Source organism: Benincasa hispida, chromosome 12 (assembly GCF_027475165.1).
Source record: "Benincasa hispida cultivar pf3 chromosome 12, pf3_genome.v1.1, whole genome shotgun sequence".
In the NCBI taxonomy this organism is placed as follows: domain Eukaryota; kingdom Viridiplantae; phylum Streptophyta; class Magnoliopsida; order Cucurbitales; family Cucurbitaceae; genus Benincasa; species Benincasa hispida.
Genome location: NC_143489.1, coordinates 29,367,221 through 29,428,054, shown reverse-complemented (window position 1 = coordinate 29,428,054; position 60,834 = coordinate 29,367,221). Strand labels below are relative to the sequence as shown.

General features: G+C 32.4%; 2 protein-coding genes and 1 long non-coding RNA gene across 4 annotated transcripts; 1 reads left to right on the top strand and 2 right to left on the bottom strand.

Annotated features, from left to right (window-relative positions):
• Positions 1 to 29,682: 29,682 nt before the first annotated feature.
• LOC150031922 (uncharacterized) lies at positions 29,683 to 30,695 on the bottom strand. Its single transcript, XR_016525166.1, has 2 exons — positions 30,606 to 30,695; positions 29,683 to 30,489 (listed from the first exon to the last, which is right to left on the bottom strand). It is a non-coding gene; the product is annotated as an uncharacterized LOC150031922 (long non-coding RNA).
• A 3,500-nt stretch (positions 30,696 to 34,195) lies between these two features.
• Positions 34,196 to 36,214, top strand: LOC120067769 (uncharacterized protein At4g22758). 2 transcript variants are annotated; one of them, XM_039019348.2, is made up of 3 exons: positions 34,355 to 34,904; positions 35,127 to 35,358; positions 35,663 to 36,214. In XM_039019348.2, exons 2-3 carry the CDS (start codon positions 35,127 to 35,129, stop codon positions 35,848 to 35,850), a joined length of 420 nt encoding a protein of 139 aa, XP_038875276.1. In that variant the 5' UTR covers positions 34,355 to 34,904; the 3' UTR covers positions 35,851 to 36,214. The 2 variants fall into 2 exon arrangements, with proteins under 2 accessions (XP_038875275.1, XP_038875276.1); XM_039019347.2 differs by having other exon boundaries at positions 34,196 to 35,358.
• Positions 36,215 to 52,624: 16,410 nt separating this feature from the next.
• Positions 52,625 to 54,750, bottom strand: LOC150031921 (serine/threonine-protein phosphatase 7 long form homolog). The gene is made up of 2 exons (XM_090308324.1): positions 54,650 to 54,750; positions 52,625 to 53,057 (listed from the first exon to the last, which is right to left on the bottom strand). The coding sequence occupies exons 1-2, from the start codon at positions 54,748 to 54,750 to the stop codon at positions 52,625 to 52,627; spliced, it is 534 nt and encodes a 177-aa protein (XP_090164450.1).
• Positions 54,751 to 60,834: the final 6,084 nt, after the last annotated feature.

Sequence of the window (60,834 nt, the reverse complement as noted above, 5' to 3'; positions counted from 1 at the left end):
AATGAAATGACTTTCAAGGTAGGAACAGGTGAAGTCATTTCAGCAGAAGCAGTGGGAGACGTCAAGTTATATTTCAGAGATGCTTACATTTTACTTGAAAATGTATATTATGTACCTAGAATGAAAAGGAACTTAATCTCTGTATCTTGTTTATTGGATAATATGTACAAAGTATCTTTTGATATTAATGAAGTGTTCATTGTTCAAGAGTTGTTCATATTTGTTTTGCTAGACTTGAAAATAACTTGTATGTGTTAAAACCAATGGAAGCAAAATACATTTTAAATATAGAGATGTTTAAAACGACAAAAACTCAAAATAAAAGATGAAAGATTTCTCTCAATGCCTATCTTTGGCACGTAAGACTTAGTCATATAAATCTCAACAGGATAGAGAGACTGGTAAAAAAAGATCATCTAAATCAATTAAAGGCCAATTCATTGCCTCCGTTGAATCATGTTTTGAGGGTAAAATGACCAAAAAAACTTTTACAAGAAAAGATCTTAGAGCCAAAGAACCCCTAAGAACTTATACATTCAGACCTTTGTGGTCTGATGAATGTTAAAGCTCGAGGAGCATATGAATATTTCGTCAATTTTGTTGATGATTATTCAAGGTATGGCTATATTTACCTAATGAGTCACAAATCTGAAACTCTTGAAGAGTTCAAAGAATTTAAGACAGAATTTGAAGACTTATTAGGTAAAAGAATTAAAATACTTTGATCAGATCGAGGTGGTGAGTATATGGATTTACAATTCCAAAACTATCTAATAGATCATGGCATTGAATCCCAACTCATAGCACCTAGAACACCACAATAAAATGGTGTTGTAGAAAGGAGGAACCAAACCTTGTTGGACATGGTTCGTTCTTTGATGAGTTATGCTCAGTTACATCAATCCTTTTGGGGGTATGCAGTACAGACTGCAGTATATATTTTGAACATGATTCCCTTAAAAAGTGTTTCAAAAACACCATATGAGTTGTGATAGGATGTAAAGGTAGTTTCATCACTTCATAATCTGGGGATGCCCAGCACATGTGCTAGTGCAAAATCCTAAGAAATTAGAATGACGTCCAAAATTATGCCTATTTATAGGGTACCCTAAAGAAACAAAAGGTGGATTTTTTATGATCCTCAAGAAGATAAAGTATTTGTATCGACAAATGCTACATTCTTAGAAGAAGATCATATTAAGAATCATCAAACTCGCAATAAACTAGTATTAAATGAAATTGTCCAGAGAAACTACAAATTTAGTCAGAGTTGTTGATCAAGCTAGTCCATCAACAATAGTTGTTACTTCATCATATCCTTCTCAAGAGTTGAGAATGCCTCGACATAGAAGGATTGTATGACAGCCTAATCGCTATATGAGTTTTGCAGAAACTCATGTCATCATACCTAATGATGGCTTAGAGGATCCATTAACCTTTAAATAGACAATGGAAGATATAGATAGAGATCGATGGACTGAAGCCATGAACCTAGAAATAAAGTTAATGTACTTCAATTCTGTCTGAAGACTTGTAGATTAACCAGATGGGGTCAAACCTATTGGTTGCAAATGGATCTACAAGAGAAAGCCAGACCAAACTGGTAAGGTGCAGACCTAGAAAACAAGACTCGTGGAAAAAGGTTTTACCCAAAGAGAGATGGTAGACTATGAAGAAACCTTCTCTTCTGTCGTCATGATAAAATCTATAAGAATACTTTTATCCATTTCTGCATTTAATGACTATGGAATATGGAAAATGGATGTCAAGACAGCTTTTTTGAATGGTCATCTTGATGAAAGTATTTACATGTCTCAACCAGAAGGTTCATTGAACAGGGTCAAGAGCAAAAGATTTTCAATCTTAAAAGATCCATTTATGGGTTAAAACAAGTATCTAGATCTTGAAATATAAGATTTGATACTGTGATTAAATCTTATGGCTTTTAGCAAACTATTTATGAACCTTGTGTTTAATAGAAGATAGTCGACCAAACTGTAGCTTTCCTGGTCCTTTATGTTGATGATATCTTACTCATTAGGAATGAGACAAGTTTTCTTGTTGATGTAAAAAAATGGCTAACATTGCAATTCCAAATGAAAGATTTAGGAAATGCACAGTACGTTCTTAGAATCCAAATTGTTCGGAATCACAAGAACAGGATGCTAGTGTTATCTCAAGCATCTTATATTGACAAGATGTTGTCAAGGTATAATATGCAAAGTTCCAAAACGGGTATGTTACCTTTTAAACATGGAATTCATTTTTCAAAGGAACAGTGTCCTAAGATGGCTCAAGAAGTTGAGGAAATGAAAAGAATTTCATATGCATCCACAGTTGGTTGTCTGATGTATGCTATGTTTGTACACGTCTTGATATATGCTTTGCAATTGGAATTGTCAACAAGTTCCGGTCTAACCCTAGATACAGTCATTGGACTACTGTTAAAAACGTCCTCAAGTATCTCTGGAGAACAAGAGACTATATGCTTGTGTATTGGCCTAAGGATTTGATCCTTATGGGATATATTGATGCAGATTCTAGGAAATCTACTTCAGGATCAGTTTTAGCTCTTAATGACTGTATTAATTTAATTAATTAATTTTGTTTTAGGGTGTCAAAATCGGGCCAATTTTTGTTGTTTAATTTAATTATGCATTGGATGTATGTTTTAAATTATTTATTATTTGAATTTATATTACATATTATATGTCATATAGATTCAAAAATATCCACTTTAGGATAAACTTGTACGTGCATCATAATTAAATATAAAAGGCTATATTTTTTATATGCATGATCGAATTAGCATGCCCAAGCATCATAATATAAGGGTTATGTTAGTGATGTTTGATCTATCTAAGCATGTCCATGCATCATACTATATATTAAAATTGTTCTAATAAATAGTGGAATGATGTATGTGAATGCTTGATATGTTTATAGATTTAAATAATTCATTAATTTATAAAGAGTTATAGTATTAATAAGATTGATTAAAATCTATAATCTTGATTGGATGCAAACATAGGTCCAAATTATTTTAAATGGTTTAAAATTGACTTATGTTATTTTTAATGGGATTAAGAATAGGTTAATCTTTTTTATTTGTTTTAACAAAATTAAAATGAATTTCAATAAAAGATTAAATTTATAAAAAAAAATTGCCCATAAGGGACCTTTGTCTAAGGAAGGTTCTGTCTAGGAGGGGGTATTTAAGTTAATGAAAACGGAACATCTCCACCTGGAATTGACTTAGAAGGTGAATTGGGCAAATATTTTATAAGCATGTAATAAATGATTGATTTTATTGAAAGAGTTTAATAAATGAAATCAAGTATTGTTAAACCATTAAATATAAATGTTATATTGAGCAAATGTAAAGGACTTAGATAAATTCATTAGTTGGGTTTTACTAAGTATAATAAAATATTAGAATAATTTAGTGGGAGAAAGTTGGTATATAAGATCCATGCTCGGCTTCGTGTCATCCTGGGAGTGGCCTCATTTCAGAGAGTGTTTACATGGGTCAATAACAAGGTGAATGGGGAAAGTATTCATAGTAAGTGGGAGAGGGATGCGTGTCAACGTATCCCACGGTCTCATCCATTAGGTTGCACTGTTAGATTCTTATGGTCCTCTTACATGTTTTCCTAGAGTGACCATCCTTTCGAAGGGCTTTATCATAGGGGGTCAGGACAACGCAAACTCCAGCAATGGATAGAACTTTCATTCCCTTCAGTAGCCTGTTGAAGCGTACCTATGGGATCCAAAAATGAGAGGGTCACACTTACGGGATGAATTAAGTTAGTTAATGAATCCTTGACTAAACAATGGTAGCTAAAAACTATAGGAATATGAGTTATTATGGTATTAGTAATTGGTTGAAATTGTCTCAATTTAGAGGAGGAGTGGCTGATCACTCTTCGGTCACTGTTGCTCTAAACCTCTAAAGTATTGTTGCAAAAATTGAAATCAATACTTTAATTAGGGTTCTTTAATTAAATATGTGTTTGCTAAATTGATTGGATAATTAAGTAATGGATTATGACAAAGATAACTAATAAGGTCATTTTATTGTTATATTTTTTAGCATGTCTTCCAAAATCATATCTTTGCTTAAAAATGAAAAATTAATCAGTGAAAACTATGCGACGTGAACATCTAACCTGAATATGATTCTGATTGTTGATGATCTGTGATTTGTCTTAACAGAGGAATATTCTCCAGTCTCCGCTCGAAATTCATCTCACGCGTTGAACGAAGGTCAATGACAAGGCCCGAGTCTATATCTTGGCAAGTTTGTCTGAAGTTCTTACTAAGAAGCATGAGACCATGATGACTACATGTCAGAGCATGGAGTCCCTCCAGGAGATGTTTGGACAACCATATGCTTAAATCCAGCACAAGGCCCTCAAATACATTTATAATGTATGCATGAAAGAAAGCCAATCAGTGAGAGAACATGTTCTTGACCTGATGGTCTATTTCAATGTCGCTGAAATGAACGGTGTGGTCATAGACAAACAAAATCAGGTGTCCTTTATTTTAGAATCTCTTCCGAAGAGTTTTCTTCAATTCTTTAGCAATGTGGTAATGAAAAAAATACAGTACAATTTGACTACCCTTCTAAACGAGTTACAAAATTTTTAAGTCTCTTATGAAAGATAAAGTATTGGTAGTATGAGAGGCAAATGTTGCCCATTGTAAAAAGTTCCATAAGGATTCATCCTCTGGAACTAAGTTTATTCCTTCAACTTCTGGTACTAAAAAGATCCAAAAAAAAGAAGTGAGGGAAGGGGAAGGCTCTTGCTGCTGGCGAAGGCAAGGGCAAAACTGCTGACAAGCGTAAATGCTTCCACTGTAATGTGGATGGTAACTAGAAACACAATTTCCCCTTGCTCAGAAGAAGAAATAAAAAGAAGGTAAATATGATTTAGTAAAAAATGACCATGATGTCTGGATACTTGATTCAGGAGCCACTAATAATGTTTATTCTTCTTTACAGGGAATTAGTTCCTTCCAACAGCTAGAAGACGGTGAAATGATGTTCAAGGTTGGAACGAAAGATGCCATTTCAACTCGTGCAGTGAGAGTTGCTAAGTTGTCTTTTGGAAATAGATTTTTGTTTTTAGAAAATTTATACATTATTCCTAAGATGAAGAGGAACCTTGTTTCTATTTCTTGTTTAATTGAACTCAGTTTCTTTTAATTCAAATGAAGCGTTCATTATAAAAAAATGGTGTAATTATTTGTTCAGCTAAACTAGAAAACAACTTTATATCGACAAAATTTTGACTTGATATTCAATGTAGAACTCTATGAAGGGTTCGTTAACTTTTAGGCACAAAGTTCACTTGTCTAAGGAATAGTGACCCAAGACACCTAAAAAAGTAGAGGATATGAGACGTATTCTTTATGCCTCAGTTATGGGCAGCTTAATGTATGTTATGCTTTGCACTAGGCCACTGTTCAATCTAGGGTTAAACCACTGGACAGTGGTTAAGAAAATCCTCAAGTAACTTAGGAGAATAAGGGACTACAAGCTGGTGTATAAAGCTAAGAATTTGATCTTTATAGGATACACCGATTCTGATTTCCAAACTGACAGGATTATAGAAAATCCATGTCAGGATTAGTTTTACCCTAAACGGGGGAGCTGTAGTATGGCGTAGTATCAAGCAAGGATACATTGTAGATTCCACAACTGAGTATGTAGCTATTTATGAAGCATCAAAGAAAACAATTTGGCTAAGGAAGTTTTTGAGTGATTTGGAAGTGGTTTCAAATATGAACTTATCCATCACCTTATACCGTGATGACAACGGGGTAGTAGCAAACTCTAAAGAACCTCGCAGTCACAAACAAGAAAAGCATGTTGAGAGGAAGTATCACCTAATATGGGAGATTATGCAAAAGGAGATGTAATCGTCACAAAGATTTCCTCAGAGCATAACATTACTGATCCATTTACGAAGGCTCTCTCGGCTAAAGTGTTCGAGGGTCATCTAGAGAATCTAGGCTTATGAGACATGTACAGTGTATAATCTAAGGCAAGTGGGAGATGTGTAATAGGTATGGATACCCTAGTTTATTGTATTTAGCATTATCCTGCCTTTTGGATTGTGTACAACCCACTGACTAAAGTTTTAGTTCAAGTGAGAGTTTGTTAGATTTTATACCCTAAAACTCATAGATAGTAAATGTTATTAATTGATCATTATTAATAAAGAGTTATAGATGTTAAATCAATAAATGTTATTGTTTATATTGTTGTCTATTTTGTCTAGATAACCCTAAATCCAATAAACTAACATCCAAGACTGCCTTATGAGTCTTGAACTGTATGTGAAGACATACAAGGATCAATGTTCAAGATACAACCTAAAGGATCTATAGTATAGGGATAAGGTTAGGTACCTTATCTTGGTAACACTATGGATACAATCCACTTTGTATTTGATACAAATATAATGATCCAACACGTTCGTATAGGTGACACGCGAATCGGGGTACCCTATGCAATAAGCTTTCATAAGACTAGACCGTGAAATAATAACCACTAGATGTAACACTGTTAACTAGTCAGGTTTCTATTTCAATAGAATGACCTAGGCGACTTGGTCTTAATCATTATGAACTCTTGTTTACGAGGGATTGTTCTTTGATTTACATGGGTGATGGTGGCCAATTCGCCGACTCAGTATGCCTACCATTTTGAGGACAAAACCGAGTGGGAAGCTAGAAATATAATAATACAAGATAGAATTCACTCATTTCCTCCTTAAGGGTAAGTAAATGAATGTTCCCTTAAATGGTATCTACGAGACTTGAACAAAGAGCCCTACCCATTCATTAGCTCGAGAAAGGTTTTTATTTATTGGTTGGACCATAAACAAGTTGTTCATTAGAAGAGCACTGGTACTTAAGGATTCAGAGGTAACCCAAGGGTAATACGATAATTTGACCCAGTTAAAGTTGCAAACACTCATGAAGGAATAACTTGCTAGTATTGGTCTATATCCGTAGATACAAAAATGTATCTATAGTAAAAAGAGTGCAATTGTGGGTCTTTAGTGGAGTGTAACCACGGTTAATGAATATTGATTAACGTGGTTAATGAGTTTAACCAATTAATCTCATATCGTTGGAGCTTCTGATCTATAGGTCCACCAGGTCCCTTTGTTAGCTCACTAGAGGATAGTTAAGAGGAATAATTTGAATTGTTCAAATTAATTTTAGAAAATTATATACTAATGAGATCAATATATAGTTAATTATGGATATGATCAATAATTAAATTGGAGAGCAATATTTGAATAAGATTTAAACTAATTTAAGTGAATTAATGGAGAGGTTTTGCACAAATACATGGGATGTATATGATAATTAAATGTATACATTAAATTGGTTTTAATGTATAAGTAGTTATTTAATTATTGTATAAATCAAAAATTAAATAAATGTTATTTAATTGTGCAAATTTAATAAGTGTTATTTAATTAGACTAATTAATTAAGTAAGTGTTATTTAATTAAATGGACTAATTAATTAGATAAATGTTATTTAATTAATTATAGAAAGGGAAAATATATTGGGAAAGATGTTTGGCTCTTCTTTATATAAAGACTTTCCTATGGTCTTTTGGCAACACACACTTTGATTGCAGAAAAACTCTAACAATACACAACTCCTTAGTGTTATTGTGCCAAATTTTCTCTAAACCATAAATCCTCTTAAATCTCCAAAACATTTTTCTCCTCTCCCTCTCTCAATAGTTGGATACCACCTATCCCTCTATTAGAATCCTAGAGAATAACGAGGTAACTCTTGTGATAGTGTTCGAGACCGCTCAAGAAGTTGTTCATGATCAAGATCGTTTAAAGATTCGTTCGTTGGTACCTTGGAGAGGATTGTTCGTGGCACTTGGGGAATCTACAAAGGTAAGAATCGTTCTAACCCTTTCCCCAATAGCATGCTAGTTTATATTCTTTCAATTTAATATAACAATTTTGTTTATTGTAAAACTCGAATTGTGAGATGCAAGGTGTTCTTACACGAGACGCTTCCGTTGCGGGATTCGATCCCATCAGATCTTGGCACAATCAAAGGTCAATGAATTCCATGATATTTGATGTGAATCTCCTCCACGATTAGATCCCTGCCTTGATCACTAGAGTACTTCATTCTCAACAAGGGATTTAAACTTCTTAAAGTTCTTGTACATCTCTAATTTATGCTTCAAGAAATATATCCATGTTTTTCTCCAAAAACCATCAATGAAGAAAAGGAAATAGTTACTCTTACCAAGTGAGCTTGGGTTGATCGATCCGCACACATCTGTATGTATGAGTTCCAAAGGCCTTTGAGTTATCGAGTTTGACACCTTTGGGAAGCTTTTCTTGAACTGTTTACCAAGTAGACATCCTTCACACACTTGATCAGGGTGGCTTATGGAAGGTAGCCTTCTCACCATCCTCTTTTTGGAGAGTGACTCTAATCCCCTAAAATTGAGATGCCCATATTAGAGATGCCAAAGCCAAGATGCATATTTGTAATACATCTTGAGGCATTTTGTGACGTCTTTTTGAATGTTGAGTATAAACATTCTATTTTTGTTCATTGGCATCTTAGTAATCAAATTACTTGTATTATCTCTTATAAAAAGGTTATTGTCTTTTAAACGAATGTCATAACCTTTCTCCTGAGAGTTAGCCCTGGCTCAAGAAATTACTCTTCATATTTTGAACATAATAAACATTTGAAATAAATTGGTGCTCATCATTCTTTAATTGGATGAGAATGTACCTTTTCCTTTTACTTCTACTTTTGATTCATCTTCAAAAGCCACATTGCCGCTTACCGATTCATCGAGTTATGTGAACATGCTTCTTTCTCCACGCATATGGTTGGTTGCCCCGATATCCAAGTACCATCTATTATCTTTACTCCATTCATTATCCATGCAAGCCATGAATAAGGTGCCACATTCTTAACTTCTTTCTTCAATATAGTTTAAAGGAGAATCGGTGGTGGTGTTGATAGACTGTGGAGCTACACATAACTTCATATCAGAGGGTCTAGCGAATTGTCTGCAGTTGAACATCACAGACATGACCCATTACAGAATAATTTTGGGATCAGGAACTGCTTTACGAGGAAAGAGAGTATGCAAAAATGAGAAAATGAGGCTGGGAGATTGGAGAAGGAAGTGTTGACGTGATTTTGGGGATACAATGGCTACACTCTTTGGGGAAAATAGAGGTAGATTGGTAGAACCTAATAATGTCATTTATTCATGAGGGTCAGAAGATTACTCTACAAGAGAATCCAAGTTTGACAAAGGCAAGGGTTAGTCTAAAATGTACGATGAAAACATGGGATCCTGCCCTGCGAGTGTAAAACCTGAACCCTAATTACCTTAAGTAAGCAAGTGTAAATTATGTGATGTCTTCCAATGAGTTGTAATGAGATTATGTTTTGGTTAGGAGCGATGGAGGAAGAAACCAAACTAAGGAGCAAGAGAACTCTCGGATGGCTATGTAGGAAAGAATGGTCAAATTTTGGCTAAGTATGGGAAACTAAGAGGAGACCATGCTATCCTATGAGATTTAATGCTGAATTGTGTTGTGATGGAGTGGGAAGAAAATGGCTTAATCAAATCTCAGCCATTAATCTTCATTAGTGGGCTAAGTGGCCCAAGGAGATTTCATGCAAGAAGTTTGGCGGTCGCATAGGAAGAAAGGCAAAATTCATTTAAACGGTTTGGACAGATTACTCTGGCTATTTGTGTCATTTCAGTGGCATTCGAAAGCTCTGAGAGTCTATTTTCTGTTGTTATGCTACTGAAGGAAAAACTCGTCGAAATAAAACATGAGGAGCAAAATAAATGTGAAAGGTTCGTTTCTTGGGTGAATCTAGGTCATCAGTGAAGAATTGAAGCTCCAGGACGAATCACGAAGATTTTTGAGCTAAAACTTTGAGGTAATATTGTTAGCTCAGTTATAAACAACTTTGTAGAATGAAACTTTTTAAGATGAGGCCTGGAAATTGAGTTATATATTTGTGAAATTTGAACTAGAAATTATTGAACAAGCAGGCAGCTGCTTGAATTTGGGCCAATGATAAAGTTTTGAATCTCCAGATAAAACGACGAGGAATTTCGAGCTGAAATTGTAATGTTGCTAACTTGATTCTAAGCAAGTTTGTAGAAGGAAGTTCCTCGAGATGAGTTCTGGAAATTTAGTTATGAATTGTTGAAATTGAATCTGCAGTTTGATGCTCCAAAATTTTTTTAAGTGTGGGGAGTGTGGGCAATCAAAGGGTGCATTATTTTGACACTCAATCCCTCCAAATTGGCTAAGTGTCCGACCCTCAAAGTGAATGGTAGGAGGCACAATGTGATGGTTTGGCATGTGAGCTTGATTTATTGAGTAGGCCTAAAAGAAAGGCTAACGTAAACACTAAGTAGTATGCTTATACGTGTATGTTCAACGCCCATTGGAAAAGCCTATCAAGCCTTAAGGAAGCAAACTTGAAGGACCTGTGAATTACTTTAAATGATTTATAAATGGTTTATAAATATTTTAATAATCCATGCTTTATTGACCGTTACTTTTATGTTGGTTATTTTACAAGAAGTTCCAAGCAACGCATTTCTCTAAAGTTTATAAACGCATGCTAGTTACAAAGTTTATGAAATATGCTTTGGTACAATGGTTGAACAATGGTAGTTCTCAAAAGAAGACTCTATGACATGTTTAAGTTACAAGTATTTGTATTATGTTTTAAAGCATATGTGCTCTTAATGTTGTGAGCATGCGTTAGCAAATGATATTCTTATGAAATCTATGTTTTATGAGGTCAAGCTTTCAGTAAGCTTGTTTTATGAAAATGTTTTTCTATCAGGTATTTTCAGCTCAATATTGAAGTACAAAGAGAAGGTATCTGAGTTGTACTACCCAATTTCAGTTATGTTATGATTCTAGTATTGAAGTACTTAGAGAAGGTATCAGAATAATTCACTCAGTTTAGTGATAAGCAGTGGTACCCTGCCTCAGTTATGATCCTTAACATCAAGATCCAGTTTTCTCTACGTGCTCGTATGACAGTTAATCAGTTCAGTAGGATTGAACTAGGAGGGTTCTTTCCTAGCATTGGCTGAAAGGTGCTAAACAAAAGGGTTCTCACCCTAGCCCAGGCTTATGTTTGAGAGATTGAACAAAAAGGTTCTCTCTTAAACATGATATCCGATGATGAGATTGAACCATGAAGGTTCTTTCCTAGCATTGGCTAAAAGGTGTTGAACAAAAGGGTTCTCACCCCAGCCTTGGCTTATATTTGAGATATTGAACAAAAGGGTTCTCTCTTGAACATGATATCCGACGTTGAGATTGAACCACGAGGGTTCTCTTTCAGCCGGGAATTAGTTTAGCTATGTTTTTAGATACAATGGTTTTAAAAGTTTTATGTACACGTTTGTTTGGTATGTTTTAGTTCTAGTATTCTATTTCCTAGCTTTCAGTTTAAGCACGAGATTTATGTTTTTATTAAGTCACTCACTGGGCGAGTAGCTCATTCTTTCAAATGTTTTTCTTTTCTCAGGTAGTGATCATCTCCCCAAAGGTTAGTTGTCATCCTGCTCTACCACTCAAGGACTCCAGTTAAAAGTTCAAAGTCTAAAGAGCAGTTTTAGGTGTTTATTTTGTAAATGTCTGTACGTATGTGTTGCTTATATTAGGGACTAGTAAAGTATGTTGGGACCCACTGAACTCTGTACCTGTTAATATAATGTAGTTATGTTGTTGTTGATCCCTGGTGTTCTGAGGTTATTTTTTAAAGTTTCCTTAGTTTGGTGAATGTTATATATGTATTCCAAGGATCTAAGTAGGTTAAGGATGTTAGTTAGACAGTAAGTGCCACAAAAGGGTTGGTAACTACTGTCGTCACATTCATTTCTGGATTAAGAAGGGTAATCTGGGAAGGGGTGTGACAGCGAGTACTTCAGGAGGATTTGAGGGTGGCTCAAGAGAATGAAGAAGACTGACAAAAAGGTAGTTGGACAGACAGAACTTTACCATGAGGACAAGGTAAAAATGAAGGCGGGAGGTAATGATAGGCTTCCAATTATGTTGCAATATCTAAAAAGTAAGATTAAAAGAGATAAGGGGAAGTCAGCGATTGAATCGGTTAAGGATTACTTTCAATTTTCTTGGGAGAAGTTGAGGTTTAAAAAGAGGAAAGAAATCAAAAGGGAGGGCAGTGAAGTCTGAATATCATGAGCGAGGAAGGAGAGCTCTTGAAAGTGGGAGTTCGAAAGTCTCTGTCATGTAGAATTCATCGTAGTGTACCGCTCATCGTCTACTTCTGCTAAGCGATCGTGTAACATTTGGTAGGCGATCGTATAGCATTTGGTAGGCGATCGTATAAATTTGGTAATCGATCGTGTAATATTTTGTAAGCGATCGTGTAGTACCTTGTAAGTGTCGTGGGGTGTTTTGTGGGCGATCGTCTAGTGTTACTCGGCGATCATGTAAAGACTATAAGCGATTGTATAGAGTTTTGTAAACGATCGTTGGGAGTTTGATAAGCGATCGTCTAGTCTTTGTTTGACTCATATCATTTAATAAAGAATTCGTTCATCGTCTAGTCTTTATTCCGGAAGATTGAACCAACTCGTTACGTTAATAAAGTCTTTCAAGAATCAGTATCCTAACATATACTTTACTTGATACTACAAAAATGTCAAGAATATAGGTGTTCTTGACAATAATAGAGTGTCAAGTGCAAAACTTCTTGACAGTTTCTCCTTTTCAAATATATCTATATCTTGAAACGTTTAACCTGTTAACTATGTTCGTGATTTTTTAAAAAAATTTTAATATGGATGTTTACATATAGATTGTTCCTATATTCTGTTCCAGCAATCTCATATGATACTGATAGATATTCATCAAATTCATTTTGAATCTTATGAACCAAAATTTCCTCCAATATCTTTGACTAAATATCACATTCTTTAACATTGTCATTATAAAATTTTACGAGATATTATAAGTTAATTAGAAGTGAAGGAACTCTATGAGAAGAGAACCTTGAGCAGAAGTGGATCGACCAAATTCCATTTTCATTGAATGTAAATTTTATAGTAAATAAGAAACAAGATATACATTTAATTATAAATTACAGCATGTTAAAGAAAGGGTTTCAGGAATCTCACTTTTAAAGACCTTTCTTCACGAATCTCCCTCAAACAGCACCAAGAATCTCTTGAAGACTTTCTCCAAGAAAAAACCTCGAACAATTTAGAACACTACCACAAATGTTTCCTCTGTATTCTCGGGTGAGAACCCAAGAGTGGTGGGATTTGGCTATTTTAGATTTTGAGGAAAAACTTAATGGTGAGGAGGAAGAAATGATGGTGATCTCAAAAAACTTAAAAACACACAGAACTCTTCTGTTGTATTTTCTATATCTCAAAGTCATTCAACTTGCCAAGAAGAAGAAGAAATTTTTCTTTTCTACTTACAAAAAATAACCACCTACCACTTACGTGGGTGGAGAGAAAAGAAGGAGAAGGGAGTTGTAACTCCCTCCCTTATTATTAAAATAATAATTAATATAAATATAAATATGATAACTATCTTATTATATATATATATCCCTCTTGGCAAGTTGTAGTTTCTTTTCTCTTTTATATGACATTTAATATAAATCACGTTTATATAAATCCCTCTGTAACTCCCTTAGTAACTCCCTCCCTTAGTATCACATATATATCCCTCTGTAACTCCCTCCCTTAGTATCACATACAATATAAGTTATAGTTTCTTTTCTCTTTTATATGACATTTAATATAAATCACGTTTATATTAAATTTAACAACTATGAATCCAATTCATAGAAACTATATTTGAATCTCATTCAAATATTTATTTCCTCTCATTTAACTATAATGTATCATTATAACAATTATATCACATATAATTGAACAACTTAATTATATCATATATAATTAAATCCCTCTACTAATTTGAACAATTCAAATTAATCCAAAAATTGTTTCTCAATTAATCCTATTGAGCTACCAAGGGGACCTCATGGACCTGTAGCTTGAAACTTCAATAGTACATGAATAATTAATTAAACTATTCACCATCCGTTAACTATCGGACAATCTACTAAAGATCGACAACTGCACTTTTCGCACTACAGATATATTTGTGTCTATTGGATATAATCAATCAACAGTATGATGATAGGGATGACAAAATTCCTTGCGGACTCAGGTCCCCGACCCGATCGGGTGGGGAATCCCCGGTTTGACCGGGGACGGGGGTCAAACCGGGGATTTAAATCGGGTCCCCGATCAGGGACGGGGAGGGGATCCCTACCTCCCCACCCCAATTTTTTTAATTGTTGATATATATATATATATATAATAATAATAATAATAATATATTATTGAAAGATACTGTTTAGTTTTTTTTTTCCTTTTTTAATTTTAAAAATCTAATATAACAAATTTAATTTTTATTAATTTATAATAAAAAAAGACATGTAATGTTTAATTTAAACAACTATATGTAACAATAGTACTAATTTCCTATATAAAATTTACAATTTCAATAGAAATATTAAATTTAGTTAATTTTAAATAATAAAAATAATAAAATAATAAAATAAAAAGTGTGGATTTTTCCCTGCAGGGACCTGAATCCCCCAACGGGGATTCTTCGACCTCGACCCCGACTCCCCAAAACAGGGAATGGGGTGGGGACGATGATAAAAATCCCCATGGGGACGGGGATGGGGAGTGCATCCCCGCCCCGTCCCGACCTCGTTGCCATCCCTATACGATGACCTTTCACAAATTGCTCGTAAGTAAAACTAGGCCAAATTACCGTTTTTCTCCTGTAGTTACATCTAGCTCATTGAGTACCACTAATCCCTTTAATGAACAATTGATCATAGTCCAACTATGACTGAACCCCTCTCGAGCCAGGAGAGGGTATGGCGTTACATTATTCAAGACCCAGAATCAGCCCTTAAGGGAGCAATTTATCTACATACCCCTATCTTAGGGAAGGAGTGAATTTCATCTTATGAAGCTATGTTCCCAGTCCCCAATTAGACGAATCCCCAAAATGGTGGGCTTGTTAAATCGACGATCTGGCCACTCTCACCCATACAAATCAAAGGATCGCCCTCATAGGTAGGAGTTCACAACTCACTCAGGATTCAAGTCATGTTACCTGTGGTCATTCTGATAAAATGTAATTCTCTATTATGAACAGCATTATATAATGAGACTAAACATTTCGTGGTCTGGTCTTATACAAACTCTTTTGTATAAAATATCCTCACTCGCATGTCTATACATGAATGATCAGGATCATCAGAATCATATCATTTGTAGTACTTTACAATAATTGTAACACCTACAAAGCAAGCCATACTTGTAGTGTCACCAGGATAAGGTGCCCAGCCTTATCCATTTACTATAAACCATTTAGGTTATCACTTAAATATGATCCACATGTATGTCTCTACATACATGTTTAAGTTACAAAGATAACTTAGATATTAGTTTATTGGTTTTTGATTAATGCAACTAAACTATCATATATTTTATAGACAATGAATAAAATATCATATATTTTATTAAATACACAATGAGTTTGTTCAATAATGTTTACAAACTAATAGGATCCTACGAGATTTAAGGCATCAACCCTAACAAGAAGAATATAGATAAGCCCATGTAGACATTTTCAAAAAGAATATAAGGAACATAATTCCAACAATCAGCCTAATACGAACAATTTCAAAAATTGCATTTCTAAAACTTCTATCAAAACTACCCATCCACCCCATATTAACAAGGGAGAAAAATGTGTCAACCTCTTCCAAGTCAATGTAAAAATATATAAGAAGCAAACTAGATGTTCATTTACCCCTACTTTAAATTTGAGGCATGATATTAAACAAGCACAAGGAGCTGGAGTTGATGCTCACATCACACATGCACACTCTAGCTCCAACCACGTACTACCACATCGACACCACCAACTACTGCCACATTGCAATACCACAAACATTTATTAACATAAATAAATCTGAAATAGATCGGAAGGAGTTTGAAAATAAGTTAAGAATAGGAGCAAGTGAAAGTGCTGCATTTTCATATAAGAGTTTTAACAGTAATTATACTCATCGAAATAGATTTGAACAAATATTTACCACATAAATCTTACCCAAAAAAGTGCAGGTCTTCATTGGAAGGAGTTGGAAACTCTAGTTCGAACTTTCAATCAAGAGTTCCCAAATGTTAAGAGACAATTTTAAAGGACTTTAATCATAGTGAACATGTATGCGAATCACGTGCCATACCTGAAATTTTGTCCATTTCAGTAACAATCACATTTCAAATGCAGAAAGCAACACGATAACGTTTCAAATGCATGAAATCTAGCTCTTTTGATCTTTGTTTTGATCCCTCGCTAGCTGAATCTAGGTATTCCTTGAAGGAATCCATTTGGTAGCTAGCTTGAACCTCTGTAGCATCTGATTGTTTGGAGATGATAAACTAGATCTTGCAGATGTCATCTTCCCTCGGTGAAGTTTGTGTTTGGCTCGAAGAAATTTGATTGATCTCAAGTCTTTTGAAGAAAATTTCTCTTTGTAATTTAAGCACTAATTGTAGCTAAAAAAAAAAGCTGGAGGGCGTTTCCTATTTGAAGTTTGATTTCCCCTTTCTCTTAATGGATTAGGCGTTTAATGATCTTCCTCATATTTCTACCCGTGTGGCATTATAGAATTCTTTTTCTGGCTAAAAAAAAAGTAGTATTTTTATCTTTTTTTTACAAGTTATTATTAAGAAATTAGAATAATATTTCTGTTATATTTTCTGTTAAGTCTTCTGTTAGTTTGTTAATAAGGAAGTTGAGCTCATTCCTTTTCTACTTTACTCTTCTCTGTTCTGTATATAAAGAGCTCACATTGTATTTATGAGATTTATCAAAAAGATCAATCAATGGAGAAACACTCAATTTTATTCACATTCCCGCATTGAATTTTTTTTCTCTCTTCGATTGATCCTCTTTCAGATAAATTTCGATTGTGAGATAGCCCTCGCCATGACTATAGGAGATGACTTAACACCTATAAGTTCGAGGAATCCATCTCTCACAAACGTTGATCTGGAAGTGAAATTGAATCCATATCTTTTGCACCATTCGATTATTCCAACTGCTAATCTTGTATCTCAACTACTTGTTGGATCAAGCAATTACTCATCATAGAGTAAACCAATGCGTCCGACACTCTCTGGTAAGAACAAGTTAGGGTGTATTACTAGAATGATTCAGAAACCAATAACGAAAGGAAGTCTGATGTCTGCCTGGCAATGTAACGACGATGTCATTATGTCATGGATTATTAATTCAATTTCGAAAGAAATTGTTGCAAACCTCATGTATACTTGAAATTTCAAAGCAAATTGGGATGAATTGAAGGAGAGGTATCATCATTCCAATGGCCCTCACATATATCAGTTGAGGAAAGACCTTGTTACAACAATACAAAGTAATTGATCTGTTGAAACTTATTGTGCTAAAATTACTACAATCTAGCAAAATCTTGTTGAATATTGCCCTGTTGATGAATGTAAATGTAGAGGTTCGAAGAAAATGTTCGAATTCCTTAATGCTGAATTTGTCATGATATTTCTTATGGGACTAAATGTTCCATATAATCAAATTCGAGCTCAAATCCTCTTGATTGATCCTTTAACGACTATCAATAAAGTTTTTTCACTGATAATTCAAGAAGAAAGACAGAGATCTATTAGTCAGAATTCTTCATCAATTGAATCTGCTACTTAATTGGCCAATACTAATGGAAAAAAAAAGAAATGAATCTGATAAATTCAAGAATAAAGATGGACAACGCGCAATATGTTCTAACTGTGGTATAAAAGGCCATATTGTGGACAAATGCTATAAACTTCATGGATATCCACTAGACCACAAATTATATAATTCATCTATTCATCAAAAGAGTACTACCTCAAGTTCATCCTCATCTGCTTCGACTGCATCATAGAAAAATACTGTTTGAGGCAAATCTAACCAATCGGCATTATTTGCAAGTCTCACTGGTGATCAATACTCACAGCTTATGAATATTTGCAATCTCATCTCTCAATTTCTCAGAATGAAGGTATTATCAAAACCGAAACCACTCATATAGCAGGTACATGTTATTCTTCCTTCACAACTACACACAGTGATAATATTTTTTGGGCTTTAGACTCAAGTGCATCAAGTTATACATCCCATAATCGATCACTGTTTGTTAATATGATACATGCTTATAACATATTAGTTGTTTTGTCTAAAAAAACTAGATTCATAGTCGAATTCATTGGTGATGTCATTTTATAGAAGGATATTTGGCTTCATGATGTTCTCTTTATTCCAGAATTTGCATATAATCTGTTATCTGTCAGTGCATTACTTAAGAATCAACGTTATTCCATTCAATTTTCTAAGGATCATTGTTCAATTCAAGACAAGTTAAACTTGAAATGATTGGGAAAGTTGATCTTATTGATGGCCTTTACTTGCTATCAACACTTACTGACAGAGATAAAGGTAATATGCAACATATCCTATCTTGTAAAGCATCTACTTCTATATGGCATCAATGTTTGGGGCATCCTTCAACTGCTCGAATGAAGAATCTGTCAAATATCTTGTCATTTCTAATTCTGTCTCAAATCATGATCATGTCATATTTTTCTATTAGCAGAACAACGTAGACTTTCATTTCCTGGATTGAATAATGTTGCTGATGAAGTTTTTGATCTAGTTCGTTGTGATATCAGGGGGCCATTTCAAAACCCCATCCATGCTGGATTTTCTTACTTTGTCACTTTAGTTGATGATAAATCTCGCTATATGTGTGAGCTAGTTAAGTGATGAATAATGAAAAAAAACCTTTTTTCTATTTTGTGTTTTTGTTTTCTTTTCCTTTTTCAATTTTATCCAAAAATCAAATTTTGATTTAAAAAATCTATTTGATTTTAAAAATGAAAAATTAATTAATTTCATAAATTAATTAATTAATAAATAAAACTTAATTAATTTAATATCAAATATTAAATTAATTTTAACACATATCCATCTTTATATATTTAAATTATATTTAAATATATAAATTCTCTTATACCGTTCAATTCTAAAATTAGACATAATTATATCTTATATAATTACTAATTCCCTTAATTCTAATTTAAACGATTCAAATTAACTTATCACGTTATTCTAGAGCTAGTCCGTTATGAGCTAGTAGGGGGATCTCGCGGACCTACAAATCATGGACTCCAACGATCCAAGATTAATTGGCTAAACTCATTAGACCAGATTAATCTCCATTCGTTAACTAATGGATCATTCCACCAAAGCCCATAGTTGCACTCCCCTCACTGTAGATATATTATGTCCACATGATTTAACCATAATCAGTAAGTCGACCCTTCACAGGTATTCGTAATAACGATTAGGTCAAATATATGTTTTACCCTCGAGATTACGTCTTATTCCTCAAGTCCCTACTGATCCTCTAATGAACAACTGGTTTGTGATCCAATCACCAAACCAAACTCTCTCAGCCCAGTGATAGGGTGGGGCCCTTTGTTCAAGACCTAGATTCAGTACTTGAGAGAACAACCTTTCTCCTATCCCTAAATCGGGTAGGTGTGACTCCATCTTGCACCCTATATCCCTAGCTATCTATCCGATCTTATCCCCTGAAATGGGAGTCTTATTGAGTCGGCGCTATTGAGCCAACCCTCAACTATGCAAATCTAAGGGCAATCCCGAATAAATAGGAGTTTATAGTTAGCTCAGGATTAAGATTGAGTTACCTAGGTCATCTAGGTGAAATAGTCAGTCTTAAACAGTAAACGACATTATAAAGTAAGAGTGACTTATTTCTTGGTCTGGATCTTATGCAAACTCATTGCATAGGACGCCCCCACTCCTCATGTCATAACATATACGAATTAAGATCACATCGTATATAGCACTTTACAACTCTTTGTAACAACTACAGAGTAGGCCGCATCCAATGGTGTTACCGGAATAAGGTACCCAATGTCATTCATGTATCATAGATCATTTTGACTATTTACTTGAACCCAATCCACTCTTATGTCTCCACATAAAGTTCAAGTACTCATACAATAGTCATGGGTCTTAGTTTATTGGATTTAGACTTTCATACAATTTACAAGATCAATAACAAGTATATTGATAATAGAAAATGTTTATCATTTTATAAACTGCGAGTTTTTAGGACATAAAATCCAACAATACTCCTACTTGGACTAAAACTCCAGTGGATCAATATATACAAATATATATAAAGTTGAGTTTACATGGAGAGAATAAAATGTACAAATAAATAAACTAGGGCATTACAGTACCCATAAATTCTCTCACTTGCCCTAGTGATACAAAACTCGTAGACCTAGTCCTACTAGGTGACCTTCGAACACTTTAGTCGAGAAGGCCTTCGTAAATGGATCAGCTAAGTTGTCTTGGGAAGCAATCTGAGTGACAATGACGTCTCCTCTATGTACAATCTACCTGATGAGATGGTACTGTTTGATATACTTTCCCCTTTTATGGCTTCGTGGTTCCTTTGAATTTGCAACTGCTCCACTGTTGTCACATTAAAGAGTGACAGACAGGTGCATGTTAGGAACTACTTTTAGATTTGTCAGGAAATTTCTGAGCCATACTGCTTCTTTTGCTGCTTCGCTTGCAACTACATACTCAGCTTTCATTGTGGAGTCTGCAATACAACTCTGTTTGATGCTCCTCCACACAACTGCTCCTTTCGTTCAGAGTGAATACTGACCCCGAAGTTGATTTCCTCGAATCAATATCGATCTGAAAGTCAGAATCAGTGTATTTAGTAAGGATCAGATCCTTAGGACCATACACGAGCATATAATCTCTCGTTCTCCGAAGATACTTGAGAATGTTTTTAACAGCAGTCCAATGGTCATAACCAGGATTGGACTGAAATCTGCTGACAATTCCTACCGCATAGCATATGTCGAGACGAGTACACAACATTGCATACATCAAACTCCCAACTGCAGATGCATATGGAATTCGATTCATTTTCTCATCCTCTTGAGGTGTCTTAGGACTCTGCTCCTTAGACAAGTGAATTCCATGCCTGAAAGGTAAAGATCCTTTCTTGGAATTTTGCATTTTATACCTAAACAATATTTTGTCTATATAAGATGCTTGAGATAATGCCAATGTTTTGTTTTTGCGATTTCGAACTATTTGGATTCCAAGAACATACTGTGTTTCTCCCAAATCTTTTATTTGGAATTGTGAAACCAGCCATCTCTTAACGTCAGCTAGATATTCTACCTCATTTCCAATGAGTAGAATAACATCAACATACAACACCAGAAAAGCGACAGTTTTGTTGACGATTTTATTGTAGACACAGGGTTCATCAATATTTTGTTCAAAACCATAAGATTTGATCGCAGCATCAAATCTCATATTCCAGGATCTAAAATCTTGTTTTAATCCACAAATGGATCGATTAAACTTGCAAACTTTTTGCTCTTGACCCTGCTATATAAACCCTTCTGGTTGAGACATATAGGTACTCTCTTCAAGATAGTCATTCAGAAAAGCTATCTTTGACATCCATTTTCCATGTCTCATAATCATAAAATGTGGCTATGGACAAAAATATTCTAATAGACTTTATCATGGCAACTGGAGAGAAGGTTTCTTCAAAATCTAACCCCTTTCTTTGGGTAAACCCTTTTTCCACAAGTCTAGTTTTGTAAGTCTGCACCTTCTCAGCTTGGTCTCGTTTTCTCTTGTAGATCCACTTGCAACCGATGGGTTTTATCCCTTTCGGTTGATCTACAAGATCCCAGACAGAATTGAAATACATAGATTCCATTTCAAGGTCCATGGCTTTAATTCATTGGTCTTTGTCCATATTGTTCATTACTTGATTAAAAGACAATGGATCTTCTAAACCATCATCTGGTATGATGACTTAAGTTTCAGTTAAACCCATGGACCGGTAAAGCTGTTGCACAACCCTCTCACTACGACGAGACATTCTCAACTCTTGAGAAGAATGTGAAGTATCAATTTCATCAACAACTCTTGTTGACAGACCTATTCTATCAACAACTCTTGTTGAAGGACCTACTCAATCAACAACTCTTGTTGATACATTTGTCGTTTCTCTAGACATTTCTTCTATTACTAGCTTACTGCGAGGTTGATGGTTCTTTATATAATTTTCCTCCAGAAAGGTTGCATTTGTTGATATGAATATTTTATCTTCCTGAGGATCATAAAAGAGACCACCTTTAATTTCTTTTGGGTAGCCTACAAATAGGCATACTTTTGAACGGTGTTCCAAATTTTTAGGATTTTCAACACGCATGTGCTGGACAACCCCAAATTTTGAAGTGATATAAATTTTCTTTACGTCCTCTCCAGAGCTCGTAAGGTATTTCAGAAACACTTTTTGAGGGAACCATGTTCAAAATATACACTGCAATCCCAATTACGTGTCCCCAAAAAGAATTTGGTAACTGAGCGTAACTCATCATGGAACGAATCATGTCCAACAAGGTTCTATTTCTCCTCTCTACCACACCGTTCTGATGAGGTGTGCCAGGGGCTGTGAGTTGAGACTGAATTCCATGTTCTATCAAATAGTTCTATAATTCTATATCCATATACTCACCACCTCGATCCGATCGAAACGTTTTAATCTTTTTACCTAATTGGTTTTCAACTCAACCTTATACTCTTTGAACTTTTCAAAACTTTCAGACTTTTGGTGTATTAAGTAAGCATGCCCATACCTGGAATAATCATCTATAAAAGTGATGAAATATTCAAACCCTCCTCTTGCTCTAACATTTAGAGGCCCACAAAGGTCTGAGTGAATCAGCTTTAGGGGTTCTTTGGCTCTAAGACCTTTTCTAGAAAAAAAATCTTTTTATCATTCTACCCTCAAGACAAGACTCACATGGTGGTAATGAACTATCTTCCAACTTATTTAGATGATCGTTCTTAACCAATCTCTCAATCCTGTTGAGATTTATGTGACCCAGTTTCAAGTGCCAAAGATAGGCATTTGGAGAAATCTTCCTTTTCTTATGAGTCCCAGCAGTTTTAAACATCTCTATGTTCAAAACAGCTTTGACCTTGTTGGTTTTAACATGTACAAGTTATTTTCTAATTTTGCAGAGCAAATTTGTTTATTTCCCATTTTGATGAACACTTCACCATTTTCGAAATAAACTTTATAATTTTATTCTAGCAAACAAGAGGCAGAAATTAGATTCCTTTTCATAGAAGGAATATAATATACATTTTTTAAATAAATGTACTTATGTTTCTTTTTAAGTACAACAAGGCATTTTTACGCCTTTTTTTTATGAAAAATTGAAAACATAACAAAAAAAATCAAATTAATTTGATAATAATATATATAAAATAATTAAAAAAAAATATTTAGGTACAATCGAATTTGTAACAAATATTTAAACAAATAAATATAAATTCAATTATAATTCGGGGAGAAAAATTAAGAAGTGAGCTCGTTTATTAACAATTACATTGTATTCATAATTGTCTTTTCATTTAAACTTCAACAATTACATTGTATTTTTAACTCCATCAATCACAAAACCTACAAAACAAGTCTAACTCGTTGTAGATGCATACGAAAAACAATAAGTTTACAAAAGTGAGTACTTATTTGTTTGTCAAAAAGATAAAATAATTGTATAATAATATAATAATATGATCATGAATAAAAGGTAATTAAAAAAATACAAAAAATGATAAAATTAAATGAAATATACAATTTATTAGATGATAATATGTATAAAATATTAAGTAAAATCCTAATCAGGATAAACAAATTTAATCTGAATTTAAAATAATAAAAAAATAATGTAAAATTTAAAGATATATTATAAATTAAAATCAAAAGGTTGATAAACAAATTAAAGATCAACTAATTCTTAATCTTTTCAAAAGGTGGTTAAATCAAATTAAAACAAATATGAAACCGCCAATTCAAAATTTAAAATATGAGAATAATTCGGCACCTTTATCTATTGAATCCATTAGGTTGAAGTCTCATAACCATCGATTCTATTTATACTGTATTTTTATTAAGAATTGATACACTGTCTTATATTTTATTTACATTGTACTTCTATTGAGAACTTATATACGGTATATCAATTACACAATACTTGAAAAAATTGTTAATCAACCATATGAAGAACAATTTGGGGACTAAAAAAATATATCTCATTTGGCGTTTGCCAAAAATCTTATTATTTTCTCTCTTTTTTTTTTGACAAAAATAAGACGCACCCCGATTTGGACCGATTTTAGATTGTTAGTTGGACCCTTTTTTTTTTTGGTTTGGGCTAATGTTGGATAGGCCTGTTATTTGGTTTTTTTTCTGATCTTGGGCTGGACTAACTGTGTCCACAAGTATTGTACAGTTGGCTGCCTTAGTGGTAGATGAGGCGAACCAATGAATATCGTGTACCCACGATTTCCTTCTGCAACTCAACTACCCCAATTTTGTTCATAGTTTTCCTTTCAATCATAAATGAAAATTTTGTTTTTTCAACTACATTATTTTCATTAAAATAAAAAATAAAAAATCCTACTACCTTATTTTTGTCATTTAAGAAAATACATTATTCAGAATTACTCTAATTTTATGAAAAAGGTAAATTATATGTAAAAAAAATCACATCTGAATTTCGAAAATACATTAAAAAAGACGAATCTACTACAAAATTTAGGAAGATTCAAAGATGCAGAATAGGTTTGTTACTCGAAAATCAAAATAGTTATACAATAGTCAACTTCATTATTTTTTTATTAAAAAAATAAATTATATGAAAAGCTAAATTATATAAGAAAATTTACCTCTAAACTTTTCCCCATATTTCAAAAATACCCCTATTGATTTTATTTGAATTTGTACATATTTTGAATACAACTGCAATTTGGTCTCTAATCGGCCTCCATTTTCCAATTTGGCCCTTATTTCTAGTAAAATACTTACCTGCTCTCTACAACTTACCTCCTTTCAACACTTTCTTATTTAGTAGTGTTCATTAAAGTCGCAACTTAAATATGTTTAATCTTTTATAGAGTCATATGGACTAAACCCAGCGCCATAGTTTAATTGCTATTTTTTTTTTTTTCCTTTTTCTTTGTTTATATTAAAAATAAAACTAAGTGGTTTGGAGCACTACGTTGTCTGGTATAGTTAATGGTTATTATGATCTATGAATTATAATAAGTTATATTTCGAGTATAGATTATTTTAGTTTGAGTTATAATAATTTTTGTTTAGGGTACAAACTCTTTTAGTTATCTCTGAATTGTGTTCAACAATAACCAAATAGTACTTAGTTCATGTCTTGCTAATTTCTTATTAATTAACCATAAAGTTTGTATTGAAAATAAATTTATTAACCGGTGACAGAGTTTTTCTAACAAGATATAACCAAAGTACAACTGTTTTTTTTTTTTTTAATGATAATAACAATAATAAACGTACAAAAATTAAAATGAAAAATGAACTGAGAGTATAGATGTTACAGAAAACGAGAAATAATAATTCAAAGAAAAATAATTGAGCAACTACCAACAAGGCCATTTATTTTTATCCACTATATTCCATGCACGATGCACATTATATATCCTAAATTACTTTAGCTTAAAAAAAAAATCTTAAATTACTTATAATAAGAGAATTTCTCAAAAGATATTGGCGGTGAAATTAGTTCGACCGTCAAAAGCCTCTAGAAGGTATTCTCAGAGCAGTGGGTTCTGGGTTGCAGTTGAACTTTAAAAAAATAATAATAAATTATTTATGTATTGCCAGGAAGAATATATAATTTATATGATTTTATTTGAAGTTTTTTAATCCGTTTTACTTTATTTAGAAAGTCGCTTTATTTTTAAACTAATTATAATATAAAATTAAATAAATTATATAGTATTATACAAAATTTATAACATATTATGTGTTCACAAATTAATTGATAATAGTTGACATTCAACCTAATATTTAGTTATTTACTATAGCTAATTTTATGGTTCATAAATATACTATAAAAAACATTTAGAAAAAAACTAATTAAAACTAGAATAGAGTTTTCAAATCTAAACTCATATTTGAAAATACTACATAAAATAAAATCCCTTATTCAGTCCCTTATGTAGTGATTTTTCAATTTCATCACTTAATAAATTTCAATTTAATCCTACTATCAGTGAATTTTAAAATGTATTGATAATATGAGTATGAGAGATCAGAATATATTGTTTTAATTGAGTTGAAAAAAATACCTTAATTAGAGTAATAAGCATATCCACCCATAAAATTGAAAAACCTACCACCTCATGTCACTTGACTTATAGTAATCAAGTGGTTTCAATTATTTTTATTTTAGAATATAACGTGCAAATGTGAGGATGAGAATACCGCTTCAAGAAAAATGTGAGGTTGAAATATGAACCAATTACCTAAAAGAGAGAGAACCATATAAACCAATGCCTTGGCCAATTAAACAATGCTATGTTCACACCTAGCAATAAGTAATTATAGTAGTTGAAATTAAACTCAAATAAAATATAATTATACTGACAACTATCAACTTCATGAAAACAACACCACATTTGATAAGCTAGCTCCATGTTCGGTTTTGAAATAGACTGAAACTTTTTGTTGAACAATTAATGAAGAATTAAGGGAGCTTTTGCCCTCCGATTTGCCATGGGTAAAGTTGACTATTAAAGATGACCACGAAATGGAACTCGATGAAAAAAGCCTCTTTATCCTCGTTAATTGAGTTGGGTTAAAAGACTTTTTAGATTCAATTCAATTGTTGGATTTGTAAATTTCTTTAACCCAAAAAACTCTTAGTAAAAAAATAAACTCAACCCAACCTAACTATGAAATATTTGGATTAGATTAGTTCAGATTAATCAAGTCATTTATTTAAAATTTTGTTCTAAAAAAAACAAAACGTAAATATGTAAAAATCTAATTTAATTATTTTCATATATTGAATTAAGATTAAGAACTCAATTTCAATTTATATAATGAAAACTATGTTTCTACAATGCAAAGAAACTACTTTTAAGAGTTGTTGAAGAATAAATTATTTAAAAAATATTAGAATTAAATAAAATTAAAATCAATATATGTATAAATAATTGTGTTATAAGTAACAAAAAAATATGTATATTTTTTAAAGTTAATAATAAATTCGGATTTGTTTGAATTGATTTTGGTTATATTAGATGAATCCATGAACCAACCCAACCCATAAAATTTTCATCTATTTGAACCCAACCCAAATGAGTTGATAACCCTAATTTGTGTTGGATTGATCGATTTTTTCAGATCATCGAGTTTTTTGAACACCCCTAGTCCTCGCCCCCTATTTCAATCTCATCCCTATGAAATTTCATGTTTATATATTGCATCCTTTTTTAGCAAATGGGGCGGATTCCCATAGCGTAAATGAACATCTCTTTAGGTTATTATAGCCGACTCGATCATTGAGTCTCCCATTATAATAGTTGAAATTTCCAATTATTATAATTCACATTTAGCTACATTAAAACTATTTGAAAATCCTCATTAACTACTGTGTTTACTATTTCGTAACCATATTCTCTTGTAATCGATTAAAATAGTCTGTGAATAGTCTGCACTCAATCACAATCAATCACAGACTATAATAACCAAACCAATTCAGCGTCTCAAACAATTTCTAAAGGATTAAATATAAAGGATCAAAACAGAAAATTTCATAACTGAAAGACTGGAACACAATATTCAAAAAGTAAGAATCAAATCCAAATAAAATATCAAAGCGAGTAAACTGGAAGGGAATATAAACCATGTTCTCTGTTTTGTTTCGTGTGTACGTGGGTCAAGAGGAGATCACAACAAATCACCTTATATTAGATGCGAGAAGACGAAAAGTGAGCAGAGGCCTCAGGATATTGCCGAATTCATGTGCCATAAAATGAAGAGAGAATCACGCTAATGCCAAACAAATATAAAAGCAAAAAAGAAAAAAGGGCCAAATATTCAGGCTTTTGGGTCCTTCATTTTCTACCTGTTGTTGGCCATTAGTGCCTCCCCTGAATAAACCACCCAAAGCAGAATGTACTCTAAAAATAATGATTCCACGAAGGCCAGGATTGGTTGGTGGACAAAGCGCCACCAACATTATCTGATACTCAAATCCTCCCTTCTTTCTTCCCCCTTGATTTGGTTCACTTTTCCCACACAAAACAGTTTAGAATGGTGATGAGTTTCTATTACACCAAAGCTTTTACCATAAAAGCTGGGTAAATTACCCTTTTTTCTAGTGGGGATGTTCATGAGACAGAGTCCTATGGAACAAAGAAACTCAAAAAACCAAATTAAACTATTTCTTAAAGCTAGGATGAACCATACTTTCTAAAAACTAAATAAATACAATGGAAAAAAACTCGAGGACTGAAAGAATATTTTGTCTAAGAGCTTTGTATGGGCTGCTGAAATTTTTATGATGATCGGTTTGTCTTACATCATACAGTTCTTTAGGACGGAATTATCACCATGCTTAAAAGGAAATTTTTAAGTTGTTCACGTAATGCTGTTAAGAATCATGTTGTTCTTGCTGCTTCTATAAAATATATACACCTTAATAGTCTTTCAATATGAAACGTTATAAACACCATTCTCAAAAAAAAAAAAAAAAAAAAAAACATTTCTTTCTTTCTTCTAGATGAATCATCCTAGAACCGATTAACCAAAAGAAAAGTAAATGAATATATAGTTTAAAATATCAACGGGTGCGAACTGATTTTTAAAAAAAGGTTGCTTAAAAACTGAAAAATTCCCCGTGAATCTGGAACCTACTTTCTAAACATGGGGCTGAAACTGATTCATTGCTAGGCAGGGGAATGGCCAAGGCGCAAGCCTGGCAATGGAATGAGATGCTGATGGCAACGGCCACGATGCGGCCTCACTCTAAGTGAAAGGCTCTAATTTCAATGGTGGGTATCCATCACAGCACATCATATATTCTCCCTCAAACTTTTCCATTCATTATGTGCATAAAAGGGCTAAATTAACCTTTACAGTATCAAGTTCCAGTTACGCGTACGTAGTTTCAATCTGGTTTGTAAAGTTCCTATTTAGTTTACAATTTAGTTTGGTTACATCTCTTAAAACATCCCCACTATAGCTAGATAGTAACATTCTGTTATACAATAAATTTTCTCTATTTGTGGTAGAGAGAAGATGAATTGAAAGGTTTAATTAGTTGACTATAATATCAGTCCAAATGTATCTCTCTCTATTTTTTACACAATTAAAACTCTAATTTGGCTAAGTTGATCTAATACCAATAAAGCACTTTAGCCTTTACCATTTTACACCGTTCAAAACGCTCGTCTAGTTAAGCTGATTTCACACACAATAAACCATTTTAGCTTTCAGACAGCATTTGTAGCTCATTTCTCTATATACCACATCCATAAAGCTTGTCACATAAGAAAATTATTTCCATTCGACCAAACTATCAACACTAAGACTACATTTACCAATTCGTAATGACAGTTGGTATAATCGTAATGGAATTTCATTGATAAATCAATTGTAAATATAATCTGTCATATTTACTATTATCGTTACTCTTGAAGGTCAAATGGTAACGGTAATGGTAATAGTAAATGTGATAAATTCATGATTCTCATATGGTAACAATGGCAATAACGGTGATCATAACAATAACGATATCGACTAATGGATCTCACATAATTTCCAAATGGATTTTCGAATTACTATTGATTTATTACGTTTTCTTGGATAAACCTGACATAAATCTAATTGAAATCAAGACAAAACCACAAACATGGCATCTTTAACCGCACAGAAACAACTTCTTAAAGCTTATCTAAATGGACCCACACCCACAACACCAACTGGCTAAGGCTTGAAAAAGTGAGGCGTATACCTTAAAGGCATTTAAACAAACAGATGGTGCGCATGCAACTGAAAGAAGCAATAAAAGAAAATATCTCAAGGGCAAAGCGGAAAAGTGAAAGTGAAATTTGAATCGAACACAGACAAACGAAATCGATATCATCATCAGGGGGAGGGAAGGGGGGCCACCAGATTGAAAAAGGATTACCAAAAGCAGACGAGATTTGAATTTGGATTAAAAATGTGAAATTAGGGTTTGGGGGAAAATGGAAATGGAAGACTCACAGCGCTGACAATGGAATCGGCTAGGAAACTCCACTATTGAAAGCAAATTTTGTTGACCCGCCGAGTAGGCGGCTCCTCCACGTGCTCGCTCTGCCATTGAAAGAAGAAGATGAAGTGAAGAACAGAGGTTTTTGCTTTTCGTACATGGAATGGAACTGAAAATAATAATTAAAAATTTTCCCTTTTATCACTTCATAATAACTCACATGTCTTCGTCGCTTTCCCTTTTCTTTTTCTTCAATTTGATTTCTTTTATAAATTCTGTATTTTTCCTTCTAGGAAAAATATCATTTTCGTTATTAATGAGTTTGAATTTAGTACACGATGACAAATATCGTTTTAAAATTTTAGTAAAATATCTCTCTTTTAGCATACCAAATTAACTGAACTAAAAAAAGATAAAAAAAACAAAAACAAGTTTGAAAAATAATTCTTCTAAAAAAAGTTTGAAAGTTAATTTTTAATTTTTTTTAGAAAAAATACTTTTTTATCACTAGGTTTTGGGTCTAATTTCTGTTTAGCCCACAGATTTCAAAATGTTACACATATATTAATTTAAGTTTTGAGTTTGATTTCAATTTCAAAATGTTACAGTTATATTTTTTACATTTGAGTTTTGTTTCAATTTGATTCTTATGTTTCAAGATTTACATTTTTAATATCGATTATTCACTAAATATTAATTTTCCATCTCTAGTATTAATTTATGTTAATAAATTATTAAAAGAATTATAATTATTAAGTTTCATTATTTTTTATCACTTTTAAAATTGAATGAAAATTTTCACTTCATAATTATTTTTAATTAATTCATATACATTGACGTCAATGATTGACATTGAAAAATTGAGGTTAAAAATGTAAAATCTTGAAATCTAGGTATGAAATTGAGACAAAACTCAAATCTCATGGACAAAAATTTAACATTTTGAAACTTAGAGACTAAATAATTGAAACAAAACTCAAAACTTAAGGACCAAATGTGTAATATTTGAAAACCTATAGATTAAATGAAAACTACATCAAAGTCTAGGGACCAAAAATGTTTTTTTATTTTTTTTTATTTTTAATATTTTGTTTAGATTGAGAAATATTTGAAACCAATGTATTTAAAATTGTGTTTTTATAGTAATTGAATAAAAAAAGCTATAAATTTTACTAATCTATGCTATAAATTATGATTTGTAAATTGAAAATCGAAATATGACTAGTTAAATGAATAGTTATTCCAACACTAAACAAAAAATAGTTCTCTAAATGCAATGAAATTTTGTTAAATTTGATTATTTTAGTAAAAAGAAGCTGGAACCATCAATAAAACCAAATATAGTGGAAAAGGAAATTTTCAAACAAATCAATACTTTTGTTAAATAAGAACCTAAATAGTTTAATCGCAAAACAAATTTACTAGTTTTACTATAAATAGAGGTAACTTAGGGTGTATTTGATTTAATTTTTTAAGTCTTTAATTTTGAAAATAAGTCATTTTAAATAAAATTGAAGTATTTGACAATCATTCAAAATAGTTTTTGAAACACTTTCAATGTGTAATTTAAACCAATTGTATCAAAATAGTTTAAATAATAATGACTTTTTAAAAACACTTTTTCTCTAGTAAATCAAAACTGATCTTTGGAGTTGTTACAATACATAATATCATTATTTCTGTCAATTTGGCTTTTTCTAGGGGTATGAATCAAATTAAACAAATTTAAAGTCATGGGAAAAATATTTTTTTAAAAAAAGTTATGGACAAAATATTGAATATAGTAGCTTAGGTGACACAAAATTTAATTTGGTACATGAGATATAAATTTTATTTTTAAATTTGATGGTTGGATCACTACTTCACCATTGTTGAACTAAATAAAATAAAATCTTATTGATTGAGGTATACTTTTTAGGAAGGAATATTCCATTGTTATTTTCTTAATAAAAATATTGTTATAATATAACTTTAAAACGTTTTTTATATTAAAATTAAAATAATTTTTGAGGTCCACCCACCCATCCTTATCAGAGTCCAAGGGCTTGACTTGAAAGTGAGATCTTGATTTTGAGATTTTTATTTTGTTTGATAATTGAGATACCATTTAATTAGCAATATGTCCATTTTTTCAAAAAAAGAAAAAACAGGAAATATCCATTTGATTGGATAATATAATTAATAAACAGTAACCCATCTTTTAAAGATGTGCCATTAGCTTTGAAACTAGTAAATTTTTTGTTGAAATGTTTTAATTATTTAAATCATTGAAAACTATTTGTATTATTTAATTATTTAAATTATTATTATTACTATTAGCATTTTTAGTATTTTGTAAGTCAAGATGAATGATGAGAAAAATTAGAAGATGATTAGTATATTTTAGTAATGTTTAGTTTATTCGATAATTTAGATTAATTATGGTTTAGTTATTCATTTTAATATTTCCTTATAAGAATATATATAGTCTAAGAGTATGTAATAGAAAGCTTTTGATTATCCATTTTGAATATATAATTTTGGTTCTTTTGAGAATGTTCTCTCATTTAGGGATAGACTTTCATTGATTGGCCATGAATTTAGCTTGATACCTCCATTTCGTTGCACTAGTTATTAAATTTTGGATTAATATATTAGAGTTAGTAAATTTGTGTTTAGGATGTAAAGTTGTAAAATTGAGTTCTTGGATAATTGTGAAAAGTAGATTAAGAGGGAAAAATGAAGTTACTCAATGAATACGAAAAGTAGAAGAAATAAAGGAGCAGATAAAGTTACAAAATAAATGTGCAACTTCAATAACATTTACTATTGAAGTTGAGTTACTTACATCAACTACTCAAATTTAACTTTAATTTATTTTTTACAATATGTGGTAGAAAAATCGAACGGTTGAACTCGAAAATGGTAGTACAAGTTAACATTGTCCTTCAAACTTAGTTCAAAAAATACCGTACAAAACATATAATTGATCATTTGATTAAACCTTAAGAACATGTTTGGGAGTGATTTTGAAATTGTTAAAATCACTTCTTCATGTTTAAAATCACCTTAAATGTGCATTTAATCATGGAAAATCAATTTAATATTTAATTTTACACTTTTAAATTTAATTTTCATATCGACAAAATTGATTCTAGATGATAGAAAAACATATTTAAGAGTGATTTTGAAAATGACAAAAACCGTTTTAACCATTTTAAAATCATTCCTTAACATGCCTACGTTGTTATAAGTTAATCCATCTAAACCATCAATTAAGATGTATTTAAAAACCATCCATGCATTCAATTCTTACACATGCGTGGACATCTTTAAATGTCAGGTTAATAAAATATAGTATTAGGATTGATGCATGGACAATTTTAAAAGGAAATCAAATTTGAGAATCTAAATTGATTTGCTTATTTTTAAGGGTCTAAGAAGGAATGAGTTCAATCTATGTGGCTACTTACCTAGGATTTAATATCCACCCAAATGTTATATGGTCGAGTTGTACCATAGAGAATAGTGCACGTAAGCTGGTTAAACACCCACGAAGATTTTTTGAGTTAGTCACTTTAGTTTATGTATTTACGACATTTTTCCCCTTTTGTACCTTTTTCCCTCTTTTTAAATGATGTTGTTTATTTCTAAATGTATAAGGTCAAAGAGATTTCACCTAAAATTCACTCAGGCTCAATTTTGACAATTTAGCCATATTTGGAATAATTAGAGAAAAAGTGTTTTTCAAAAAACTCATTTTTTTTTAAAATTCTTAATCTTTCCTACGTCTATGTATTTATATCATTAGTTGTTTTTTCTTAGAAAAATGAAAATAAATTATGATTCATGAGGCAAAATTAAACCTAAAAATGTAGAGGTGAAAAAAACATATAACTGGAATTTGTTTGTTTTAGAGAAAGAAAAACAAAGAAAGTAGGAAAATAGAATTAAAAACAATTTAAATTAACGTGTGGGGATTTCCAGAATGACAAGTCGGCGAGAAGTATAGGATTTCGAATCCTTCAACGACACGGAAATTAAGAGCAAAGAAAAATTAAAAACATTTTTTTGTTGTTCGTTTCACAGCCCCAAACCAAACCCTAACCCTAATTTTCCTTCTTCATCAATTTCATTTAAATACCCCCCACCACCCTTCTCTTCTTCCTCATTCGCCACACCATTCTCAATTTTCAATTTTCCCCCATTATTTTCTTCTCTGGGTTCTTCTCGAACATTTGATTCCATCCCCCCTTTTCTGTCTCTTTGATTTTTAGAGCCCGTGCAATTTGAGAAACGATCCCTGTTTCAGTTTTTCTTTTACTCTGTGATATTTTTCTTCTCATCCGCCGAAATAGATCGGAGAATTTTTGAAAGAGTTGTGAATGGTGGAAGAAAATTCTAGTAGTAGTAATTACATGCGCTCCCTTTTGGATTCAAGGGCGAGCGCTCGTCTTCCTCTCTCTGCTGCTTCTTCTTTCGCTTTTGGTTCTTGCAAGGAAGGCTGGTACTACCGCTGCCTTGGAGTTGACCCTTGAGAGTTCTCTTTCTTTTCTCTCAACCCCATTACAAGGATTTTGTTTTTTTTTTAACTTTTTTGTTTTTTGCTATTTCTCTCTTTTGATTTTTTGATCGCGGCGTTAGCTTCGGTAAATCTGTCGGGGCTATCGTCGATTGCCGATTCTCTGTTTCGGATAGAATTTGAAAGAAATAAAAAAAAGAAGGGGTTTGGATTTTGAATTTGATATTTTATTTTATGAAGATGTTGCTGTACAAGCAGAAGAAGAATCAGAATGTTAAGGGCAACAGGCTCTTGATCAGCATCAATGTCCTCGGTAGTGCGGGTCCGATTCGATTTATTGTCAACGAGGAGCAACTTGTTGCTGCTGTTATTGATACCGCGTTGAAATCTTACGCGCGTGAGGGCAGGCTACCGATTCTTGGGTCCGATCTTAGAGATTTTCAGCTTTACTGCCCAAATTCTGGACCAGATGGTAAATCAATCGAACTTTCTCTTTTTTGATAATTCAGTTCAGTAACATGCTTTGTAATTATTTTCCTTTACAATCATTTTGCATGTTTCCAATCTGAAATCGCTGGAGAAAATTGTGATGTTGTTCATAGATTTGTTATCTCTATCTCAATTTCCTTTATTAGTTTTGTGATGGGTATTTCTGATCTGGGATTTGTTTTGTGTTGGGATCTCTGTTTCCTATCTTGAGAATCCTCTGATCACAATAGGAAAAAAAACAAATCTGGGGTTCGTTTGTCTCATGTTGTTTGTAAAATTTTCTGCAGCCTTGTGTCCATGGGACACAATTGGATCGCACGGAGCTCGAAATTTCATGCTGTGCAAGAAACCACAGCCAGAGAAAGTGCCAGAAGATGGAAAATCCCCACGATCGCCGACCATCTCTCGCAAAGGCACAGGAAGCTGGAAGTCATGGATCAACAAGTCTCTGAATTTGAAAATCTATTCTCATTGAATGAGATGACGACAACAGCTGGTGATTGCTATCAATTAGGTTGGTTTTAGTTATTTGGGTGAGTTGTGGACCTTGGCAATTTGGTTTTTCTCGTTCTTGTCGTAGTTGTTGGACCCATGATTCAACTTTCAAAAAGTTGGGTGGGTTGGGTGGTGGGTTCCCCTCTCTTCTTGAAATAAACAGTGTATTCCTTAGAATTTATCGCTTTCAAATAAATTACATCTTAGTTTTTCAATTGCCATGTATTGTTCATGGTGGATTCAACTTTCAAAAAGTTGGGTGGTGGCTTTCCCTCTCTTCTTGAAATAAACAGTGTATTCCTTAGAATTTATCGCTTTCAAATAAATTACATCTTAGTTTTTCATTTGCCATGTAGTGTTCATATGGGTAAGTTTCTGGAGAGGATAAAAAGGCTTTATGCTTTATGCATTTTATACTTTCTGCTTCGAACTCTTGATATTCTCTTTATGTGATTGATAACGCATTTGGCTGAATTCATCTTCTTATTATCAATCTGATTGTTGTGGCTTAGAATATAGTTTAGTGAATATGATTGAAGGATCTGTTTAATCAAAATGGGAGTTGCCGCACGTTAAGGTATTGTATAATTGAAAAGGTGTTGGTGGTGGAGCTCCGTACCACGTTTTTATGGAATCTGATTATGTCATTGGATTGAGCGTCATTTTCAAATCCCTCCCTTTGAATAGTGTGTACGAAGGGGGTCAGGGTCACGAACCCATTTCTCATCTGCTTCCCCTTTTCTTTTTTCCTTTTTGTTGTTCCACTTTGGTCGATTTTTCTTGCACAAGTTTAGTTTTTGTTGCCAATCAAATTGCTGTTATTGGACATTTCATGATATTTGTTTTTCGTGCATCTCTTTTTAATGAGAAACCAGATTTGTGAGAAGAATTGAAGGATAAGAACCAAAAGAATGGAAGGAAGTTCCTAAGAAAAGTCTACTAAAATCTGTTTAGAGAATCGCAATTGAACAATGGGCAGAGATATGAAATTACTGCATCTAGATCATTGCACAAATGTAGTGTCGAGATTACAACATTGGGACGATAACATTGGGATTGTTTAGGGTGCTCGAGATGGTCGGACTCCCCCACTTTTTCACACATCTATCTATTATAATTAGACTCCTCCATCCATTTGATGAAGAAGAAAAAGGAGAAGAGACACATTGAGAGAGATATGAGAGAGGTTGGAGAAATTATAATTCGAAAAAGAAATCTTCGGCCAAATACTCTGACAAACATCCATAGAAGCCGTAGCTTTCCAACACCCACAGAAGCCGTAGGGGCAACCACTGGAGTTGTAGAACCCAATCTGCCAACCACGATTGCATAGATCACTATCAAAGCACGTCCGAATGATATGACTTTCAACGAGCCATGCTTCCATCTCTTTTTACCATACTTTTTTATCCTTGGCCCAACGGGTGAACATGGCGGGCTTCGGTTTTGCACACCTGACACCTTTCGAAGCACTTTCGAGTGTGCGCTTTAGTTTTTGAATGTGTCGTTCAGCCTCACGAGTCTACAAGCCTTTCTCATTCCAGTGCTGCCTTTTAGTAGGGGCGTTTAGTCTTTTGATTAGAGTAGGGGTCCCGAGAGTGGAGCGTACCTTTGCTATTTAGTTTATTTTTTGTGTACTTTGTAGAGTATATGATCACTTTTGTCCATTTTCATATGCAATGGTGACATATGTCTTTTTATTCAAAATGCATTTAAGTGATGACTATTCATCATATCCTCTTACCCGGTGTGGTACATTATAAAGTCGTTGCTTATTGCTTTCTAGCCTACTACAATTTTTTTTGTTCAAGTCTTGCTTTCAAATGTTTGCAAAAACCTTTTTCTCTAAAACATGTTCTCTAAAATATTTTCTCAAGAATGGGGGGAGGTTCTGAGAAACGTTCATTGTGTCATTGGCTATTCGAATTTGGATTGGTTGATTTGTTTGAGGGCGAGAACAAGTGTCACACATTTGCCTTGAGACCCTTAGAGGGTACGATCGTAGGTATCAGAGTCGGCTCGTGAAGTTGAGAAGCTGTGATGTTCGTTACAAAATAGTTGGGCAAGTCTTAGACCAGTTGGTTAAGATAGAAGAGCAAATGCTCTATCTAATATAAGTTCTCGATTAGGTTCGGTTCTTGGGAACTTGGTTACAAGAAGTCTCTGACAAGGTCGATGAAATTGACGTGGTGATTGGCCACTTGGATGGAATGCCCATCAAGGAATTGTTAACAAGGGTTGAGACCCTAGAAACAAAGGCTACAAGAATTAGTAATTTCGAGCGTACGTGTCGAAGAACTAGACAGCTCGCAAAAGAGATAATTCAAATGGTGAATGAGTTATTCAAAGACTTTCGAGCCACTCTCAGTGTCGTTCGGGTTGAGATCTCGGACATCAGTGCAAGTGTTAACCTCATTATAAGTGTGGTGGGAAACTAGACCCCACCTAAGGTGTAGTCCAATTCAACGGGGTAAAAGTACCCGAACCTAAGCCTTTCTATGGGGCTCGTGACACGAAAGCACTAGAGAATTTTATCTTTGATATGGAGCCACTGAAGAGTCAAAGATCACTTTGATGACAATGCATCTAGCAAAGGATGATAAGTTATGTGGAGGTCTCGTTTCCTGGACATCTAAGAGGGTCGGTGCACCATCGACACGTAGGAGAGACTAAAACAGAAGTTAAATTCTCAGTTTTTCCTTGAAAATGTTGAAATATCAGTGAGGCATAAATTATGAGAATTGAAACATACTAGAACTATTATGGGCTATGTGAAACAATTTTCTGAAACATACTAGAACTGTTATGGGCTATGTGAAACAATTTTCTGTACTGATGTTGGACATACAAGATATGTTCGAAAAAGACAGTTTTCTGTTTTGTCGAATGTCTGAAACTGTGGGCAAAAACAAAATTATACAAACAAAGAGTATAGGATCTCCCAGCTACATACGCAACAGTCGAACGATTGTTTGACTTAACTAATGAATCTTAAGAGATGAGGCAATATTCGAGATCCCCAAATAGCGGGAGTAAGAGTAATTATTCAAACCCATCGAGAAATAGTGGAAGAGACAGAGACACTAGTGGGGATGACAAACTATTCCAACTGAAGATTGGAAATACGTGGCGAGGGTCAAATCAACGGATTTTTTAGGCCCCATTCTTTTATATATGCAAGGGGCAACACAAGGCAAACGAGTGCTGAAATGAGCAGCCTTTGACACCTTACAAGCCTTATTAGCCTTGGACTCGAAAGACAAGGTTGTTCTTATAGAGGATGAGAACATACAAGTAAAGGAAGATGAAACCCCACGAGTTGAGGCCCTAAGATCTTTAGCTGTCCTCTAGAGGAATATGTTAGAAACAAATGAATCCTAAAATGGCAGATTGATGTATGTAGATGCGTGGGTCAACCATAGGTCGGGCAAAAGTACCATGGTTGACCCTGGAGCCACCATACTTTTATGTTCAGAACAGAAGCCATATGGTTGAATCTCTGTTGGGAAGGAGGCGCAGGGAAAATAAAAATAGTGAATTATGTGATCTTGCCTATTACAGGAATGGTAAAGATAATCGTCGTAAAGTTGGGGATTGGAGTGGCCCTGCCGATTTCGTAATCATTAAAATGGATGACTTTGACGTGGTATTGGAGATGGAGTTCTTACTCGAGCACAAGGTAATATCTATACCCCTCGCCAAATGCTTATTGATTACAGGGTCTATGCCCACCGTTGTACATGTTGGGATCACTGCCCCTCAAGACATTATGTGTGTTTTGGAAAAGTATTGCGTTGCCGAGTTGGGACAGTTTACAAAGATCCCTACCTCCAAAGAGAAAGTCACCTCATGAGTAGCTATAGAAGATTGTTAAATGTCATCGAAAAGGTTGGGAAAGCCTCTTACCGGGTGCAATTACCATCGTGGATGAAGATTCATCATGTCATCCACGTAAGTAGATTGAAACCCTATCACCTCGACCATGCTGATGAGCGATGTAATGTGGTGAAATGTCCGTCTGCCACGACGAAGAGAACGATAGAGGAAGAAGTCAATGAGAGAATGATAGAGGAAGAAGTCAATGAGAGACTTATTGGAAGAAGCAATAGAGTTAGAAGACTAGGACAAGGTTTGAAGAGTTCATGAGAGGTGGAAAAGCCTCAAAGACAGAGAAGTTCGTTGGGAGGACCTTAAGGAAACTGCTTAACAATTTGTTGAGTTTGAGTAGAGTCGGTTGACGAGGACGTCAACCAATTAAGTGAAAGAGAATGTCACGGTCATGCTTGTCCAAGACGTATCACCTATGGCTGCATGTCCGCCTCCATCTCTTTTTATAATGCTTTCATCTTATGTATTTCATTTTGATAGTTAGTTTACTTTCTATGTACTTTTTTTAGTGTATGATCGCTTGTTCATTTTCATATGCAAGAGTCGCGGATGTCTTTTTGTTCAGAATGTACTAAATGGGGGTAAGACTAATCATCATATCCTCATACCCGGTGTGGTATGCTATAAACCCGTTGTTGTTGCTTATTACTTTCTAGCCTACTATGATATTTCTTTGCTCAAACCATGCTTTCAAATGTTTGCGAAAACCTTTTTCTCTAAAATTCGTTCTCTAAAACATTTTCTCAAGAACGAGGGTGGAGGCTGTGAGAAACGCTATTGTGCCATAGGCTATTCGAATTTGGATTGGCTGACTTATTCGAGGGCGAGAAGAAGCCGCACAATCGCCTTGAGACCTTTACGAGGGTGTGATTGTGACACGACCCATTCCAATGAACCTTCTCTGACAAGCGTTAAACCGGACAGACTATCCATGACAGGCAACATTCACCTTCGAGTTTAAGGATGAAGAAATAAGAGGTGAAAGTAGAAAAAAAATGAAAAAGGAAAGGATGAAGAAAATTACAGAGAAGATGAAGGTTTGAGGGGGGAAATCGTGGAGGTTTCTTGGGGATTGAATTTCTCTCTTGGTTCCATTTTTAGTGCATAAAATCTCTTACTCATAGCTATTAAGATTAAAAATTTGTATGTAGTTTGATTCAATACCATATTTATGATCTACAATCCATAAACTTTAGTAAAAAAAAACTATCTAATATTGCCTCTAATACATGGCAATCAGATGGAATCAAAATAAAATATATTTTTTGAAAAATTATACATTCATACTTCATTTTATCTCTTCAGTTACTTTCAAACTTCATGCTCACTAAATGAAAACTTTGTTGGGTTTTATGTTTTAAAACTCACAGTTTGTAAAATGATAAAACATTTTCTATAGTCAATAAACTTATTATTGATTTTATAAATTGTGTACATAAAAGTTTAAATACAATAAATTAAGATCCATGACTATTACATGAGTACTTGAACTTTATGTGGAGACATAAAAGTAGATCAGGTTCGAGTAAACAGTCAAAATAATTTATAGTATATGAATAAGGTTGGGTGCCTTATTCTGGTAACACTATGGGATGCGACCTACTGGTTATAAATTGTTGTAAAGTGCTACAAACGAAGTGGTCTTAATTCGTACATGTTATGACATGAGGAGTGAGGACGTCTTATGCAATGAGTTTGCATAAGATCGGACTAAGAAATAAGTTAGTCTTACTTTATAATGTTGTTTACTGTATAAGACTGACTATTTCACTTAAATGACCTAGGTAACTCGATCTTAATCCTAAGCTAACTATGAACTCCTGTTTATTTAGAATTATCCTTAGATCTGCATAGGTGAGGGTTGGCTCAACAGCATCGGCTCAATAAGCCTCCAATTTCAGGGGTAAAATTGAATAGAAAGCTGGAAACATAGGGTGCAAGATGGAATTTATGCTTAACCCGATTTAGGGATAGGAGAAAGGTTGTTCTTCAAGGATTGAATCCAGGTCTTGAACAAGGGGCCCCACCCTTTCACTAGACTGAGAGAGTTTTAGTTTAGTGATTGACTCACAAACCAATTGTTCATTAGAGGATCAGTAGGAACATGAGGAACAAGACGTAATCTTGGGGGTAAAACAGATATTTGACCCAGCCGCTATTACGAATAACTTGTGAAGGGTCAACTTACTAATTATGGTTAAATCACGTGGACATAATATATCTACATGATGGGAGTGCAACTATGGACTTTAATGGAGTGACCCATTAGTTAACGAATGGGGTTGCCAATTAATCTCGGATCCTTGGAACCCATGATCTGTAGGTCCGCGAGGTCCCTACTAGCTCGTAAATGGATTAGTTTTAGAATAGCAACGTTCAAATTAGAATTAAGGGAATTAGTAATTATATGATTTAAATATATGAAGGTGGATTAGTATAAAAATTAATTTAATATTTGATATTAAATTAATTAGAATTGTTTAAATTGTTTAAATAATTATTTATTAATTTTATTAGAAAATTTTATTTATGAAATTAATAATTTTTTCAATTTCATAAATGTATTTGAAATCAATTTGGAAAAGTTGAAAAAGATGGAAAAACACAAATGGAATTTTGGTTTATTCCATTATCACCTTTGAAGTTGCTCACACAAAATCCATCTCTTTAGGCTTCAATTACTCCAAGCATGAGCTGCATCTCATGCAGTCATCTTCATTGCATGATAGTCTCCAATATATTGAGAAGATTGGAGTGAATTTGGAGCATGTTATCGATAGAATTTTTGCTGAAAAATTTGTGGTGAAGAAGGTGTTCTTCAACTGAATTGCTGTTGTGAGCACTTATCAAAATTTCCTTCATTCAAGTTTGTTTTGAATCACACAACTCAATCTAGAGTACCAAGAGAATGGTGGGGGAAGATCTTGAGGTGGTCTACAACAAAATTTGGAGAAGGTTGCAGCTAGAAATCGAGCTTTGAAGAAGTTTTACAAAGGTATATCTTAAAATCCACTTGTTTCTGCGAGAGCATGCTTTATATTCTGACAAAATTAATGAATTAGAGTGTTTAATGATCCTTGTTGCTTTCCCTGTTGCTGATACATTCCTACAAACTTTACTTTCAAACTTCATGCCCATTGATTAAAAACTAAGTTTATTTCATATTTTTAGACCTGTGTTTGGCAGGAGGTTTAAAAATTTGATTTTAATTTAAATAATTGTTTAATATTTTTTTAATACTATATATTTATAGATCATAAAATTAGATGTAGTTAGCCACTAATATTTAGTTAACAATAAACTATTATTAATTTATTTATGTTAAAAATTTACATAATTATTATTTTGTAATATATAATTCATGAAATATTACATAATACATATTATATATATGTTTTAAATGAATTTTTTATAACATGGTATATTATATTTTTAAATGTTTATATCTTTATTTATATAATTCTGCATTTTAAAATCTAAAATTTAAAATTTAGATACAATGAAAATATAAAAAATGTTATTTTCAGAATTTGCATTATTTGGATCATAGAATCCAAAAACAGTTTTCAGAAATAGAATCCAAATTATCTACCAAATAGCTGAACTCATGGAATCTGAAAACATAAAACATAATCTAAATTCTCTATCAAATCGACTTTATATTTTACCCTAGAAAATGTTGTGTTCATCACATTTCATATTCAATATAACCTAATACAACATATACATTATTTTAGCTACTATCTCTTTCATTATTTTTAAATTTTGTGTCAGACATTACTATTCAAATTAAATTAACAATATTCATTTTATAGTTTAATGTCTTAGAATTTTTTGTTCACATATTGAAATGACTCATAATTGTCTAGATAGGTTGTTGGAGTATTTTGACCGCCCATCTATTGAGGCTTTGGCTTTGCTTATGTTGAAAAAAATATTAGGAACTAAAATGGTATTTAGAACATCATCTTCCATTTGGTTCAATGTGAGTTCACCCTAGACCATCCTTTTCATGCAAATCAAGTCTATCCTACTAAATACCTGTCTCACCTTGGTCACAATACATGTCTGCAATATGTTACTACACATTCAAAGTTGCATCATTGGTTGTTAAACAAACAAAATAAGTCTTCAAAAAATGAAAAATAAACAAACAAAAGAAAAAAAAAAATATAAATATGGTTTTTTTTTTTTTGGTGTTGCACTCGCATCGATGTTTAGATCAAAATGGTGTAGAGCTAAGTATGGAATATTTTGTCTCGTGACAATGGAATGTTGAGTTATTCTAGAGTTCATCATCATCTCATTGCAAATCTGTACTTATCAGGATAGTAATAAGGTTGATTTTTAATAGCAGCTTTGTTGGCAAGGTGCTGTAATCAGAGACTTATCATGGTATTTATCATGATTTTTAATAGTTATTATGATAGTACTTATTATGCTACTAAAAAATCTCCTTCTCGATTGGTACTGTAATCCGAGACTCTTCAAGGTTTTTAATAGTAACTTCAAGTCAAATATTCGATCCTCCACGCAGCTATTCATCATGGAGTTGATTTGGCTCTAAGCCTTAATATTCATGATCATCTTGAAATTGAGTCTGATTCTCTCTTTGCAGTTAAAACCCTCAATGGATCATCTTCATACATAAATGAAATTGGTGTTTGTGATAAAATTCAGAAAACTCTTTATCTTCTTTCTTCCTTTTCAATCAACCACATCTCTTGAAATTGTAACATTTTAGCACACTCTTTGGCTTCTATGCTATTGTCAGTGAATCCTCTATTTTCTGGATTAGCTCCTTCCCTTTATGGTTTTTGTCTTTAGCTCAAAATGAGTGTAGTTCTTCTGTATTTTCTTCTGAGTAATAACCTCTTCAAAAGAAAAAGAGAGAGAGAGAGAGAGAGAGAGGTTGATTTAGTTGTTAATCCATAGTTATTCCTAAACATTTAAGACTATACCTAATTAGACTCCTTAAGAAGTGGTCTATAGATTCTTAAGCTTCAAATATTGTATTTGGTATACGTTTCAATTTTAAGCTTTATGTCACTCTCATTTATTTTACACTAACAAAGTTTAACTAAATATTCTCACACAAGCACGATGAAGTTTAAGCTTTTTTTTTTTTCATTAAAAAATACATTTACAAAATTGATTAAATATGTGGAATTGGAATTGTTGTTGGAATCCAAAGCCCTGTATTGAATGTATTGATTTATATATATTGTAAAAAAAAAAAAAACGTGTTTATTATTTAGTCTAGATTTAAAAGGTAGAGATCTCAATTTTATAAAAATGTAGATAGAATATCAATATCGATAGATATTTTTAAAAAAATTATAAAAACAAAAAATTGAAAAGAATATTTAAATTTATAAATAAACATTTTATACTTTAACAAATTTGCTTGTTTATTATTTTTATTATAATTATATTAGTAATTTTTTGTTGTTTATTTTTGAAAGGTCTCAGTGAATTTTTTAACGATATAACAAAAATGTTAATTTACCTATTATATCATTATTGAATAAATGATAGATGTATAAATATCGATAAAAATATCAATACATAGGATAAGTGTAATTAATCAAAGTGTGGTTTGAGTAAAGGGTAGGTGGTGGTGGTGTGATGTGAGTGTGAGTGTGACTATGGAATTATATAAAATTTGAAGCTCCGTACACCAGATTCTCTTGTTTATGATGATGTCTTTGGGTTGGATTGCAAGTCATTTTCCAAAAATGTCACTTTCAAGTTATGAAATAGTGGTGGGTCACTATAAGATGACCATACCAACCACATTCTAATCTATCATCTTTTCATTTTGTTTTCTTTTCCACCAAGTAATGACAAATAATGTGATTAAGTTTCATATTTCTCTTCTTTTCATGTTTATTCTATTTCAAATTGTAAATATATGGTCATTTTGTTTAAAAAATTATTTATTTAATTCTTAAATTTTGGAAAGTTTCAACTATGTGTATGAATTCTTCAACTTAACAATATTTATTGTTAATTCATTTAACTTAATGTTTATGTTGCATGTTGACTATGTTGATTAACAACTATATCATATGATGTAACTACTAAAACATGTCAAAAGAATTAAATTTGACAGCTAACACAAAACGAAATAGATGAGAAAAAGATACTATACACCCGTAATTGAATTTAAGTGTTCTATTAAATGACTAATATATACTATATTGACTCTCAAATCTTGCACGCGTTTGTTATCATCATGTGTCTTTTGTGGGTCTGATCTCCAACCTACTTCTCCTGGTTTGGTCTCACTTTCGAGCTGATCTACGTGAACTATGTTCGCATTGATATGATATCGAGTCTATCACACTCTGATGCTATTACAGAGAGTGTATAGTTTAGCTAAGCACACAAGAAGTGAGGTCAGAGTTTTCATTTGGAGATCACTTACTTTCCTCTTTGAGGTTGTCAAATGGGATTATTCATAATACCCTACCTTTAACAGTCACCTATGGTTGCATGTAATGTTGGCGATGTGCATGTCAGGATTATTTCCAATGCTCGAGGTTTGAAAGTGCTAGATCGAAAGCAATTCGATTAGTTTTTCAATTGATCTATATTTACCAACTTGGCTAATCGATCTAAAACTTGAGGCTCTAAATTTTTCATTTTAGGAAGCACATTCTCCTATGTCTTCTCCCAGTAAAGACGTGCATTATTCTTATTTGAAATATACAAATTATAGAAGAATACAATGTTTGAAGTCATATATAATCAAGTTAAAGTAGTTTCTAGAAATGACCAAAGATGTGGAACTAAAATAAAATTTAAATCATATAATGCCAAACAAATTTAAGGCATTAACTTCTTAAATCAATATCTTTTTGAATTAAAAAGTTCCACTAGCTATGGAAAAATAGGAAAAGTACATGTTACTTTTACCATGCTTGTTATCTAGAGAAAACAAATATAGTACAATTATTGAATATCAGACCAAACATTATTTCACAGCAAAACAACTTCCCATTCAGAATCCACTTAACAATTTATTTATAAATATAGAAAATTATTTTAATAATTTTAGTGTTGTTGTTGTTGTTTTTTTTTTTTTAAATTTTTTTTTTAATAACATCACAGCCGCCGATTACTATTCGATCTTTGGTTTTTAACTTTTTAGAAAAAAAAACGTGTTCTGTTCGGTGTTTAGTTGAATTTTCTGTTTTTTTCCATTTTTAAAAGGTTTCTGATAATGGAAAGAACTTTTTTTTTTTTATAGTTTTTTAAAAATAGGTTTTTGTTTTTAAAACTTGCTCAAGGTGCCTTATGGTCGAGCCGTTTGGAAAAAAACTATCTTCTTACATGGAACTTTTTATTTTATTTTTATTTTTTTTAGAATGTAATTTAAATCAATAATAACAAAAATAGAATGAACATCTAACTACTCTAAAAAATAGGGTAGGTAAATCATAGATCTCGCACACAATTTTCCTTGCACGAGTTAATAAATGAATCACTGGACCCCGTACATGATTTCGGCCTAAATCGTGGACCCCGTACATGATTTACACAATCATGTTGTCAATTGGGTGTCAATTGTGCCACAAAACTCGTAGATATGATACATGATTTTTCATAATTTTTAGATATTAAAAATATTTTAAATGATATTTTCTAATTTGGATCATTTTGTACATGTAATTAAAAAATCACTTCAAATAAGGTTGAAAATTGTCACATTAAATTTGCAAAATCTTCCCATACCTATTTGCAAAAATATTTCCAAATTTTAGCAATTGAATTTACCTAAATTATTCACATGTTTCAATTTTGAAATTTTCTTTTATACATATATATTCTTCAATTGTCTACATTCATTCAAAAATTGAAGTAAGATTCACCATTTTCAACAACAACATTCAGAGTTTCGTGAAGTAGTATACATTTGTAAAAGATTGAATAAGAAATACACATCTAATATATATGTTTGATTGTATGAATAAAATAGGAAATTTGGGTGACAAATCCAAAATGTATAATTAGGAGTATGCCTTCAATATATGAAAAATTGTAGATATGGCAAAATTCTCAGATTTAAATTTTCATTTATTTCATATTCCAATTTTTCCGTTTTAACAAATCCTTATTTTTTGGTATATCGATCAACTAATATAACACATTTAAAGTATATCAGTGTATATTTTCTTCTAGTGATGTGTATACTTTTTGTATCTTTGTTTGTAGCAATATGAGTTATTACCTATTTTAATTTTGGTATTTGCTACATTTTTTATCCTTCTATAGTTTTTTTTTTTTCCTTTTTAAATGATGTTGTTTATTTCATTTTTGCGTAAAAATGTACAATTGGGAGATTCAACCTAACGCTCACTAACACTTAATTTAGTATATATACTCATTTTGACAATTTGGTCGTGTTTGGAATAACCAGAGAAAAAGTAATTTTCAATAAAATCATTTTTATGATTTTTTTTAAACACTTAAATAACTAGTCATTTTCAACCGTATATCAATAGTATATCAAGTGTATCAAGTGTATCAAGTGTATATAAGCAATGTATCAAGTATATCAGACATATACTAATAGTGTATCAAGTGTATATCAATAGTGTATTAAGTGTATCAAGTATATCAAGAATATCAAGTGTATCATATGAGTTGAGTTTGTTTTTTACTAATTTGTAAAAGTACTAAGTCTGGACTATGGGTTTAATTTTTTAAATTTATTTGATCAAATCTACGAGAAGCTCTAATAAAAATAAATAAGAAATACATGTCTAGTCTATATGTTAGATTGTATGAAAGAATAATATTACTTCTATATAATGGTATATATTTCAAATTAAGTATATGAAAAACAAAAATGGGTATATGTGACAACAATGAAGAAAAAATTCAAGGTGGATGAACGTAAATGGTAAAAGAGAACCAGATGAAAAGTGAAAACATATTAGGAAGAATTACTTAAAAAAAGTTAAATTAACACAATAAATGTGGAGAGAGAATACCAGCTATGTAGAGAATTAGAAAAAAAAAATAGTACAATAATTGGTTGGGGTCAAATTAATAACATAATTAATACAGAATAATAGAAGGATTTTGTTCCTCTTAGGCAACATTAATATTTAAAAAAAAAAAGGAAAAAAAAGGAACAAACTCATGTACGAGATGTACGAGTTTTGCATAATAAAAATAAGGTAGAATACAAAAATCGCGTATTCGATAAATGATTTTCTTGCAACCAAACTATCCCAAATTTACCAATAGTTTTGGTTGAGTCCTAAATCATGAATTTGTCATTTTTTTAAAGAAAAAACCACATTATTCTTGGAAATTAAGCCTCTTACATGACTTGGATTCAAATCTCAAAACTAGCCATGTTTTTCTACTTTTATTTATTTTCTATTTTATAATAAGGATTTCCACTTTTTATATATGAAATTGAATAAAATAATATTCTAAATATTTTCTTATTTACCCTACATTTTTCAACAGTTCTGATTTCTCCTTCTGATAAAAATATATTTTAAAAAATTTAAACCATTTTAAAATTCAAAGTAAAAAATGGTTGGAAATAAGAATAAAATTATTATTACTTATTAATTAATAATTTTTAAATTTAGAAAACAACAACTCTGGCCGAACTTATTTGAATTTCTTCGAGAAAGACCTTTAGTATTATTTTTGGACAAATATCAATTTTTTTATTATTTTTATTTCCAATTTTTTATATATTTCTCTAGAATCTGTATTTATGATAGAGAGAAGAGAGAAGATGTATATAATATGATTTTTTTTCATATTTTCAAATGGAGAGAAAAAATGTATTTATTTGTTGAGATTTTCTATTTATTTAATTTAATTGGAGAGAGAAAATGCATTTAATGATATTTATTTTATTATTATTTTTTATTTATGTTGGTTTCAAATTTATTTATTTTTTTTTTTTTTTGGGATTCATGGCTATTTAAAATGTATAATCTAATATATGAAATATACTACGATATATAAATAATATTGGCTTAATGTTCGACATAAATCGAAGTATATATTATAACTTTCATTTACAGTATATATATCCATTTAAGTAATCAGAATCCCAACACATCAAAATTTGTATATATCACAATATTAATAAAATTTAAATAAAAAAACTATTAATTAATTTTTATATTCTAACAAATACCTTAAAACATTGTCAATATACCTTGAAACATATACAAAATTAAGATCTATAGATATTACAAAGTACAAAACTAAGAGTATATATTGTTTAATCGAATTTCTTTATCATTTATTGCATTGTATATAAATCATGTATTGATTTAATATTCAACATAAAATCACAGTATATATCAAATAAACAATGATATACACAATAATATATAATTCACATATATCAAGTAAAGATTCCCTTGGGGTTTTATAACATATATATATTTAGGGTTTAAAAAAGAAAAAAAGAAAAGTTCTCGGTCTTTGTGCGACAGATTTGTATAGGCGGCACAAACAAAGTGTATCTTCATCTATCCATCTTCCTATGAGAGTTTATAACACATAACCCTCTATCTTCATCTCTTATCCTTCATCAGCCATGACCACCACAGATCTATATAGGCGATTGGATCTTGGTGCACGATACAAACGAAGGGAGCAAACTATGAATGAGAGCGAGAATCAATGAGAAGACGACGACTTACCTCGACGACTCGCGGTCGACGATCAAAGTCAATGATGATGGAAAATGGTTGATGAACGAGGACGAACGACCGATTTCGATGGACAAATGACTGATGAATGAGGACGAATGACGCGTTGTGGATTGGCGAATGGTGGTTGAATCCGACGGGTGAACGGTGGACTGGTGATGGTGACGACGACGATCGACCAAATCCGACGAGCGAAACGACAGCAGAGGGGTGTGAGATTGCCAAAAGGAGAAAGAGAGGGAGGAGAAAAAAATGGGAAGTGGAGGAGTCAATGATTTTTTTTTTTTTTTTAAACATTAATAGGTATGAAACCCTAAGCCTGTGCATGGAGGAGAGAGAATCACAATTATATATATATTTGTGTGTGGGACCGAGGATTAAAATTGTAAATAGCCACTAACATTAATGGAAAACAAAATCCAATAGGCATTTTTTTTTTTTTTTGTAAAAAATGAAATGTTCAAGACCTTTATGTAATATAGCCCATATTTTAAGGTCTTTTATGTCGAAACTCCTATATCTTTCCTCTAAAGATGTAACGATTTGAATTGCTACAAATGGATTTATAAATATATGGTTTTAAATCTCGAAGAATATCTTAAAATTAAGATTGTAACATAGGAAAAAATGTAAATTAATCAAAATTAAAACAATTTTTTATCAAGAATATAATCTTAGAGTGTTACAACTATCTTGTTGGAGTGCGACCAGAGTTCCATATTAGTTAGAAAAGAAAAAAAATCATGAATATGTAAGTAATAGACAATATCTCCATTGATACGAGATCTTTTGAATTAAATAAAAAATAAAACCATGAAAATTTATCCTAAAAAGTGGATAATATCATATCATTGTGAAAATATGTAGAGGATTATTGTCGCTAACCAGAATGATATTGAAGGTGTGCCCCTAATTTAGTTGTGTAATGTTAGAGTACACCTCTTTTTATGCTTTTATTGAATTGTTGTTGTGATCTTTTCTTACAAAATGAAAAAATAATCCTCTCTTGGTTTCATAAATGGTCTCTTTCTTTATCTTCCTCTCTTCCTCCATCTCTTTCACCTTTCACCTTAGGCTTAATACATTTCCATTTAATAATTTTATATGTTAAATTATTTAGCATTAATTTGTTTAGTAATGCTTGCAAGGTTAATTATTTGATTGTTTGTTATAAGAACTATTTTAAGAAAACTTTGTGAAAAGATTTATTAATATTGGGTTAAATTTTAATATCAATTGTAATTTATGGTCTTATTCTTTTATAAGTTTTTATTATCTTCCCTATCTTTTAATTAAACCTTTCCCTAAGTAATGGCACTCAGTTTCTACAAGTTATTTTCTATTTGGGAAGTCACATTTCAAAACTTTCTTTTAATGAGTATAGAACCAAAATTTGGAGTTTGTGATTTTAAATTTGATTCTCCAAAGTTAAATTGAACGTTGATTGATTAAAAAAAAGTGATATGACATCGACAAGTTAGCCATTTATAATTATATGATGGTGTTTGTTGAATTTCTTTATTATTTTGGCATTAATGGAATTTAAGAAGAGTGATTCGCCATCTTGATAAATGTTTCTTTATTATTATTTGGGAGAAAATACTTTTTTGATATTTAGGTTATGCGTCTAGTTTAACTAGATCTATAGGTTCAAAAGATAACACATTTAATTATTAAAATTTGATTTTGGTTCCAATTTAGTTTCTAAATTTCAAAATATTATAATTTTACCAAGAGAGTTGAGTTTTATCTCAATTTGATCCCAAAGTTTCAAAATTCACACTTTTAACCTCGATTATTTTTATTACTAAATACTCATTTTTCATCTTTATTTTAATTCAATTAATTTATTTAAAACAATTATAATTAATTAAGTTTCATCACTCTTAAAATTAAATTTAAACTATCACTACCTAATTATATGGAATTAATTAATAGACATTGATGACAATGATTGAACGTGGATATTTAATGAAAAATCGAAGTTAAAAATGTAAAATCTTGAAAGCTAAAGACTAAATTGAATCAAAATTCAAACTTTTATAAGAATAAAATTGTAACATTTTGGAACTCAAGGACTAAATTGGAACCAAACTAAAAACTTAAAGACTACGTATGTAACAATTCAGAATCTAGGAATCAAATAAAAATTAGACTCAAAATTTAGGAATCGAAGAGGTATTTTTCTTTAGTATTTCCAATCAAGTCCTTTCGTAAACTAAATATTAAAAATCCTCCAATAAGCTGCAGGATGTATGCTCGTGTGTACCTACGTATGCTGATGTCGTCGGCATCGGGAGGTAATTCTGGAAACTGCAACACCAACCAAGGGATACTCAATTTTGATCCCTTCAGATCTTTTGGTAGAACACCTAAGAGCTCTTCACAAACGTTCTTCCAGTCATACTGTAGTGAACCTGTCAATGGTTGCCCGTCCACTCGTAACCCAAATTGTATGACAACATCCTGCAGTGTAATTGTACATTCCCCACAAGGCATGTGAAATGTGTGGGTTTCTGGTTTCCAGCGCTCAATTAGAACAGTAATAAGGTGCCAATCAAGCTCGATGAAACCAATTTGTGCAACCCAAGAAAACCTGCTTGTTGAACATATAGAATAATGAGGTGATCAAATGGGATAGCATGTTGTGCAGTCGCCTCCCTTCTCTGACAACTCAACACTATAGTGGAAGAACTATCCTATATTGTCTGTGAACGATGCGTGTTTTGTTGATACAATTGTATAGGATTAGAAGGACCAGACTCCATTACCTAAAAATTTCAAATTACATTATATAATAAAATCCATGACATAAAAGATACATAAAAAGTACATAAAAAAATACAATTACATAAAATAAATTTATTACATAAATTCATAAAGAATACAAGTACATAAAATATACAATTACATGAAAATTATAAGTACATAAAGAATATAAGTACATAAAATATACAATTATATGAAAAATATAAATACATAAAAAATACAAATACATGAAAAATATAAATACATAAAGAATACAAGTAAAAAAAAAAACACCTAATGACCCGAAGACAACGAAGCACCCAGTGTACGGTGTGGACAAGTGCGTCTGTTATGTCCTTCTCTTTTACAAATTGTACATCACACTTTTTGGCTTGCTTCTCTCCAATCCATTTCATTATGAATGCATGTACTTTTTGGCCGACCTTGTTCTCTTAGTAAGTTCGCATTTGGACGAACTTCTGTAAATGATAATTCTGGCCAATAATCTAGGTGTTGAATTGGATGGAAGCGGCCTTCATAACAACGCTTAAAATTGTACAATTTGTAGCATTCATCAATAAGTGGTAGGTATGTCATACGCATGTAATTACAAACTGCAATTACATGAGAGCATGGAGTCTTGAATGATTGCCACTTATTGCAAGAACATGTCCCTTCTTTCAAGCTTAAAACTTGGGCTTATTGTCCTTTATAGGGAGAAATCATACTTATGCCAGTTTGTATTTCGAAAGTTTGACTTTCCCTGTTAATAGATGTCACCGTATGTGCCGATACTCGTTTTCCCCACATCTTCAGTTTTTTTAGGGCATATTCTGTATATATGTCCCCACAATCGAGTGTTTCACTGATTTCTTGTCTCCGACATTCAAAATACAGTATTGTGTGATAGAATGTTAGCCTAACCAAAGAAGTAGTTGGTAACATTCTAGCATCTTTGAAAACACCATTCATGCATTCAGCTGCATTGCTTGTCATCCACCCATAGCGGTATCCACCGTCATGTGACTATGTCCATTTTTCTAAGTCAATGTTTGAAAAAAAATTCAAAATATTCAGGGTGCAATTGTTTCAATTCTTTCATTCACCGAATGAACTTACGCCTTTGGTGTTGATTTTCGGCCTTAAACACCAATTTTTTTAGTTACTTTGATTTGTATTTGTATTGAAATTATTGGTAACATGAGGAAGACAATATCGGTGGTATGCTCTGGTTTACTCCAACCAATTTCTTCATTATTAATTGCACCCTTATGTCTGTCAGAAATCAAGCAAATACCCCTCTTTGGGTAACATATTCACGCAATGCCCATAAAAATCATGACCAATTGGACGGATTTTCACCTTCGATAGCAAAAGAAAGGAGGAAATATATATCTGTTTGCATCAATAGATAAGAATGTCAATAATTTCCCCTTATACTTTCCGTAGAGATGAGTACTCAGCCAATACGGAAGCTCCGAATATGATTTCTCCCAGTCGCCAAACACACCAATCAAAGCTTTTCTCTTGGCTTGCCACATCCGTCTATAGTTGACATTATAGCCATATTGTTTTTTAATGGCTTCTTGGAGTAGGGCCACAGATACTCCAGACTCTAACCAAATTTTGAATTTCGATACTTATGAAATTTGAATCAAGCTGATCCTGTGTCAATTTTGAAAACAAACATGAGTGTTCTCCTTATGTTTTGTGATTTCGAACCTCCCATGAGTTTTGCGCCGACATGTCAATAGCCTCCAAGTACAACCATCATTCCATGATTTACATTTAACATATCAAAGATCCTGATTTGATTCCACTACGACAATTTCGTAAGGCTCTGTCACACAATATTTTTTTACGGCAAGTTGTAAATCTTCTTTGGTATTAAACAACATCCTTTTTTGTATTAAATTACAGTTATCTACTCCTACATTCTTTTCTTACAAAGTAGACCCTAGTTCACACATTGAATTTGTCATTTTCCAATCTATTTGGGTGAACATTTCCGACGGTACCAACTCAAGATCATGTTCACCACTACCGTCGTTTCCAAATAATTCATCAACTTCAACGTCAATGTCACTATCTCCATCATTTCCAGGTTCAAGAATTACTAAATCTTCAGGACGCATCGACATATTTATTATGTTTTTTTCAACTGTTATAGTTGACAAAAAAAAAATGTTAATATGTCAACCCAATAAAATCCAATTTCTAAGTTTAACATATAAGATCTAAATATTATACATCTAAATCAGACCAAATCTAAGATTTATAAACTATATATTTAAATTAGCCTAAACAAATAAAAAAATATAAGATCTAAGATTTAAGATCTACAAACATATACATATAAGATCAGCCTAACAAATACATATAAGATTTCTAAGTTTAACATACATATCTTTCTAAGTTTAATATACATAGATTTCTAAGTTTAAATCAGCCCAAACAAATAAAAAAAAATATAAGATCAGCCCAAAAACATACAAATAAAAAAAAAATATAAGAATTTTATTGATCAGCCCAAAAACATAGATAAAAAACATACATAAACTAGATCAGCCCAAAAACATACATATATAGATCAACCCAAAAACATACAAAAACATACATATACAGATCAGCCCAAAAAACATACATGAACTAGATAAGAATTCCAAGATTTACCACATAAATATAAGATCAGCCCAAACATACATATATTTCTAACTTTAAAATATATTGAAAAACATACATATAGATCAACCCAAAAACATACATAAACTAGAGAAAGAATTCTAAGATTTACCACATAAATATAAGATCAGCCCAAACATACATATATTTCTAAATTTAAAATATATTGAAAAATAACTAGAGAAAGAATTTTACCACAGAAGCGAGCAAAAATCGACCGCTAAAGAGGTAGATTTCAGTGAGGAACAAATGGAGGACTCAGTGAGGAAAATTGAGCAAAATCGGAATTTTGGAAGATTTCGGTGAGGAAAATTGAGGATTCGGTGAAATGGAAGCCTCAGTGAGGAAAATCAACAAGATTTTGGAAGGTAGAAAGAAAAATGGAGGAAAACGATCGAAGTTATGGCGAGCAACTACGACTTAGGGGTGGTGAGGAAAATCGGCAGAAATCGATGGAAGCCAACACGTCTCGGTGAGGAAGAAGAAGGGGCAGACAATGATTTTAACGGCGAGGAAGTCGTGTACCGGGTACACGACTTCGGGTAATCGTGTACTGAGTACACGATTTCCTCAGTCAAACCTGCATGACTGCCACGACAGACTGTGTGTGCCAGGTGGCCAGGTACTCGTGTATCCGGTACACGATTTAGAGCTTATCGTGTACCCAGTACATAATTAAGGTGTAATCATATACCCAGTACACGATTTAAAAACCTGTTTTTGGGAATACTTTCCCTCCAACCCTATTTTTGTCATGATTTATTAAAAAAAGTATCATTTAAAAAAAAAATCAGAGAACTAAAAAAAATACCACCAAATATATTTTCTATTTTGATATCACACTCTCATATATTATTGATTGTTTTTTTTTTTAATACAATAAATATGAAGATGAGAGATCGAACTTCGATCTTAAAAAAATATCATACTAAATATCATACCAAGTAAGTCTACATCAATAATCAAATAAAGTAAATTATATTTAGGAACCAAATCAAAACCAACCCATTATTATCGATCAATACTCAAAGAAAACCAAAGCAAACACACATAAAAGAAAGTGGAAATAAAATTAAAGGATTTATTATTCATTGAGAAAATGAGCTTCAATGGCTGTGGTTGCTTCCATATAGGCGTCTGGAGGTAAAACGTCGTGGTTCCATTTCTCATGGTCAAAAGTCCATTTGACAATTCAACCCTTTTTTTGTTCTTCTTGTTCATTGTTTGGGTTAACTTGAATGGTGACTTTGAGGTTTTTGTATTGCTTTCTCATAACTTCTCCTTCCACCACTCTCAATACAACCAATCTATGTTTTTTAGAGCTAAGGATTCTCCATCTGTTCCTATTTCAACACATTAAAATAATATTATCATTGTGTGCATCTTAATCGAGTAATTTAATAAGATGATTCACCTGATTCTACAATATTTCGGTAAAAAAAAAAACTTATAGGATATTAAATCTTAGATAAATGGTCATCATATATTGAACCGATTCCCTCTTAGTTGTGATCCTTATTAACACTAGGTTAATCCACGATGGTTGTGTGGGAGTGACATTTATAAATTAATTTTTTTTTTTTAAAAAAAACCAAAAACTGAAAACCAGGTTGCTATAAAAGGAACCTATATATATATTTTTTAATTTTCAAAATTTTGCTTTATTTTTGAAAATATTACTAGAAGTAGATAACAAAACATAGAAACATGTAGAAAGGGTGCTTATAAGATTAATTTTCAAAAGCACCAACAATAAAAATTATAATAAAAAAACATAGAAACTTGTAAAAATAGTCTATAATTATTTTGTCCTTAACTTTGGTAATTGACATGGTATTATTTTCTAGAGGTTGACGGTTCGATAATCCATAACTGACATAATACTTGTACTATCAATTTTGAAGTCAGAGATTCGATTTCTCTATGTTTAAAAAAAAAACTATGAAAATACACGTATAAATACTTTAGATAATGATTGGTGGCACTGTACAACAAAATTTGAGCAAAGGCCTGTTAAGCGTCGGCCCATTAGGATACGGATATTACTGGTGTCCGTCTCACATTCTCTCTAAATGGGCTTTTAATATAAAGCCCATTCATATAATTCAATGGTCTAAATTTCTTATGATTCTGCTTGGAAAAAGAAGGAAGGAAAGAAAGGAAAAAAAAAAAAGGAAACAAAAGAGTGGCAAGAGAAATAACAAATTTTAAAGTTTAATTTGAAAAAATGGCAAAAAGGTTTCAACAAACAAATTTGTATAATAGAAAATACTAATTAGTAAGTACAAACGAGAATGTAAAGACACATTGCTTCAAAACCAACTCGAATACCACAAATACACTCTACCTAAACATTCTAGAATTGCAAATAGATATCTAAACATTCCACAACAAAAAATACAGTATCTAAATATTTAAGAATCAAAAATTAAAAATCACCCAATATAGTCTAACGCTTCCAACTGCCTATAGAATGTGTGTATGCGAGAGAAGATGATGACCCAGCGGTAAGGGTCATTAGAAACTTATGGATGCCTACAATGATGAGTTTCCTTCAAGTTGAGAAAGAGCAAAGTTGATTATACCAGTGAAGTTGTTGGCAAGTGAGTATTTAAAAAAATTGCAACTTCAGGATGACCTGACTATTTAAAATATGATTACATTTGACACCAGACCAGTTGTAGGGAGTTTCATCGTCTTCATTCCATGTGATCATTTTGCTCATAGGATCTTGAAAGGCAACTTGAAATATTATCAAACCCAGAACGTCATTGTTGAAAACGATGTTCAAAATAAAAATAAAAGCAGAAAACATGTGTGCAAGTGAAAAAGGTCGACAAAATGAGTACTCATTTTGATTCAGTTTGTAGTTTTGATCTAACAATCTAAAAAACATCTCCAACTCACTGATCATTCCGTTCATTAGTCCATGCCTTCCAGATTACCATGCCAGACAGGAACACCACCAGGCATTGGAAATTCCTTCATTACAAAGGGATTTTGATTTTGGTTTGATCGACTAGTAGCGGCAGAAAAAAACTATAGAACCCGAGGCATACCCTGAAACTTTAGGTCAAATCCATTTTTGGATCACTTTTTTCGGGGTTAATCGTGACAACTCTTGTTCCCCCAACTTTTTAGCGTTCGGGGGGGGGGGGGGGGTGGCAACTAATCGAGCTTTCACTTTCCTTTTCATGAGTTAGAAGTTTCACCAACCCAACCTATGAGCAAGCCTTCTAATTCGTTGATACGAGAAGCAAATTGTTGTGTGAAGGAATCAATATCTCGACATAAGCCCAAGGACTTGGAGCACATCTTTTGTTATTTCCACTGCTTGAAGTGATTGTTAGCTGAGCCTTCCAATGCCGTACCCGCCCTTCAACCCGCCGCTGCCCGGCAGCTAGCATACTACGGCTTACGCAGTTGATCGGATCAGATAGCCGGCTCAAATTTCGATCAACAAACCTCAAATTCAGATAGCTGGAGCCCATCATTTGATGGATATAGGTGAGGGTGGTCGTCAAAAGCTAGCCAAGACGATGGAATTTAAGAAAGGGTCGTTGAACCAACGATTGCAAACATGCAATTGAGAAGAACACTACAAGAAAAACGGGAACTCGCGATGCCATTTTAAGGCGTCGGGAGTTAGGTCGTCCAGAGAAACGGTCTCTCCTGGCAAAGTAAAGAACCATCAGAAGTTCCCCGAGAACTCCCGACGGTCTCCCAGGCAGTTCAAAAAACCCTAACCCCCTCGATTTTTTAGCTAGACGCCGCCCCACTTTCCTTCTTCCCTTCACACCCCGCCACTCCCCCCTATCGCTGCTTCTTTGTGCCGCCGTCCGCCGTCCGCCGCCGCCTTCCCTCTTCATTGCTTGCAAATTTGTTGTTTATTTTCAAGCTTTCATCAAGGTTCGTGCACATCCTGTTCATTTATTTTCTCTTATTTTGTATCTTAATTTAAGCCGTTGTTTTTAATTTCTAGCATGTTGGTAATGTTTAATTTCTAGCATGTTGGTAATCTAATGTGAATTATGAATTATGGATTGTTGATGTTATTGGGAATTGAGTTTTTTTTTTCTTTTAATTCTTAAGGTTATGTATTACTTAATTTAGAAAAAAATAGTGTACTTAACGCATTTAATATTTTAAAAAAGTTTAAAGAATCTACTAGACATAAAACTAAATTTTGTGTCTAATAGAAAATTGAACTTTAAATTTTGTGTCCAATAGGCTTGTAAATTTTAGAAGATGTTGAATAGATGAAAGGCCTATATTAGACACCAAATTGAAAGCTTGGAGACGTACTAAATAAAACATTTGAAAGTTGTTAAGACAATTTAAGCGGTCTAGGGACCTATGTGTTTATTTTGCCTTAAAAAATGAAAATTATGGAACTCAATGCTTAATAATACTTTGTACTTTGTCCTCTAATCCAGGTTATTGTTTTGGATTACAAGTTGGTTAGAAAATATTTATTTTTAAGGATGAATAAAGAATGGATTAAACTAAGAAATAAGTTATCAGTGGAGTATAGAGAAGGAGTATCATAGTTTTTAGATATGGCAAGGTTTCATGTAAATAATTCTGGACGAATAAGATGTCCATGCAAGAATTGTATGAATTCAGTTTGGGAAAAGATAGATATTGTTGAACGACATCTATTAACATATGGAATATCTCCCTCATATTGTGAATGGGTATATCATGGAGAGCCAGTAAACTTATCTAGAAGTCATACAAGTCATTCAATAGAGGATGTTGAAGTAGATAGTATAGAGAGTAATGTTGTCGAAGAAAATGAAATGTTGAATCTTATAAACAATTTACAAGTTCCAATTGAAAATGAAAATACAAATGAAGGAAGGATTGAGAATGAAATGTCCTTTAATGGTCAAGAAAGAAATACCACGAACTTATTCGAGGATTTAATGACCAAAGCACGT

Bases quoted from the DNA above. Each gene is read 5' to 3' on its own strand.
- LOC150031921 (XM_090308324.1), bottom strand. From the start codon at position 54,750: ATGTGGCAAGCCAAGAGAAAAGCTTTGATTGGTGTGTTTGGCGACTGG. The intron at 53,058-54,649 runs GTATAAGGGGAA...TTCAACAAGCAG, and splicing joins AGTACTCATCTCTACGGAAA to GTTTTCTTGGGTTGCACAAA.
- LOC120067769 (XM_039019347.2), top strand. From the start codon at position 35,121: ATGAAGATGTTGCTGTACAAGCAGAAGAAGAATCAGAATGTTAAGGGC. The intron at 35,359-35,662 runs GTAAATCAATCG...AATTTTCTGCAG, and splicing joins CCCAAATTCTGGACCAGATG to CCTTGTGTCCATGGGACACA.